Below are 66,998 nucleotides of genomic sequence, written 5' to 3' on the forward strand. Positions count from 1 at the left end.
CACGTGCTGGAGCAGACTATTCAGAACAACGACTTGCGCTTAGCCTGAGTTCATTTGGATCCCTCTGGGAGATGTTCCATTATGAAAAGAACAATGGGTGCCTCAGAGGCCCATGGCTCTGGATGCTGGATGCTTGTTTACGTGTGGTGAGGGAGTGACTCTGAGGAGCTCTGCTTCCCTGTGGGGGCTCCCTGCTGATTATTGGGGAAAAGCAGCATGAGTCCACTATGGGTGGACTCATGGGGAAGCCAGTCAACTAGTCCTGTATAAAATCGCTGAACTAGTCCTCTTGGTATAAATTAGTCCCATTGTCATGGGCACGTGCAAAGCCGAGTGGAGAACAGGGGTGCTCATTTGGAGATGTCAACCAATATTTTGGGGGTATTTCAGGAAAAGGGATAAGTTATTTAAAGACATGTCTTAATTTTCTTTACCACATGTGTCTCTGTTACATCCTATTGTTTAGAGTTTTTCCTGAAGTGTGCATTTTAGTTGAAAGTTACTTGGAAAAATATTGAAGGAAGAGCAAAGAATTCCATGTATTACTTACTCTTTGCCCTTGTCTTAAGGAATCCATTTTTCAATTTTTTTTTTTTTTTGGTAAAACCAGAACTACTTAAAGCAGACACAGGAAAGGCTGTCACCCACTTTATCCTTTATACCAAGCAGCACTGACTTTTCTGGGAACAAGGAAGGAGATCATCCAGCAAAATTCCGTTTGGGTTTGACTTTGATGTACTGATGTCTAGATGCAACTTTAAACATCTTTTAAATTCACAAACCACTCCTAAGAGCCTTTCCTCTTCTAAGAGGAAATTAGTTGGAACAAATATGACATTGATTTTCCATCTCCCTTGATTAGTCTCATTTGGTCTGATTTTTATTATTTAAGGCTTACCGACAACGAGAATATACAGTTAGCGATGGTTCTAATTAGATTTTGTGACCTTTAAAGAAGAAAAGGAAGGTCTGGGCCTGGAACTGCCGGAGAACACAGCTGGGTTTATGACTGTCTCCCTGCAGCTCGCCTACAAAGCCTGGACCAACGATGCCGCGTGTGCTCTCCAGATGAGGATGGAGGATGAAGGAGGGATGGGAAACCCCCAGTGGGATGAAGAGGGGCTCCGGCGGCACCACAGTGGAGGTACTACTGTTGACAGCAAAGCAGGGTTTGTGTGGTAACTTGGATCAACAGATGGTCGACTAGGAAACACTGGCGTCAAACAGTTCTGGCTGGGGACTGGGTCCATTGACAGCAAGTGGAGTGTGGAGGGAAGATGAGGTCATGGGTGCATATAGGAGCCTAGGGGGGCTTTTACACATGCTGATGAGGGAGGAAGTGCCTTATGGAGACCTCCACACCTCTTGGACAATGGGATATTTGCTAACGGGCCAACTGATTATTCTGAGATATGGGGGTGTGGTGGTGGTGGAGAATCTGCATTTTTCCAAGTGTGTTTTCCATAATGACTTGAGATTTGGAACGCATCAACCAGACCCAGGGAGAGAGAAATATGTGGTCTGTCGGGTGTCCAATCTTTCCTAAGTGAGGCATTCACTGGCAGTAAGCCCTGGACCCTGACAAGTAGTGGTCAGCAGCCAATACAAATTTGAAAGGCCTTCCTCTCTAGGTGGACCTGCTCTGCTGAGCGTCTGCAAATGAAGACCAGCTGATTTGACATCAGGGCCTGTAGAGTCCCAGTGACCCCAGTGTGATGCATGTTTCACTGTAATTTCCACACTCCCATCATCATGCCCACCTTAGACACACAGACACCCGGTGGGGATGTAACAAACATTTACCAAAAAGCATCAGTCGAAAACAGACAGGAATTTCCAGTCTATTTTGGGTCTTTTTCGGTGACTCAGGAGGTGAGAGACTGGCAACTCTTGAGACTGAAGCTGAGGCCAGAGCAGAGAATTCAGATGAACCTGGTAGGTACGGTTGTCCTGCTGTATTCAAAACAGAAAAAAAAGAAAACTATAGGAGGGGAAACCATGTCATGGATCAGGGCTGACGTCAGATACCCTCACTCAGAGATGAAAGGCCAGTTAAAGAGAGTGATGGAGTGCTTAAACGCCTTGCTCAAGGCCCCTCAGCTGGATCGGAGCTGGGACCACCTCAGCACAAAGCCAGCTCCTCCACCTCCCATCAAGGGATGTTCTCGTCTTCCAGCTCATCTTGTGGGCAGGACATCCTTTCCAGAGTCCTCCCTATTCCTTGCCTCTAACAGCTGTTCCTTCAGCGCAAGTCTAGGTGGCCTGCGATCAGACCCACTCCCACCCCCATGATCAGATTCCCTCCCACCCACCTCCCCTTCACTTCCCTGGCCCTCGGTTTCTCTGTCTGTGAAAGGAAGACAGTAAGAGACCGTGAGCAAGAGGGACTGCAGGACTGACGGGCTGAGCCATAAGATCACATCAGTTTTGGGTGCACAGGAAGTGCCTAACCCATGCTAGCTATTCAGAATGCGGGGTGAAGACCCTGATGCTGGGAAAGATCGAGGGCAGGAGATGGGGATGACAGAGGATGAGATGGCTGGGTGGCATCACCGAATCAATAGACATCAGTCTGAGCAAACACTGAGAGACAGGGAGGGACAGGGAAGCCTAGTGTGCTGCAGTCCAAGGGGTCGCAAAGAGCTGGACATGACTTACTAACTGAACATTCAGAATGCAAACGATAACAGCATGGTCCTCTCCTCCGAGGATGCTCAGAGACAGACACTCTCAGGCCCGCCCCGATGCTCGTCTGCTTAACCTGGGGCCCCAACTTTGGATGAGAATCCATGACGTCTAGGGAAATTCTCCCCACAGGGCAGCCCCCTCAAGACTTAGCTGATGGACTGGATGGAGTTCATGGCCTTGTCGCTCCGAGGCAAGTTGGAGAAAAGAAAAAGCAATGGTCTCGGTGGGGTTTCATGGGCAATGTGTGTGGTTCGTGCTCTCTCTCCACAGGAGGCCTGGCCTGGAGGCTCGTCACGGTGGCCTGGTTGTGCGAGGTCCTGGGACAGATGTTGTTGGACAATGTTTCAAAGCTCTGCATGTGCTGAGCAGGGACAGTGCCCGGGTGTCCGCGGCCCTGCAGGGGTTGCGCCACGGCTGGCGGCGAGCTGTCACTCGGGCAAGCTTGGCACCTCTCGCCATATCAATTGCCTTTAATTATTCCTTGTGGACAAGCCACTCCATCGCTGACTCATGATTTATGCCTCATACTAGCTCCTGCCACCCACCTTCCCTGCTGGTCTGGGCCGCTGTGGTGGCCGGTGGGGGGAGGGACGCGGTGCTCTGCCACCTGTGTTCAGAACTCCCGGAGGGGCCTTGGGTTCCCTTGGTGGTCCCAGCTCCAGTCCTGAGATGCAGACTGTCCATTTTCTGTCATGCAAAGTACACTCACTAGCTCCCTCCCTCCTTCCCCCTCCTTATCCACATCTGCTTCCCTCTCTTTTTCTCTTTTCCTTCTGGGTGCTTCTCGCCTCATGCAGAATATTAGTTTTCCTGACGTAACCAGTGCCCCCTGTATTATAAGCATGGAGTCTTAACCAGCAAACTGCCAGGTAAGTCCCTCTTCTTTTCCTTTGTATGACGAAACTCTGACATTTCTCTGTAGGGGAAGAAAGCCACCGCAGAGGACATTCTGAGGGGCTGTCATGCCTGCTTGTGAGTGTCCCCATGCGTGGCCACAGCCAGGAGGGAAGAGAGGCCCGAGGGGCATCCAGAAGGCAAAGGATTGCCTGGGTCTCGCCCAGGAGATGCCCAATCGCCAGGAGAAATGGTGCAGGGCACGGCCCCAGAGGATCCTGGCAGAAACAGCTGCAGGTCCGGGCAAGATCCACCCGAGGAGGCACTGGAAGGCCCCCTGAGGCGGGGAGCAGGCTGCCCTCAGCCCCGAGGAGCCTCCCTGCCCCAGGACGACCCTGGGTGCCAGGGGTCCCCGGTGAAACCTTGATCTCTCCGAAAGTCAAGACCTTGTGTTGTGGGCCAAGGATGTTTAGAGGGCTGTAAAGGGATCATTTTCGCTAACGCCACAAAATTATACTCTGTGTCCGAACAACAGAGGCCCTTGGCAGGCAGAGAAGTAATTTTCCTCAAATACGAAGTGTGCCTTTCAGAGAGGCCCGGTGGAGGTGGCTGGGCTCCCTTATTCTGGGCATGTTCAGGGAGCCATGTGGGAGCTGTGATCTTGTAAATGGGTCCCTTTAAAAATATCTCCTGGGAGGCCTGGGTGGAGCAGGTGCCACCTGCACACCTGACGGGAGGGGGCAGCATTGAGGGGGATGCTCATCAAGGAACCTGAGGAAGCTCATCCCCTGACCATCTCAGCTGTGTCCCAGACACCAGGGGACAGATGAGGACAGAGCCGTGGTGATGGCCCTGTGCGTGGGGACAGTGGCCATTCCCCGCGCTGACCGCTTTGCTGGCCTGATCCTGAGTCATTTTGCATCAATTAACCCCCTTAGCTACCAAGAGCCCAGGAAGGAAGGTAAGAGTATTCTCCCCATTTGACACAAGAGGGAACTGAGCCCATGGCTCAAGATCACATGTAGCCATGTTCTGCCATCTCACCCGGACATCTAGGTGCTGCGGATGCAGCCCTGGCTGGCCCACCATCCCAGAAGGAACACCTCATCTTCCCTTCCCCCATCTGCCTCTTTGCACCCTCACTGTGGTCCCAGGAGTTGGGGCTTCTCCCCCACCCCAGGCTCTCGCCCATCTGCTCCACTTTCTCCATGGGTTCTGTTCCCAGTCCCTTCCCCTCCACTCCCTTCAGCAACCCAGCAGGCTGGGGTCCTCTGGAGGCTGCAGAAATCACTCCCCTCCCTCATGTTTCTTCACCACCAGACATCTTGAAAGGGCAGAGGGGCAGCATGAGCCTTGTGCTTCCTCTCCGTCTCCTGTGTTTTTACAGGACCCTCTGGCTCCTGCAGCCGCCACTCTGTGGGCCCCTCCCCCACTGTCCCCTCCCTGTCCCTTCTTGCCCTTCCTTAGCACGTGTCCTGAGCTCCAGTCCTGGGGTCCTACCTGCTTAGGAGCCATCTCTGACCTTGTTAAAACTCAAGTTCATTACTTCCTTTCTCCACGGGTTGGTGCCCCTCCATGCCGGCTCCCAGCATAGCCTTTGTTGCTGAAAGCCCTACTCGAAATCTCTTGCTAAACCTTCACACCATCCAGCCTCTACTGAAGCTGCCCAGGAGGAGAGGCCAGCGTCGTTCTTTCTCTTACTCATCATGTCCAGCAGTGGATGCAGCGCCCAGGGCTCTGGTTTGCAAATGTCCCTCTGGATTCCACCCACAGCCTCTACTCTGTGTCCACTGTCCCGCTCTGACCATCACTGCTTCTAGCCTGCCCTACCAGCCCATGCTGCCCGCCACCAGCTCATCATCTGATGCACCCTCCACAACAACTTCAACTCCCCCCAGCCTACCCTTGTCACCTCCTTCATCCTTCCAGGGCTTTCCTGTCTCCTGCAGAATGAAATCCAGACTCTAAGCCTGGCTTGAGGCCTCTCGCGACCTGATGACTCTAGTCCCCGGGCTCTGTTTTCTGAATTGCAAAGTATCTAATGCTTACCTGAAATGTCCATTCTCCCTGCCTCTCTGCCTGGAGGGTTTGCCTCTTGTCCTTCAAGAGCCAGAAGCCTCCCGGCTCCCTGTCCTCCTCTGGACTTCTTCAACTCCTTAGAAGTGGCTCTCACCCAGACCCCTGGCCCCAGACCCATGCCCCCGGCGACGTGAGCCCCGTGATGACAGGGGTCTGCCGTGTCCATCTCTGTGCTCCTGTGGCCCAACTCAAGGTCTAGAACATAATGGCCTTCCAGGGCCTGCTTGTTCAACCGAGCAATGCAGCCTTCATGAAGGATGCAGGGATAAATCTCAGACCATCCCCAGTGATTGCAAATTCCAGATGAGAGGAGTCTGGAATCCAAATTCATGAGGCTTTTAAAAAATTTTAGAATGTCCTTTGAAGCAAAAGCCCATTCAATTAGTCATCAAAAGTTTTTTTAAATGATGTCTTTAGGGTCTACAGAGGTCACAGAGATGGAAAGGCACAGTAGCTAGGGGTCAGCCGGGAGGGAGGAAGGGTTGAGCAAGACCCCACCACTGGCAGGATGTCCCTCAAAGACAGTGGGCTGGCAAGTCCGAGACCTGCCGCGCCCCCCTCCCACCTGCCATCACCACAAACCATCCTGTTCCATTCCCGCCATTCAGAGACTCAAACAGACCAGCAGCTCCAGCAGAAAGTTCCCTTTAGGATGTTTCCAGCTAATGATCTGTAGCTTAAAAGGCAAGAATTATCTGTAAATCGAGTCAGAAACAAGCACATTTTTCTTGCTCAGTGTGGCCACCCAAATTGCTGTTCTTGGGTCAGAAGGTGTTGCTCTCCATAGGCTAGGAAGCAAAGCAAGTGGTTCTTTGAACTTGATTACCTGCTTGAAAAGACTACTCAATAGAGAAATTGTGAGCAATCGACGTTTTTTTTGTGTTTTTTTCCCCCCAAATCACATTTTTTTTTAATGCATCTGGGGAGTGTGTGTTCAATAGAAAACTTTGTGGCTGAGCACTCTGGGAAAGTGGAAAATTGCTCCCAGTATAGAGTTTGGGGAAATGCAGTTATTTTTTACCTACTGGCTTTTCTCAAGGCCCAGACACACCTGCCCATCCAGGGCCGTGGGGCTAGACTCACAGCAAGGTAACTCCCTCCCTCTAGGCTGCCCCTGGAAGACCAGCTAGAGCAGTTGGACAGGTCCTACCAGAGCCCACCTCTCCTGGTGAAGCTAACCTTCGCCTTGCCCAGGCTGCCGAGGCCAAGTCTGAGGGTCTGTGCTATCTTGTGATTGTTCTCAACCACACGCTCTCGGCCTCCGTCCTCTGCATGGCTCTCCCCATCCTGTCTTTCCTGTGGGCCATGCTTTCTGTCCCCAGGCCCTCCAAACAATTCTGGATGGCAGCAATCTATTACACAGAGGTAGGTGCCAAGGGGGCACCCTGGCAGACCCAGCCCCTGCCAATGGATGGACACCCCACCTGCTGCCATTGTCACCCCATATGTCTTTTTTTTTTTTTTTTTTAATTTCAGTGTATTTATTTGGCTGCTCTGAGTTTTAGCTGCACATGTGGGATCTAGTTCCCTGACCAGGGATCGAACCCAGGTTGCCTGCCTTGGGAGCACAGAGTTTTAGCCACTGGATAACCAGGGAAGTCCCCATCTCACACACTTTTGATGCAGCCTTGGGGGCAACACATCGAGTGCTGGTATCAAGTGAGTGAGGGGGCTGGGGGAACCCAGAGAACAGATGGAACCCCTAATGTTCCGCTCTGGCACTCACACCACCCCCCGAAGAGCACCGTAGCTTTCGAGAGTCTGATGCGGCTATGAACAGTGCTCCCAGGCAATGTACATGTACTAGGCACACAGTAAACACGTGTGGATTTATCCCATCGGGCTCCGTCAATGCATGTTTATATTATTCTAATTTTTTGACATCTTGGACATAATTTACCACCAGCCTTGCTCTCTGCTGCACTTTCTGACTCAGATGCAACATTTGTAAACTTGAAGACAGCCTGTCTGTGAAATTAATTAGTGCAAAAGTTAAGTACCTGTTATTAGATTGTTTCTCCCATCACATCATTTTTATCAGCCTAGAAGGGGTGTGAATTATGGCTCCCTTGCCTCCTAGAGTCCTGGACAGGGAGGGAGGAGAGCCTCCTGGCTCCGGGTTCCCCCTACAGAGTCACTGAAAACACCCCAAGGGGAGGCAGCCACCAGCCTCAGTTCTGTCTGCTAGGTCCCCTTAAGCTCTGCCACCCTAACATTTCTGAGCTAGGAAGAAAGCTTTTGGTTTAAAAAAAAAAACCAATAAACACTCTTATAAAGAATGTTTTAATCCCCTGGAAGGAATACGCTTTTAAAAGTCCATGGTACATTTTGTGTATATAAGAAGATCCTCCTAATTACAAATGAAGCTGATCTCTTTGGATTTACTGCTTGTAACTGAGTCCAATAAAATTTAATCTCCCTAAAAGTCTTCTGACAATTCTGACTTTCAGTTAATACCATCTTGCACTTGAAAGGCTTAGTCTGGATAATCTACACGTTCCACTGGGGTCTCTGGGTTGGGTGTTTGTAAGGCAAGCCAGGCCTCGTCTCTGATTGTAGAGAGAGGGGCCGCCAGGCAGAGGGTGACAGGCCTGAGGTTACTGACCATCCCCCCACCTACCTCCACGCTTCTGGGCATCTGCTCTCTAGCAGGAAAGGACCACACTCTTTAACGTGCACGTGCCCTTTTCCTAATCCACCCGGGTAGGGCAGTCTCCCCCGTGATGCCCCTTTACTGCCCCAGATTTACCTTTCCCTCCTAGGAATCTGACGTGGTCCTCAGGGTGCAACCCAGTCACTCCTGTCCTGGCTCTCGGAAGCACCAGCTCTTATCTGCAGGGCAGAGTCTCTGATGGCATTTCAACACAGGGCACTTGACAGAAAGATAGTCAATGGATACCAGCATCTAATCCTGACCCCACAATGAACTGTCCAGGGGTTTCATCAGCCTAGAATTGGCTGTGGATGCTACATGGGCGCCCTTACCCACAGGACTGATTTCACCGCCCTCTTCAGATGGACTGACAAAAAAATGTGTTCCTACTTAAGGAACTATCGAGGGCCAAACTATAAAGTGCCTAAAAGATGCTCTAGACTGGCTCTTTAATTTTACAGATGAGGAAACCAAGAGGACATTGGATCCCAGACAGCATATTGGACCCCCTTTTCTACACTGACCGTGGAGGTGGAGGTCCTTCATCCATGGTTCTGCCACTGGCTGCCAGCAATCCTGGGACAGAAGAACAGCGGCCAATCCCTGCCCATCCCCTGAGGACAGAAGGTGTCTCTCCACTTCCTCCCATTTCCAAACAGAAACATCACCGCTCAACCCCTGAGGAGGCCCTAGGAGGCCCAAGACTGTTTTCCTGGCCGAAAAGACTGACTTTTAGAAGTCTGCGAAACAGAAACATTGGAGAGATTCTGCATGCAAAGCGACTTTTGAGCACTTTCAGCATAAAAAGACAATCTCTTAAAATCCTCTGCTACTGGCCTGTGAGAAGAGGCAGGCTGGGAGAGCCATCTTAATCTGCCTGCATGCCTATGTGCTAAGTCGCTTGTCGTGTTTGACTCTTTGCAACACCATGGACTGTAGTTCATCAGGCTCCTCTGTCCACGGGATTCTCCAGGCAAGAATACTGGAGGGGGTTATCATGGCCTTCTCTAGGGGATCTTCCTGACCCAGGGATCGATCCCGCATCTCCTGCACTGCAGGCAAATTCTTTACTTCTGAGCCTACCATGCATCAGATTGGTTTAATAGTCAACAAATGCCAGGAGAAATTAGAAAGGGAAATTAGAAAGGGAGTAATAACTCAAAGAAATTTAAAAAAAGCTGACCAGGCTTCAGCAGGGGCACATGGGGCCACCTTATGTATTCACGGCAGTTTCTGCTTTTTTAATTTCCTTTTAATCTCAAGCCTCTGCTGATGACCAGCCAGTTCCTTACATTTGTGAAGCCTGGAAGCTTTCCTGGGTATTCACTGGTTTTATGGTTGTTTGTGTGAGTGGTGTGTGTATTCAGGTCAGTCACAATGACCTCTCTCTCCTTCCCTTCTTTAGGCCACTGTTGTGGTCAAATACTTTTCACAGTTTGGACTTTTTCCATGGACCACAAAGCGCTACACTGGTATCAGTAGGGAAAAGCCGTTTTCTCTGCCCAACATCCTCAGGGTTGAGAAGCGAGACGGCTTTATGTTGGGCGACCTTGTGCAGCTGCTGGCCCTGTTCTTCCATCGCTCTACCATGCAGGTGCGTCCTCCTCCTTCTCCGAGGGGCTGTAACTTTGGCTCCACTCCCCATGAGTCCTCACTTGCTAATCACCACCGTGAGATCAGCAGGGTACCCATTCCCCTCTCCAGAACAGGAAAGGGAGCCCCCTGACCCGGACATCTCAGCTGCAGAGACTGATGATTAAATTTTGGATGCCCAGCTCAGCCTCCGGACATACTGCTGCTCTGTTCCCCATTGGAGGGTGTTTTCTTTTCCATGACGTTTAAATCATTTGATTTGAGATTTTCCTGTTCCCAGTAAAGAGCCCCTTGCCCCTTCCCATTCTCTCCCTATCTGGCCCCACACTGCAGAGACTTCCCCCTGACACCTTCCTGGCCTTCCTTAGAAACCTCCTTCTGCACCCTTCCCATCCCCCTGGCCTCCAGCTGGTTTGGGTGTGTGACTGTGTGCGTTTGTGTAGTGGTGGTGGTGCAAACTCCACATGCCCATCTTGTCATCCAGGGTTTGGGGCTGTGGGACCAGCCTCCATGGGACCAGGCTCATTGCAAGGGGGAGAGAAAGAGCAGGAGGCAGAGAAGAAATGCCAGTGGAGAGGCTCCAGGCAGTGGGCACCTCCAGAGATGGGCCGACCTGGATCCCTCCTCCCAGGAGCTGCCATTGTCCCCGCCAGCCCCACACTGGGCCTTCTGGAGGCATTGGTGGGCCATGGGACACAGAGGTAGGCTGCATCCCACTTGCCCTGGGCCCCAAGCCCTCCAAGGTCTGGCCCAAGGAGGAACCCTCACTGGTCTCAACACAGAGACCAGTGCAGAGCCTGGGAAAGTGTAGGCCACTGGGATCCCCAAATCTGGGCCAGGAAAGGGTCTGGGATTAGTTCTTCCTCACCCAGTGCCCGGGCCACCCTGCCAGCTTCCTCACCCCACTAGGCTTTCCTTTCTGCAGCCTGGGGTCCAGACCAGGTCCCCCAGGATCAGGGAGGCAACAGTGTGAGTCCATGCCCTGGATTCAAAGGCTGGTGGCAACCGCATGGCGTCTGGTCCCTTCCCTCCCAGCCCTGGGGTGGTGGGGAGCAGGGTGGTCCCAGCCAAAACAGCTTTCAGAGGAAAAGCTGAAGGGAAAGGCCTGTGTCTCTGTGTCTTGCCAGGGGGTCCCCAAGACCCAGGATCCAGGAAGAAATGGAGCCTCCTTAGGAAGCAGTCACTCAGACAAAAGCAACTCAACAGAAGCTTGTTGGAGACACTGGAGGAAACCCGGAAGCTGGATGTTAGGAGGTGAGCAGGGGAGCTCTTCTGGGAGCTGGGGGCCAGCTGAGTCCTAGGAGCTCCTGTTATTCCCCCCATCCCCACAATGAAAGCTTCCCTGCAGGCAGATCTGCCATGAAGACCTCATGGTTATTGTGGAGCCTGGTGCTTCTGAGTGAGGACCAGGGCCTGCATCTTCCTGGGCCACAGGAAAAACACCACGTGCGAGTCAGATCCCAGACTTGCATCTGGGAATGTTGCAGCATACTTTCCCACTTGCTGGCCTGTCTGTAGGACTGCAACGAAGCTGTTACCATCCTTGCTTTTTGTCCAGGCATTTCTCAGTTCACACTTTGGTCTCTCCTTCTACCTGTCTGTCCCATTATCCATCCATTTACCCATCTTTCCACCTTTCTTCCTTCCATTGATCTATTGTCTCTGGATGCAAACACTCTTCCTTCCTCTTTTCCATTCATTCAACCGTCTCTCCATTTGCCCATCCGTTGACCGACCCACCTGCCTCCCGCTTACCCATTCATCCCTCTATCCATCCACCTATCCATCCATCCACCCACTCATCCATCCATCCATTTACTCATCTATCCATCCACACATCCACCCACTCTGCATCCATCCACCCTCTCACCCAGAGTCACCTCACTGCCCTCCTTTTGCTCATCTGTAGGACTCCCTGTACATCACAGGTAATCACACATGGACACTGTACTCTCTCTCATTCTCAGAACTGTTTCACATCAACTCCAACATTTTACCCCCACAGCCACCCCATGGCATAGTTGGGCTGTGGCTTATCATCCCCACTTGGCTGGTGAGGAGCCTGAAACTCAGCAGTAGAGCCCTTGCCTCATGTCACAGAGGGAGGACTTGGTGGAGAGAGGGTCCACCACCCCAAGCCCTTCTCCAGGCTGCATCTGGCTGGCCTCTGGGCAATATCCTTGAGAGCCTATGATTGGGTTAGTGAGGAGGTTGGACCTCAAGCAACCAGCCTTCATGGAATTGGAGGAATTGGAGATGAAGAGAGTACAGGTGTTGGGAAAATGAACCTGTGCGTGGTCCCCAGCCTCCACATCTCCCAACCACAACCTCCTTCCAGAACTTTCCGGCCAGTCCTGAGTGTGGTCAACCAGGAGGGCAGGCTTCAGCATCACCCTGTCTCCTGCAGATCCCTCTGGATCTATCACTCCATCTGCCAGTTCTTCTCCAACCTCCACCAGTCCCCAGCCAGCCCAGTGCGCGACGTGTACACCCTGGCTTTCCTGGTGGAGGTGCTCAACTTGGTTATCGTCCTCTTTGGCTACTGGGCCTTTGGGGGTGAGCCTGCGAGTCCCAGGCCCATACAGACTTCCAGACTGCCCGGCTGAGCACTTGGCTTTCCTGGGAGCCTCTGCCCAGACCCCTGGGTTCTTGGGGCTGCAGTGTCCCTCCACAGCTGTGGGTGACCGTTAGTTCCTTAATAACTGGGCAGATGACTGGCTTTCTTAATAGCAGAGGTGGTCTGTCTCTCTCTCCCCAACTCTCTCCTCTCCCTCCGTCTATTTAGAACAGCAACTCCACCAACACCATTACTGAAATCTCTTGTCTTCCGTGGCTTGTCCAGCTTATTGTTGTTTTATTGCTTCTCTGAAAAGCTTGTACTAATTAAGGTGAAAGCTGGATACTAATGGGGCAGGGGCTTCAATGGGAACACAGGGCCTCCCCCGTGTTGATGGCTCTCTTCTCTGGTCCAGAGCCTCTGTCCTCATTTCCCATCCCCAGAATTCATCAAGGGCCAGATGCAGGGTGGCCCTGGGCCTGGGGCTCCAGGCCTAGGTTTCAAGCAGCAGAGACCTGAAACCTCTCATGGACCCCAGGGCCCAGCTCTAAACTTTTCTCTCGAATAGACATTCACAGCAGCCTTGCTGGGGCTCATTTCTCCCCATTCTGCCAAGAAGCACATAAGGGGCTTGCTGAGGCCCCCTCTGATTAGATTGTCTCTGTTGCCCTGACGAGAGGATTTAAGGATTATCTTAATGATAAATCAGCAGCAGCCAGGGGAGTGGTTCTGACAGGGCAACTGCGCCTGGCTCTTCCATCCAGAGGTGACGAAGGGGGAATAGAAACTCACCTTTTCCAGGAAAAGTACAGGGAGCCCAAGTGTCCCCAGGGGCCACCTGCAAATCAAATCATTTGAGGAAAAACAGTTTTTGCTTTTTTCCTTTCTCCCCCAACTAACAATTATTCTTGAAATAATAGCCCCAAATCTCTTGGGTTTGATGAGTCCCTAAGGGTCCAAGGCCGCTGAGCAGAGAGGCCCATGCATAGCCAGGATAACCTGCTTTTCTGGGCATTTGCAGGCAGTTAACCCTCAACCATGTGGCTCAGACCAGGTACCTACTGAAGTGTGTCTACTTTGGCCTGTCCGCCTACCAGATCAGGCATGGCTACCCAAACTGTATCCTCGGCAACTGCCTGACCAAAAACTTCAGCCTCGTCAACCTCATCCTGTTCAAAGGATGAGTGAGACATTTCAGATACACCCGGCGGGGGCCCACGGGGGACTCTTAGGACCCACCCAGGACAAATTCTGGGCCCACATCTGGAAGGACCAGGTCTCTCCAATCTGGCCCCGTGCCGACGGAGGTGTCCCAGGACCCACATGTGGCCTGAACCAGGGCAAGAGGGAACCGGCTGTGTTTGTGGACCTGTGTTTATCTCTCTTGTTCACCCACATAAGCTAGATACTTAGCGTAAGGCTGGGTAACGTGTAAGATTATTTGCTGAAAGGATGGAGAATACATGGGGGTGCTGGGATGGAGTGGGATGAGATGGGAAGACACAGGAAAGGATGGATGAGATGGTGGATGGCACTGAACAGATGGATGGGGTAGGGGAAAGGATAGGGATTAGATAGCATGACACAGACAGGTGGGATGGATGGAAGGGCAGGACAGCTAGATGGACCAGCACCCTCCAGCTTCCCATGGTCTTCCCTGCTCCCAGGTTCCGCATAGAACCTTTCCTCTTAGAGCTAAGGACTGGCATAGACTGGATGTGGACTAGCACTTCCCTCAGCCTGTCCAGCTGGACATGCCTGGAGGACCTGTACGCCAACATCTGCATCATGAAATGCTACCAGGAGTCTGAGAAGGTGGGCATGCTGCAAGTTTCCTGCTCTTAACCTTATCTTCCTGGAGCAATGAGGGTCCTGCCATGAACAGCAGGCAAGGTGCTCACCTCACGGCATGGCCCTGGCCCAGCTCCACTTGGGACTCGGGAGTTTGTAGTTAAATCCTCAATAAAATGGCAGACCTTGTGCTAAGCTCTGCTACCATCACCTCATGAGTGCTCCACTCCCTGATGGAACAGGTACCATTTTATTCCCATTTCACACACAGGCAGGCCATTCAGCGTGCCTTTTTGCTCAAGGTGACATAGCTGGGAAAATGTGGGGTCTGCACTTGGGTCCAACTCTCTCTGAGCCCAGCACTGTGGACCACTGGACATTCCCTGAATTGACCACCTTCCCTCAATTTTCAGGGGACTTATTCACCAACCTGCCTCCCTTGAGTCCACATCTGCCTGGCCTGACCTGCCACCCTCCACTCCTGTAGAAATACCCACAGCCTTCTGGGCGGCTGCAGAAGAGGGCCGTGAAGTATGGGCTTGGAGGCATCACCACATTTGCTTTGGTCTTCCTCATGTGGTTCCCCCTGGTTTTCATGTCCCTGGTGAAGACAGTGGGTGGCGTGACCAACCAGCCCCTGCAAGTGTCGGTCAAGATCACCATCAATGGTTACGAGGTGTCTGGAGGGGAGGGCAGGGAGACGGTTCCTGTGCTTGGATGGAGGAAGGGAATGGGCTAGCACCTGCTTCCTTGTTCTCCAAGCTGTGGTCCTGGGTGTGGGTTCAGAACTCAGACCCCAGCTTCTGACCTTCGTCCTGGTTCTTTTCCCCCTTGTGTACCCTTCCCATCTTCTCCTCCTGCTGGTTTCACAAGAGAAGAGATCTGAATCTCTTCCCCAAGTCTGACCTCTTGGCACGTTTGCTCATTGCACCTCATGTGCTTAGTTCTGACACCCATTACCCCAGGGAGGACAGAGGTTCTTTGAGCACAACTCAGCGGTTTTGCCCCTATTTGCATCACTAGCACGGCCAGCTTTCTGAAGCCCACCTACTTCACCCTCCTCTTCTCTGCCAGACCCTGTTCTCCATGAGCACTCAGCAGCACAACCTGCTCCCTTTCTCAGATGCAGACAACGACCGGCTGACCCAGCAATATGCTCTCTATCCCGTGAGTGTCTCGTGAGTCCAGAGGAGCCCCCAGCCCCCCAGGCCCCACCCGTGCATTTCCTTCTCTCACATCCCAACCGATATTGACACTTCATGATGCTCCAGCTATTAAAATGCAATGGACCTGGTAGGGGAAAGAGGAGGCAAGTCAACTCAACAAGCACGCAGAGATGAACCCAAATGATGGATGACTCTAGAGGTGCACTGCCTCCCGATACACGCTCCCCTTCTTCCTTTGCCCCCAGTCTGCCATACAGTTTTTAGTGGACTACAGACCCCAGGACATTGTTCTTGCCAAGATCAAAAGTCATGCCAGTCTGCTGTGGGACGTCAGCCCCACCGACCGATCAGCCATGGTCCAGGAGCTTGCCAGCACCACCGCCATCTGCATCACCACGTCCTAGGCTGTTCAGAGGTAACCTGGCACCACGTAAACCCAGACCCCAGTCTTAATTCTCCTCCCCAGCTGTTTGTGAGATCTTACAGATAAACCTTAGGAAAGTAATAGTCATAATGACTGACCTTGAATGAGGACCACACGAATGTCAGGCACAATGTCCAGCCTTCTTTCCTGTCTCTCTGACTCTTTGCTCTTTTCTCTTTCAAAAAAAAAAACCACCCCAATTTCTACTTTAAATTTACTCACCTTTGGCCAGTCTTTCACTATGGTTAACTTTTAAGGGTTAATTTGTTTCTGTTTTTAATTTTATACAAGTACAATTGAGAAACACTGAGAAAAGTGGATGCATATATATATATACATGACCATATATGATAAGCGCAAAGTTTGATGAATTGTTACACCATGAATACACATGTGTAATCAGCACCCAGATCAAGAAACAGAACCTTGCCACCCCTTAGGAAGCCTGCCTTGTGCTTCCCTCAGTTGTACCCTCTTTCAAGGGAAGCCACCACCCTGACTTCTAACAATACAGATTAGGTTTGCTTGGCTTAAAAAAATCAGCCACTGTATTTTGCTTTTATTTTGTGATACAGAATACCAGAATAAAACAAAACTATTTGTTTTATTTTTAATTATATGGTTAGAAAGACATGTTTTTATTTTTTTGACATTGTGTTTCTTTTTCCTTTTAGCAAGTTAGCATTTCTTTATTTTATTTATTTTGGCCGCACGGTATGCACGTGGAACCTTAGTTTCTCAACCAGAGAGGGAAGCAGTGCCCCTGCACTGAGAGCACAGGGTCTTAACCACTGGACCACCAGAACCCAAGAACATGGTTTTAAAATGGACTTTCTAAGGGACAAACAATATGCTACTTGTCCCCCAAATATTTTGATGTGTTAATAGACTCTTTGTTTATTATCGCTTAGCTTTATGGTCTCTTTTGTGTTTTGCTGTAGATTTTTTGAGGAAGGAATTTGGAACTTTTGGGGCTATAACAACGTATAACAAGGCTGAACAACAATGTATATTCATGGCCACTGCTCCACTGAGGCAAAAATTGCATACAGTAAATTCACAGATAAGAGTACAATTTGATGAGTTTTGAGTAATGCAGATGCCACGTCACCACCACCCCAGTCAGAAGACAGCATCTCTACTGGCCCAGAAAGTTCCATCATGGTTCTTTTAGTCCATGCACCCTGCAAACCCTACTCTAGTTTCTATCACTGTTAGATGAGTTTTCCCTGTTCATGAACTCCATATACACATAATCATAGAATATGTGCTCATTTGTACAACATAATGCTTTTGAGAGTCATCTATTTCGCTGCATGTATCAGCTGTTTATTCTTCTTTCACATGCTGAGTAATGCCTCATTGTGTGCATATATACGACAATCTAACTACTTATTCTTCTATTAGCAGACTTTTGGCTTGTATCCACTTTTATAGACATATGTTCTCTTTTCTCCTGAGTGAACAGTCAGGGGAGGGCAGTTGTTTTATGATGGGACGGCTATATGCTTAACCTTTAAAAAACTTAGGGACAGTTTCCGAAAAGTGTAGACTGTCTTATACTCCCACCAGCAATGCAAGTGAGTTCTCATTACTCCACATCCTTCCCAACCCCAGAGAGCATCAAGCTTTTGAAACTGACCATTCTGACAAATGTAAGTGATATCTCATTGTGCTTTCAACTTGTGTTTCCCTGATTGCTAACGATATTGAGTAATTTTACATGTTCTTATTGTCCATTTGCGTATCTTCTTTGTGTTTACTCAGCCTTGTTCTTTTTGTCTGTTTGATTTTTGAATTGTAGGGAATTCTTTAAATATTCTGGATATAATCCCTTTGTCAGATGTACGTATTTCAAATATTTTCTCTCAGTCTGTGATTTGCATTTTTGTATTCTCAGTGTGGAGTTTTGATGAACAGAGGTTTTCAGTTTTGAAGTCCAGTTTGTCAATATTTCCTTTTGTGGTTGTGTTTTCATGAGTCCTTTCTAAGAAATCTTTGCTGGTCTCAAGTTCATGAAGATATTCTTATACTATGTATTATGCCAGGAACTTTATAGTTCTAGTTTTTGTGTCTAGATCTCCTGTCTAGCTCAAACTAATTTTAATGTGTGATGTGAAGTAAAGGACAAGAGTTATTTTTTTTTTTCTGTACTTTTTCCTAGTTTTTGCAGCCCATTTGCTGAAAAGATGTTTCTTTCTCATTGAAGGTGCCATTGCCTTGATACCTTTGTAAAAAATCAATTGACTGAATATGGATAGATCTATCTCTGGATTTTCATTATGATCCATTGATCTATTTCTCTGGGATACCTTCTTGATCACTGTAGCTTTTGACACACTTTGAAATCAGGATGTGTGAGTTCTCCCACTAGGCTGTTTATTTTGAAAACTGGCTATTTTAGCTACTCTGTATTTCTGTTTAAATCTTAGAAACAACTGGTCAGTTCTGAAAAAAAAAAGTCTTGTTGGTATTTAGGTTGGAATTGTGTTGAAACTATAAACATTCATAGTTCAACCTGGAGAGAATTTGCTTTGTAACAATATTTAGTCCAAGCCATGAACATGGTTTATTTATTCATTTAGTGCTTTAATTTCTCTTCACATTACTTTCTACTTTCTATTCATTTATTTTTGGCAATGATTTTTTGGAAACATTTAATTTCATATAACCAGTTAACAAACAATCTTGCGGTAGTTTCAGGTGAACAGTGAAGGGATTCAGCCATACATAGACATGTACCCATTCTCCCCCAAACTCCCCTCCCATCCAGGCTGCCACATAACATCAAGCAGAGCTCCATGTGCTAGGCAGCAGGTCCTTGTTGGTTACGCATTTTAAATATAGCAGTGAACTTACTTGTAAAAACAGAAAGAGACTCATAGACTTAGGGAACAAACTTATGGTTGCCGGGGGGAAAGGATGAGGGAAAAGGATAGTTAGGAAGTTTGGGATAAACACATACATTCTACTTTCTAAGATACAGGTCTTGTACACATTTAGTTATCTTTAAATATTTCATGTTTTTTATACTATTATCAATGAAATTGTTTAGAAATTCATTTCCAACTATTTGCTGCTAGAATTGATTTTACATATTGACTTTGTATCCTATGATCTTATTAAAGGTATTTATGAGTCCCAGTAGTTATTTTCATATAAAAAAATCTTCACATAAATAATCATCAACTCTTTGAGACCCTATGAACTATACAGTCCATGGAATTCTCCAGGCCAGAATACTGGAGTGGTAGCCTTTCCCTCTCCATGGGATCTTCCCAACCCAGGGATGGAACCCAGGTCTCCCACATTGCAGGCGGATTCTTTACCAGCTGAGCCGCAAGGGAAGCCCTTACATAAATAATCATGGCATCTGTAAGTTTAGGGAGTCTCGTTCTTTCTTTCCTATCTATGCAACTTTTTCTTTTCCTTGCTCTATTATACTAGCCAGGAATTTTAGTACAGTGGAGAAGGTGATGGCACCCCACTCCAGCACTCTTGCCTGGAAAATCCCATGGACGGAGGAGCCTGGTGGGCTGCAGTCCATGGGTCGCGAAGAGTCAGACACGACTGAGCGACTTCACTTTCACTTTTCACTTTCATGCATTGGAGAGGGAAATGGCAACCCACTCCAGCGTTCTTGCCTGGAGAATCCCAGGGACGGTGGGAGCCATCTATGCCATCTATGGGGTCGCACAGAGTTGGATACGACGGAAGTGACTTAGCAGCTTAGCAGCTTCTCACATTGAAAAGGTGCTCTTCTCATTCGAGTTTGCTGGCAGTTTTGGTCACAAATGGGCACTGAGTTCGGTCAGATCTTTTGAAATGATCATATTATTTTACCCACTTATTTTGTCAATATGGTCAGTTATATTGGCTGATTTTAAATGTTATACCATCTTTGTGTTCCTTGGGAAAACTCTACTTAATTATGAGGTATTATCATTTTATGTATTACTGGATTTCATTTGTTAGTATTATATTAGGGATTTTTGCATCTATTTCATGAGGAATATTGGTCTGTACTTTTTTTTTTTTTTCACAATACCTCTGTCAGGTTTTGGTTTCAGGATTATGCTGACTTCCTAAGATGATTTGCGAAACATTTTCTTCTCAGTTTTTGGAAAGAGTTTGTGTAAGAGTTGTATTATTTCTTCTTCGTGTGTTTAATAATACCTCCCCCCTGCAGAAAAGCACTCTGGGCCTGGAAATTCTTTTCATGGAAACAATAACCAACTCAGTTGTATTAATAGATATTGGACCATTCAGAGCATCTCTTTCAAGCTGTATCAGTTTTGATACGTTTCTTTTTCAAGGAATTTGTTCACTTCATGTATGTAGCTGAGTTTATTGGCATAGAGTCTCATAAAATTTCCTTTTTTGTTTTTTGTTTTTTGGTGTCTGTAGGATCTGTAACAATATCCTCTCTTTTATTTCTGATCCTGGTTATCTGCAAGTTTTCCTCTTTTCTCTCACTCAGCTCTGCTAGGGATTTTAAAAGATTTATTGAGGTATAATGGACATAATAAAATGAACAAATTTAAAGTATATGATTGGATGAGTACTGACATTCATGTACATCTGTGAAATGAAAAGCACAATCAAGGGTGGGAGGAACTGGGAGACACATATACACTATTGATACTATGTATAAAATAGATAACTAATGAGAACTTACTGTATAATACAGAGAACTCTGCGTAATGAAATGTGGTGATCTGAATGGGAAGGAAGTCCAAAAGGGGAAGGATATATGTTTATGTAAAGCTGATTCATTTTGCTGTGCAGTAGAAACTAGCACAATATTGTAAAGCAACTATTCTCCAATAAAAATCAATTTAAAAGACCCTCACAATCAAGATAATGAGCACTTCCATTGCCCACAAAAGTCTACTCATGACTCAGCTCAACTCCTCTCTCCCTCCATTCCCATCTCCAGGCAACCATTGATTTGCTCTCTGTAACTAGGGATTTGTTTGCATTTTCTAGGAGTTTCTATGTTTTCATACACGAGCTTTAAGAGTTCCTTCTGCATTTTGGAGAACAATCTTTCATCAAATATGCCTTTTGCATATATTTTCTCTCGGTCTGTGGCTTGACTTTTTATTCTCTTGATGGTGTCTTTCACAGAGCAGAAATTTTTTAATTTTAATGACATACAGCCTGTCAGTTCTTTCTTTTCATGGATTGTGCCTTTGGTGAGCTTCGCACATGCTCTGAATTTCCCCTGACTCCTTAAGTAGGCCAGGATGGCTGTTGTGGACTGGGGTTGGGTATTTCTTGTCCCCCAGGTCAGCTGCTGCTAAGTCACTTCAGTCGTGTCCGACTCTGTGTGACCCCATAGACAGCAGCCCACCAGGCTCCCCCGTCCCTGGGATTCTCCAGGCAAAAACACTGGAGTGGGTTGCCATTTCCTTCTCCAATGCACGAAAGTGAAAAGTCAAAGTGAAGTCGTTCAGTCGTGTCCGACCCTCAGGGACCCCATGGACTGCAGCCTACCAGGCTTCTCCATCCATGGGATTTTCCAGGCAAGAGTACTGGAGTGGGGTGCCATTGCCTTCTCCCTCCCACCCAGGTCAGTTAGGCTCTGGTAAAAGCCCACCAGGTTAAGCTCTGGTTAACTAGTTTCTTTGGAGGTTGATGTTAGTTACTAGGTCCAGTCCTACTCTTCTGTGACCCCATGGACTGTAGCCATCTAGGCTCCTCTCTCCATGGGATTTCCTAGTCAAGAATACTAGAGTGTGTTGCCATTTCCTCCTCCAGGGGATCTCCCAACCCAGGGATCAAACCCGCGTCTCCTGCATTGGCAGATGGATTCTTTACGATCTGAGCCACCTGGGAAGCCCCGGCAAACTGCCCCCTCTGTTACAAGCAGCATGCTCTTTCATATTTCAGAACAATTCCTTTTCCCTTATTCCTGCCAAGAGCACAAGATGGGGTTTTCTCCATTTGCTGTGAGGACCTGGTCTACCTCCAGGAGGTAAAAGCCACATAAGTGTGGGTCCCCTTGGCATTTCTATCCTTGAGACTTGTCCCCACTGAGCCTTCCATAGTTCGTCATTTACAGCCCAGCTTTCCTTACCTTATCACTGATTCCCACCAGGTGTGTGCTTGTGGATTTCAACTCCAGTAAGCTGTGATTCTCTGTATTTACCTCTTGGTCTTTCCAGTTTTGAGGGGCCATAGTTTGCCCTGTGACCTCACCTCTCTGACAGGTCTAAGACGACTTATTGGTTTTTCAGTATGCTCATCTTTGTACTTGTTTAAGTACAAAGAGCGGCCAGTTCCAGCTTCTCACATGCCAGACTGGAAACTGGAAGTCCACATTGCTTTTCAAATGTTGGTTCCCTATGTTCATTGCTGGCATATACAGATGTGATCAAAGTTTGCATGCCAGTCTTGCAACATTGCTAAATTCATTTATGACTACTAGGAGGGTTATTTGAAGATGCCTTTGGATTTTATATGTAGACAATCATGTCATGTGCAAATGCAGTTTTATTTCATTTATTTCATTCTTTCTAATCTCTATGCCTTTAATTTCTTTTCCTTCCTGATTTTTATGTTTTTGCCTTGTCTTTTGTTTTTGGCTTGCAGGATCTTCGTTCCCCAACCATGGTCTGAACTTGGGCCCTTGGCAGTGAAAGAGCGAAGTCCTAACCACTGGACCACCAGGGAATTTCCTTTTTCTTGTCTTATTAAAGTAGCTGGAAATTTTAGTTCTATGGTAACAGCGGTGAGTTGGACATTCTTGCTTTGCTCTCAATCTTAAGAAGAAAGCATTCCTTCCCATGAATTATGTTAGCTAAAGATTTTTGAAACATTTATTAAAGGTTTAACATCTCTTCTATTCCTAGTTTGCTGAGAGTTTTTATCGTGAGTGGATACTGAATTTTGTTAAAGGTGAGATGATCCTACACCTACACCTGGTGAGATGATCCTTTGCTTCTCTTCTATGGTCTGCAGACAGAAATTACATTGATTTATTTCCCAATGTTAAACCAGTCTTAGTTCCAGGATAAACTCCCACTTCACTATGAGTATGAGTATTATACATATGTGTATATATCATTGGATGCAACTGGGAAGTATTCTGTCTAGGAATTTTGCATTTGTGCTTATGAAGGATACTGTGCTATAGCTCTCCATTCCTATGTTAATCTCAGAGTAATGCTGGTTTCTTAAAATGAGTCTGGAAGTGTACTCTCTGGTTTTCTGGAATTTTGCATAGAATTTGTATTCTTTCTTCCTTAAATATTTTGTAGAAGTCACCAGCACAGCCATTTTGGCCTGGAGTTGTCTTTGCAAGTTTTATCTCAGTTGAATTTATTGACAAATCGTTATATTCACTTAATATCCTTTTCTTGCCTATAGGCTCTTTAATGATGTCTCTAATTCTGCTGTGGTAATTTATATCTTCTTTCTATTCCCCCCTGATAAATCTGACCAGGAGTTTATAAATTTTATTGACATTTTTAATGAGTTTTTTGTTTTTATTGATTTTACTATATTGTTTTTCAGTTTTCTCTTATACTTTGGGCTTATTTTACCTTCATTTGTTTATTTTTTATTTTTATGGTGGAACTTTAGGTCTTCTGAGTTTTTCCCTACTTTCCCGATATAAGCATTTAATGCTTGAGATTTCCCTTAAAGCATTAACTGCATCCCATACGTTTTAAGTCATGTTCGAATTTTGATTCAATTCAAATATTTTGTTATTTTTATTTAGATTTCTTATTTAACCCATGGGTTATTTAAAAGTATATACTTTAGTTTCAAAATCTGTAATTTTTCAGATATTCTGATACTGATTTCTAGTTTAATTTCGTTGTGGTGAGAGAATATTACTTGTGGAATTTTTAGTCTTTTTAAATTTATTGAGTTATTTTAGGGTCCATAATATGACCTGTCTTAATGAATGTTTCATATGTCCTTGGTAAGAATTGTGTTCTGCCATTGTTCTTGATAGTATTGTTAATTCTCTATCTTTACTGATTTTCCACCTACCTATTTTTATCAATTATTGAGAGAAGGGCATCAAAAACTGTAATTAACTCTGGATTTGTCTGTTTCTCCTTTGAAATCTGTCAGTTTTTGCTTCATATATTTTGAATTTCTGTTACTTGGTGAATAAATACTTAGTACGATTAGGTCATTTTGATGAACTGTCCCCTTTATTGTTATGAAATGATTCTCTTAATTTTTTAAAAAGAGCTTTCAATTCTGTGTTGTTAAAAAAGTGAACGTGTTAGTTGCTCAGTCGTGTCCAACACTTTGCAATCCCATGGACTCCTCTGTCCACGGGATTCTCTAGGCAAGCATACTGGAGTGGGTTGCCATGCGCTCCTTCAGGGGATCTTTCCAACCCAGGAACTGAACCCAGGTCTCCTGCATTGCAGGCAGATTCTTTACCATCTGAGCCACCAGGGAAGTCCAAGGAGTATAGCCAGTTAACGGACTTTACACATACACATAGCCAGTTAACACTTTTGTGATAGTTTCAGGTGAACAGCAAAGGGATTTGGCCATACATATACATGTATCCATTCTCCCCCCAGTTTCCCCTCCTATCCAGGCTGCCCCATGACTTTGAGCAGAGTTGCCTGTGCTATACAATAGGTCCTTGCTGGATATGAAATCGTACTCTTTAACCTTGTAATTGTCATTGTCCTTAAATCCACTTTGATCTATTCAATATAGCAGCTCCAGCTGCTTTATTCTGGTTAGTGTTAGTAATGTATCTTTTCCCATCCTTTTATAAGTTTAGAAGTGGGTTTATAGACAGCACAGAGTTGGTTATTGTTTTCATATCCAATATTACAGTCACTTCCTTGGTGCATCTAGACTATCTGCAGTTAATGTGATCATTGACATGGTCGAGTTTGAATTTTCTTGTTGCATTTGTCAATATATTCCATTTGTTTTCCCTTTCCCTTTCCCGATTTTTCTCTGTGGTTGGAAATAGTTTCAAGGCCACAGCACAGGTAGTAGAACTGCAAACAAAGTCTAATGGTCCCCATGAGTTGAGCAGAGTTTGGGGACTCTGGAGGCCATGATGGCAAGTCAGCGTAGGGAAGAAAGAATGCTGAAGACAGAAAAAGTATTGGACGTCTGTGGAGGGTTCCTCTGAGTCTGTAGCTGAGTGTTGATCAAGGAAGTCATCAAGGTAGTAAGCAAAAAACACTGGAAAGCAACAGGGAGTATAGTATCTGGAGCTCCAAATGGTCAGAAATAATTTATAATCCTGTGACCCATAGTGGAAAGACTTCATAGAATGTGGGGTATAGAGTATGGTCCCTGAGCAGGGACCACTGTCTCAGGTGTTGTTTTTTCTTTATTTAATTGGTTTCTGCTTTTATCTTTCTTATTTCCTTTATTCTCTTACTTGGGCTTAATTTGCTCTTTTTTTCCAGCTTTTTAAATGGTAAATTATATCATTGATTTTAAACCTTTCTCTCTTTTCCAAAATGAATTAAAATCTATAAATCTAAGCACTGCTTCAACTGCATTTGACAGCTCTTGGTGAATTTTCATTGTCATTCAGTTGAACTATTTAAAAATGTTTCTTTGTGATTCCATCTCTGGGTCATGGGTTATTTAAACATGTGTTGCTTAATTTACAAATATTTGGGAGCTTTCCTATATGTCTTTTTTGATTTCCAATTTAATTCTATTCTGTTTGCGCATGCTCAGTCACTTCCGTTGTGTCTGATTCTTTGTGACCCAGTGATCTGTAGCTGGTCTGGCTCTTCTGTCCATGGGATTTTTCAGGCAAGAATACTGGAATGGGTTGCCGCGCCCTCCTTCAGGGGATCTTCCTGACCCAGGTATCAAACCCGCATCTCCTGCATTGAAGGCGGATTCTTTACTGCTGAGCCACTATTCTGTTCTTAGGGGAAAAGAAACCTCTATAATTTTCAATCTTTTGAAATGTATTGAGACATTTTATGACCCAGCACATGGTCTATCTGGATACATATTACATGTTTACATGGAGGAATCTATATTCTGTAGTTGCTAGGTATGGTGTACTGGCTATGTCACAAGGAAAAATAGTCGATAATGTTGAAATCTTTTGTATATTTAATTTTGAGGGTCCCCAGTTTTACTATCGATTTCAGAAAGCAAGTGTTAAAATCCATCTATGATTATGGAATTTTCTATCCCTTTGATTCTATCAAGTTTTTATGTCATGCATTTTGAAACTTCAGCTTTAAGACACATATACATTTATGGTTGTCATGTTTTCTTGATGGACTGTGAAATATTTTTATTATTGTTATGAAATGTTTTATCATTATGAAATGTTCCTTTTTGTCTCTGGTGATACGTTTCTTGTAAGTAAGAAAACTTAACCCTATCATTTTGCTATTTGTTTTTAATCTTTTTTTCTTCTGCTTTTTGCCTTCTCTTGGATTAACAGAAATTCTTTTTTGTATTTTTAATATTCCATTTTAATTCCTTATTTTCTTTTCAAATATGCATCTTTATGCTTCATTTTAAATGTCTGTTCCAGGGATTATAATAGGCATTACTTTTCCCCTAATTTTTTTGTTTTGGTAAAACAGGCCTATAATTTACCATCTAATCACTTCAGCTATTTTCAGTGGTCTTAACTACATTCATTACCCATTGCCATCACCACCATCCATCTCTCGGACTCTTTCTATCTTGTAAACCTGAAACTCTGTCCCCCTTAAGCATTAACTCTGCATTCTTCCCTTTTGCCAGCATCTAGCAATTAGCACTATTTCTGTCGCTGTGACTTTGACTACTCTAAAAACCTCCATGTAGGTGGGATCATACAGTGTTTTTGTAAATAGATTATTTTATTTGGCATAATGGTCTCAAGATTCATTCATGTTGTAGCAGGTATCAGAATTTCCTGCCTTTTTAAAGCTGAATAAGTCTAGCATATGTATATACCACATCTTGCTTATCTGTTCATCCATTGATGGACACGTGGGTTGCCTCCACGTTTTGTGAATAATGCTGCTAGTGACACGTTTATACCAACCTCTCTGAGACACTGTTTTCAATTTCTTTGGGTGTAAACCTAGAAGTGGAACTGCTGGTTCATAGGGTGATTCTATTTAAAATATATTTAGGAATCACCAAAATATTATGTACAGAGGTTGTATCCTTTTACATTCCCACCAACAGTGCACTAGAGTTCCAATGTCTTTACGTTCACACCAATAGTATTACTTTCTGATTTTTTTTTAAATACTAGTCATCCTAATGGGAGGCTTCCCTGGTAGTTCAGCTGGTAAAGAATCCGCCTGCAAAGTGTGAGACCTGGGTTTGATCCTTGGGTTGGGAAGATCCCCTGGAGGAGGGCATGGCAGCCCACTCCAGTATTCTTGCCTAGAGAATCCCCACAGACCGAGGAGCCTGGCCTGCTATAGTCCAAGGGGTCACAAAGAGTCAGACGCCACTAAGCACAGCATCCTAATGGGTATTAGGGTAGTTAGTTCATTGTAGTTTTGATAGCGTTTTTCAAATAATTATTGAGATTGAGAATCTTTTCATGTGCTTATTGGTCATTCATATATCTTCTTTTGAGAAATGTCTGTTCAAATCCCTTGCCCAATTTTTAAAAAATCGAATTGTTTGGGGTTTTTTGGTAAGTTTTATAAATTCTCTCTGTTTTCTGGATAGTAATTCCTTATCAGTTATACAATTTGCAAATATTTTCTCCATTCTATGAGTTGCTTTTTTATTCTGTGGATGGTGTCAGTTGAGGCACGTGATTTTAAAATTTAATGAAATGTTTTTGTTGCATGTGTCTTTGGTGCCATGCCCAAGGAATTATTGCCACATCTAATATCATGAAGCTTTTGCCCAGTGTTTTCCACTAAGAATGTTATAATTTGAAGTCTTGGTTTAAGTCTTTTGAGTTAGTTTGTGGACATGTTTTTAGATTAGGGTTCAACGTCATTCTTTTGCGTGTGAGTGTCCAGTTTTCCCAGCATCCTTTGTTGAAAGACTGTCCTTTCCCCATTGAACAGTTTTGACATCTTCATCAAAAGCCATTTGACCATGTATGCATGACTTTGTGTTGTTGTTCAGTCACTAAACCATGTCTGACTCTTTGCAATCCCATGGACTGCAGCACACCAGGCTTCCCTGCCCTTCACTATCTCCCAGAGTTGGCCCAAACTCATGTCCATTGAGTCTGTGATGCCATCCAATCCATTGGTCTATATGTCTGTTTTCATGCCAATACCACATTGTTTAAATTACTAGAGTTTTGTAGGAAATGTTGAATCAGGAAGTATGAGTCTTCTGTTTTTTTTCTCCTTTTTCAAGATTGTTTTGGCTATTTGGGAGGGCCTGTGAGATTCCATATGAATTTTAGAATGGGTTTTTCCATTTCTGTAAAAAATGACATTGGGGTTTTGGATCCATTGTGACTCCCTTGACTCTATAGGTTGTTTAAGGTGGTATTGACATTGTAACAATATTTAGTCTTTCAGCCTGTGAGCATGGGATGTGTTTCCCTTCACTTATGTCTTCCTGAATTCCTTTCATTTTGTGGCTTTCATTGTACCATCCTTCTCTTTGACTAATTTAACTCCAAAATATTTTATCCTTTTTGGCACTATTATAAATGAAATTATTTTTAAAATTTCTTCTTTGTTCACTATTAGTGTATAGGATGCAACTGCTTTTTGTGTCTTGACTCTGAACCCCACTACTCTGTGGAGTTCACTCATTGGTTCCAATAATTGTTTTGTGGAATCTTGAGAATATTTTACATACGAGATGAACAAATCTGTGGACAAATATACGTTTACTTCTTCCTTTCCAATTTTGAAGTCTTTTCTTTCTTTTTCTTTCCTAATTGCTTGGGCTAGAACTCTCTGTACTATGTTGACTAGAAGTGGTGAAAATGGCTTGTCCTTTCCTTGTTCCTGATCTCAGAGGGAAATCTTACAGTCTTTTCCTATTGAACATGATGCGGCTTATCAAGTCATCTGTGATGGACACTTGCTCTGCGTTCACCTTTGGTTATTGCAAATAATGCTGCTGTGAACATGGGTATGGCATGTCATCCAATGTCTTTAGTTTTGATATCAGGGGAATGCTGGCCTCATAAAGTGAGTTCAAAAGCATGCTCTCTTTACCTGTTTTCTGGAAGAGCCTGGGCATTATTGGTATTATTACCTCATAAAATGTTTGGTAGAACTTGCCTTGGAAACAATCTGGGCCAAGTTTTCTTTGTTGGAAGATTTTAAGGTAAGAATTCAATTTCTTCAGTAAGTTTAGGCATATTTAGGTTATCTCTTCCTTGAGTTTTGGTGTTTTGTGTCTTCCAATAATTTGTCTACTTCATCTAAATTGTTGAATTTATGTCATAGAGATCACCTTAGCATCCTTGTGTGTGTGTGTTGCGGAGGGTGGGGGTTGGGCGGCGGGGGGGTCTTAGTTGCAGCATGTGGGATCAAGTTGCCTGACCGGGGATCGAACCCAGGCCTCCTGCATTGGGAGCACAGAGTCTTAGCCACTGGACCATCAGGGAAGTCTCATCATAACATCTTTTAATTTCTGTAGCTTCTGTCATGATAGTCCATTTTCCATTTCTGGTATTTATAATTTGTGTCTTTTCTCTGTTTATTTTGGTCAGTCTGCCTAGAGTTTTGTCAAGTATATAGGTTTTTTAAATAGCTAACTTTTAAAAATTATTTTCTCTATTTTCAGTTATACTAATTTCTGCTCTTTATTGTTTCATTCCTTCTGCTTTCTTTGGGTTTAATTTACTCTTTGTTTCTAAAGTGGATTTCTAGATTGTTTATTTGATACTTCCTCTCTGACCTCTCTGTGATTTAGAAATGGGTTGCTTAATTTAAAAATATCTGCGGATTTTCCAGATATCTGTTATTGATTTCTAGTTTAAGTCCGTCATGGTCTGAGAAAATACACTGTATAATTTTAATTCCCTTTAAGGTTGTTAACTTTTTAATGGCCCAGAATGTTCTTAATTTTGGTAAATGTTCCACTTACATTTGAAAAGAATCAGTGTTCTGTTACCATTGGCTGAAGAGGTCTATAAATGTCAGCTAAGTCAAGTTGATGGTGTTGTTCAGCTCTTCTATATCTTTGCTGATTTTCTGTCTGCTTATTCTGCTGATTGCTGAGAAAGTGGTGATGAGGCTTCCAGTAATAATTGTGGGTTTGTCTACTTCTTCTTCAATCAGGTTTTATCTTGTAGAGTTTGGTCCCTGGCCACTGGGGCATTCATATTTGGGATTGTTATATCTTTTTGGTAAATTCTTCTCCTTATGTAATGGTCCTATTTATGTCTGATCGTTTTTTTTTCTACTGAAGTCTTCTTTGTCTTATTTAATATAGCCACTTCTGGTTTTTTTCTTTTTGTTGTTTGTTTGTTTAAGATTTGTTGTTATGAGGATCATTTTAAAATCTGTATTGAATTTGTTACAACACTCCTTGTTTTATGTTTCGGTTTTCTGACTATGGGACGTGTGGGATCTGAGCTCCCCAACCAGGGATTGAACCTGCCCGCCCCTGCACTCGAAGGTGAAGTCTTTAGCCAGGGTACTCCTTTTCAGCTTTGATTTGTGTTAACTGTGTATTTTTTCCCCATCCTTTTACTTTTAGTGTGAGCAGCCAGCAAGCTTTTTCTGTAAAGGGCTAGTAAGTGAATATCTTAGCCTTTGTGACCACATATGGCCTCTCTCTCCTTTTCTTCCTCCTCTGCTTCACAACCCTCAGCAATTGTAAAAACTATTCTCTAAAATAGGTCATTCTCGGGATTTGTCCTGTGAGCAAGTTTGTTGGTTAAATTTAAGATGCATTTCTTAGAGACAACGTCTAATGGGATCATTTCTTCCCCCAATCCAATTTCTGTTTTTAATTGCTGTATTTGAACCATTCAGGTTTAATGCAATTATTGCTACAGTTGGATTTAGGCCTACCATTTTATTATTTCTCTATCTTTCTCATTTTTTTCTCTGTTCCCTTTTCTGACTTCTTTTGAATTACTTGAAGCCCTTTATTTTTAGTATTCCATTTATCTTGTCTATTTGATTTTTGGCTGTATTTCTATGTTACTTTTGAGTTGTTGCTTTAGATAATATTTGTCTCTCCTACTTTTCACCATCTGTTCAGTGTTAACATGTTACTACTGTATGTAAAATATAGAAATCTTATAATCATCTTTATCATCTCGATCCTATACTTCACCTTCTAATTATTACATATCTTACATCTACATACATTGAATCTCCCGGACAGTGTCACCAAGATTGCTTTGTAAAGTCATACATTTTTAAAAGTACTCAAGAAAAGAAACGTGTCCATTATATTTACCCAGATATTTATCTGTTCTGTTGCGCTTCCTCCATTCCTGATGTTCTGAGTTTTCCTCTGATATCATTTCCCCTTTGCCTGGAGAACACTCTTCCAGATTTCTTTTTGAGCAAGTCTGTTGGTGATGAATTCTTTCCGTTTTTTTTTTTTTTTCCTCCTTCTGACTAGGTCTCTATTTTGCCTTCACTCTTAAGAAAAATATTTTTGCTGGATTTAGAATTCTGAGCTGACAGTTCCTTTGTTGTGAATTTTCAAGGATGCTATATTATTTCCTTGTCGTCTGACCACCATTGTTTCTGCTGAATGGTCTCCAGGCGTTACTCACCTTCAGGGAAGGCATCATTTTTCTCTGTCTGCTTTCAATCTTTATCTGTGGCTTTCAATCACTTGATTCTGATGTGTCTGGGTGTGGTTTTCTTGGAGTTTATCCTGTTTGGAGGTCTTAAAGCCTTTTGAACCTGTAAAATTTATGTCTTTTGACATATTTGGGAAAGTTTAGCCATTATTCTTTGAAAAAATTGTTTTGCTTGGATTCCAGTGGAAATTGCGAATGTTTGGCCACTCAAAATACATAAGTTCTGGAGATCTACTGTAAAACACAGGGCCTAGGATTAACAATACTGTATTGTATACTTTATTTTTTTGGCCGTGCCACATGGCATGTGGGATCTTAGTTCCCCAACCAGGGATTGAACCTGCATACCCTGCGTTGGAAGCATAGAGTTAACCACTAGACTTCAAGGGAAGTCCTTGTATACTTTAAAAAGCACAAATTGTATACTTTAAAAAAAAATAGTGACGAGAGTAGATCTTATGTTAAAAGTTCCTACCACAAAAGAAAAAAAAAACAACAAAACAAAACAACCAGAAGCAGAAGGCTTCTTTGCAAGGTGATGGGTAAGGTTACAGCATTGATAGTGATCTGATAGTGACAATGGTATCCCAGGGCATGTTGTTAGCCCCAATTTGTAATGTAAATTACAATTAAATCTATAATTTGCTGCATTAGCTATCTATAAAGTTTTATGCCAGTCATATTTTCCTAAAGTAGTTAACAAAAACTTTTTTCCTGACCCTGTCTCTTCCTCTATTAGGAATTTCAATGACATATTAGGTCTTACAATATTGACTAACAAGTCCCTGAGGCCCTCATTTTTAAAAACCCTGTCTTTCGGTTCTAAGATTAGATCATTTCCATCGATCTGTTTTAAAGTTTACTGACTCTGTCCTCTGTCATCTTCATTCTTCTCTTAGCCTATTCAGTGAAATGTTTATATCTTCTACTTTGCTTCTCAGATCTAAAAGTTTTATTTATTTTTAAATAAATGTTTTCTTTAATAAAATTTTACATTTACAGGAGGCTGTGAAGATAATAGATGGTGTTTACAAATACCCCTCACCTAGTTTTTTGGCATTTTTGAGACTGAACCCAAGTACTGCATTTCGGATTCTTTTGTTGACTATAAGGGCTACTCTATTTCTTCTCAGGGATATGGTGAAGGACAGGAAAAACCTGGCATGCTGCATGGGGTCGCAAAGAGTTGGCCATGACTGAGCGACTGAGCAACAACAATTTTCCCTAATGTTAACATCTTTCATTGCCACGTGGCATGTTTGTCAAAACTAAGATACCAACGTGGGTACATTATTAAGCTAAACTCCAGACTGTACTCAGATTTCACCAGTTTTTACATGAATGTCTTTTTTTTTTGCTGGGGACGGGGGAGTAGATTTCCAAAATTCAATCCAGGATACAAAACCACATCACATTTAGTGATTCTTTGTTATAGTTTGTCTCTCTTTGCCAAATCTTCTGTTTTTTCCATTCATTTCGAGCCTGTCCGGCTTTACCTCAGAGAGGATAACTAGCACAGCCGCTTCTCAGGCCTTGTCTGATAATCCCAGCAACTGGGTCGTCTCAGGGTTGTCATCTTTTGATGGTCTTTCCCTTGAGATTTGATCAGATGCTCCTGGTTCTTGGCGTGCTCAGTAACGCGGGATTTTTATTCTGGACATCTTGTTTGTTTGTGTTATGTGAGAAGACTGGATCCTGTTAAAAACGCCCTGGAGAATGCGGGCTTCCTTCTTTTTTTTCCATTTCCCCCTCCCCTATCCTTTTTCTGCTCTTCCCTTGTGGCTCAGCTGGTAAAGAATCCGCCTGGAATGTGGGAGACCTTTAGCAGCAAGTTCTATCTCTTTCTGTGGTTACGGGCTCCTGCCCATTCAGCCTGCCAAGCTCCAGTGGCGCTGTTTTCCAATGCCCACGTGCATCCCTCTTGGAGGTCAGCGTGGACTTGAGTGCTGGTGTCTTAGGCCTCAGCTCTGAGGACCTCCTGAAGTCCCTGGCCCTGGGACGGGAGCCTGTGCACCTGTGCTCCCACGGGCACCCCTGTCCCTCCAGCCATAGGCCCTGCAGGACTCAGCTGCTGCCTCGGGGAACCTCTGCTGGAGTCTGCAGTTCTCTCTCTGTGGGCACTTCTCTGCTTTCCAGGTGTCTACCTGGCAACCCTGGTTACCTCAGCCTACCCGAATCCTCAGCTCTGTCCCCCTGCCGCTCAGGGGGCCCCCTCTGACTGGGTTCCTGTGGGATGTGATGCAGCCGGGGGTGAGGGGTACTCGGGGCCATCAGCTGGGGCATCTGCGCTGCTCATCGCATTTGCCCCACCCCCACCCACCCCAGGACAGTCCTCTCATGCACCCATTTTCTAGTGTCGGAAAAGAGTTGCTTTTGGCACATCTGTCTGCTTTTCTTACTTGCTTAGGACAGGAGGGTGAATTCAGTTCTCCTCCTTCACGGTGGTTGGAAACGTGTATCAGACCCCCTTGGGGAGGCTGGCTTAAACGTGGGCTTTTTGCTTCTTTCCAGGCAGAACACCCAGCCCTCCCTCCCCCCGAAGCCCCATCACCATGACCCCGAGCTCCTCTCATGCACCCCTGACCACAAGACAGTGGCTTTCTGGTGGAATTCCTGCCACCCCCAGGCTTGAGGGACTTCTCATTGTTTGTCATCCTCCAGTGTCTTCAAACAGCTGTCTTTCCTCTTTGTTAAAGTTTAGACTTGCCCACTGTGGGTCTTTCATGACGCCATTTGACCCTCTCAAGATGAATGTTGGACCCTGTTCTGTTTTTCACCAATGGAGGGACTCAAGTGTGGCCCATTAGGACACTGGGGTCAGGTCACATGACAAGGAAATGGCAAGGCCTCTAAGCCTGTCCCACTCATGCCATGCACGGGACTGGAACAGGCATCCCTGACTGCAGAGGCGGCGAACAGCTCTTAGGACCGTAGGCTCTATGATGCTGGTTCTCACCGGCCGTCCTTAAACAGCGAACTTCACTGCAGCCTGGATGACCCCAGCCACCCCTGGGTGTTGAAGTGGGTTCCCTTTGCACATGGGAGGCAGGGAGCAGGTATCTGGCGATGTGCAGCAGAGGACTGTCCCAAAGGTTCAGCTTGCCTCTGCTGCTGCTGCTAAGTCACTTCATAGTCTGCATGAAACTCATCCACAGCTCCCCTTGTGCTTAGAACAAAAACTTGGCTCCCACCTGTGGCCCGCCAGGCTGTCCTGCTCACGTCCCAGCCCCATCCTCATGCCCATACCCCTCTCTCCTTTCCAGCCTCACTGGCCTCCTTCCTGTGCCTCTGGTTTGTCACGGCCTTGGCCACCCCAGGAGCTTTGCACAGGCCATTCCCTCTGCCTGAAATTGGTTTCCTCCATCGTCTGCACCATCTAACGCTCACTCATCCTTGCAATCTCAGCTCAGACAGCACTTCCTCTGATCAAGCCTTCCCACCTGGCCCTCTCCTCAGACCCCTCTCTGAGCTGGACCATCCCCTCTGCCATGACTCTCATCTGTGGGCTGATTATTTATAGCACATTTCCTTACCAGAACTGGGGAGGAAGTGGGGCTGCCTTGTCTTCCATTCACAGGAGGAAATGACGCCTTCCTTGGGGCCCAGCAGGCCTGCGGGACTGTGCTCACCAGGTCCAACCCAAGGCGTGTTTGCTTGCTTGCTGACAACTCCCTCATGTACCCCCAAGAGCTGAGGCTGGAGGGCCCTGCACTCAGAACCTTCTCCCCAGGGCTCCCAGGACGGCTGGCTAGAGGGAGGGATGCAGGGCGTCTGAGTTCTGTGCTGTCTCTTGCTCTGGGCCCGGAGGATAGCAGCTCCCACATGTGATGGGGTCCTTCTGCTAAGGACATTCGCGTCTTGTAAAATGTGGCCAGGCCACCTCCTGTGGTCTAAATGCCAGGAAACCCTCATTTCAGAGCACCTGCTCTGCTTCTGCCTCCCCCACCTTCAGACAAAGTGGAAACCAAGGCTTAGGGGCCAGCGAGGGGCCAATGCAGGCAGCCTGGCCGTGTCCACTGTCCTTCTGCGTAGAGTGCCCACTTGGCATCTTCCCAGCAGCCTCTGGGCAGAGGGAGCAGGAGGACGTGAGCCTGATACCTGCCAGCCTCCTGGGCCTTCAGTGATGCTCAGCTGTGCAGAGCCACGGTGCCCGCCCAGGTGCAAGTCCAGGGCCGGGTGAGGCCCAGATGGAAGATGGATGCACAGAGGGTGGGGGGCAGGTGTTGCCTGATGAAGACCCCAGACTCCCCGATGGCAGGGCCCTTTGTCGCCCTCTCCTCTGGCTTCAGGGCCTGAGATGAACACGGTGGTTACTCAATGCATCTTAGCAGCGGGAGAGGGGTCACTCAGGGCATGTTAATGGGGAGCATAGGCAGCCGGGCCGGAGGGAAGCTGCCCCACATGCCCACCAGTTTGTTTCTCAGCCTCCTGTCTCCTTTCCCTCCACCCTCAGGAATGGGTCTCTGGTCAAGAATGTGGAAGCATCTGGCAAACACATGGTGTTTTACACAGACGCGGAGATACGAGACCAACTGGTGTACACACTCAGCCTCGTCCAGAAAGAGCCTGTGTAGGTGTCCCCTCTGTGCATACACACACACACACACACGTGTGTGCACACACACACTAGCTTCTGCACCCCTGGGTGGGAACAAGATAATTTGCCCTGCACGAGGCAAATTGCTTACAAAACGCTAGTCTATTAGTCGCTAATGACATCTCCATGGATGGTACAAGGAAGCAGAGTGTTTGGGGTTGGCCTGGAGGCCTCTTCTGGACTCATGCAGCCCAGCCCCCTCCCACAGGCTGGCTCCAGCTTGTCAGTCAGGAAAAGACTGAGCTTCTCAGGGGTGCGTACAAGTGGTGCTTAATAAATACTTTTGGGAGAGGAAGCTGGCTTCCTGCGTTTTCCCCACTGGACCAACTTTGTGGACGCCACAGAAACTCACCCAATCCATTAGCAAAGTGGGGGGAGTCAGGCATGATAAAAAAGCCCAAGGTCATAGAGTTGGGGGAAGTAAGTTGACTCAGGGGAGGGGGAGGAGGAGGTGTCTGAGCCACAGAATTCCCCACGCAGCCAACAGGAAGACGTGCTTTCAGATAGCGGCACCCCTAACCATGTTTGAATTGCACTAAAAGTAGGTGAATGTAAACCAGACCTCTGAGTTTTTTTGACTTTGTTTTCCTGCCTGAAGAATGCTCCCTGGCCTTATTCCCAAAGCCCTGAGGACCACAGAGGGGACTGAAGTGAAAATGGCGCACTGGTTAGAAGTTGGTAAGGACCGACCCCCACCTTGCATCCCTGCCCCCAGATGGTGCTGCCAGGGAAGGCGGGGGAGGGCAGCTCTCCCCCCCCCACCCCGTTCTGAGCCCTGCAGGTGGGCCTAAGCAGGGCCCCCCGTGAGCCTGCCTGGCTGGGGTGCAGGGCTGAGCCAGCCGCTGGCAGGTCGACACTGTCTCCAATGTGCGTGGGACCTGGTACTTTTCCAAGGGCTTTTAAATGCATTATCTCGCTGGAGGCTCATTTGAGGCGAGGCCTAGAAGCCGACTGGAAAACAGCTAATTTACTGAATCCTGAATGGAGAGGAAGCAGAAGGCGGCGTGTGTTTTTGCTGAATCTCAAACCAAAACAACCTTTTGTTAAAGAACAAACAAATAAACAAAACCGCTGAAATCAATTCACCCGGGAACAGTACGAACAGAGGTTCTGGGCAGAGCATCTCAGCAGCAAATTCCAGCTCAACCAGTGTGGACTGAGGGAGGGGCTGCTGGGGTGACGGATGTGCTCATGGGGTGGGGGAAGGCTGTGGGGGCAGAGTCCCTTGAGGGAGGGGCATCAGTGTGCACCAGGGGACCAGGCTGACCCTCCCAGGGAGACCTTGAACGCTGGCTCTTCAGGAGGTGCTGCTGGGGAGGGGGCCTCCAGATGAGAGCCCCTGAATAAGGCAGGAAGAAGGGGTGCGTTGGGGGCAAGGGGCCAGGCTGCATCTAAGCAGAGGTTGCATTGCCTGCAGGGAGGGCGGGAGAGCATCAGAGGTTTTGCTCAATCAGCATCCATCCCAGCCCCTTGGAGGCAAGTCCCCTGACGTGGTCGCCATGGGTGACATGGGGTCTTCCCAGCCTGCAGGCGTCCCCAGGGCCTGACACTGCCTCTCCTACACAGCCCACTCCCATAGGCCACAGAACGTGGACTGCCTGGCCTTCTTCCGCAACACCACCATCCAGCTGCAGCAGCTGAGGCCAGTGGAGGTCCCCATGGCCAGCCCAGCAGCCGAGTGGTGGGTGGTCCAGGAGTGGTGGCCAGGCTGTGACCAGAGCCAGGGCTGCAGTCAGGACCTGGAGCTCGTCATCTTTAATGACAAAGTCAGCCCCCGGAGCCTGGGCTTCCTGGCAGGATATGGGTAAGGCTCCCCTGGCCCCAAGAACCTGCCTTGCGGCCCAGAGGCTTCAGAACTTTCCGCCCCTTCTTGCCCCTGCTAACCAGAACTGCCTGGGACGGGGGGTTGCGGGGGGAGCACAAGTCCCTCTTCCCTTGGCCCCAGAAATATACCAGGATGGTGACTTACTGTCATACAAGCTGCTAGCAGAAATGGGCATTCCCACTGTCCCATTCCTCATTCCTGTCTGTAGGGTCACGTGTCACCTGGCCCTCCAACCCCAGGTTGGGACTGGAACCCCAGCCCCACCCACAAGAGGTCGTGAGGGCTGCAAGTGGTCAGCACTTGCACTTCTATCCCACCAGGCTGAGTAAGGGCTGAGCTCTCCTCTCCTGGGACAGCAGTGCTGAAGCCCCCTCATCTGCCCAGCATTGTCGGGCTTTACGTGTTGGTGGTGATGGTTGCAGCCAAGTTCATCCGAGACCACTTCCTCGGCATTGCCCACGCCATCATGTATGACCAGCTGCCTGATGCGGACCGCATGCTGGGGCTCTGCACGGACATCTTCCTGGTCCGCGAGCTGGGTGAGCTGCAGCTGGAGCAGGAGCTGTTCTCGACTCACCTTCCTGTACCGCTCGCCTGAGACCATGATCAAGTGGACGTGCCAGCGCCCACCCACTCCCTGCCTGCCCCCCGCCGACCCTGTTGCTGGGGCTCCAGTGAAGTGTCTGGAAGCAGCCGCCGTGTCCTCAAGCCCTTTAGCCTCAGAGAAGTAGGGTCTTTGCCTCAGCCTTGCTTCCCTCCAGTGCCAGGCCTTCGGCCTGCAGCTGCTGCCCAGCTGGGTCCCCAGGTCTGAGGCCCCCTTTGTGCCCGCACAAGGGACACTCAGTCCCCCGGATCCCTGTAGCCCCTGCAGGGGGTGTGGACAGCGCCAGCTGCCAGGAGAAGGAGCTGGGCCACCTCAGTGACCTCTGGCTCCTTCAGGGCTTCTCAGGGAGAAGCTGGATTGAGCTGCCAACACCAAGGCCATTAAGCATGCTAATGACCCGTGAAGGCTCCTGGCCCCTCCGGCCCCCGTGCCTCCCTGAGCCCACTGACCACCTCATGACCACGATTACTGTAATTTAACACGTCGGGCCAGGGCTTTCCCAGACGGGGCGGAGGCCCTGGGACTGCCGCCTGCCTCTTCCAGCCCCAGCCTGGGGCTGTGCACACAGCAGGCAGTTAATAAATACATGCTTGGGATCATGCCCAGAAAGAGTCACCTTGATTTCAGGGCAGGGGAAGGGACCTGAAGTTTAGGGGGCCTTGGGCAAGGGTGCAAGGTCAAGGAGCCCAGACACAGCCAGGAGACGTGTGGCCCGCAGGCATGTTCTCGCCCTCCCGTCGCCTGCAGAGGAGGTGCCGGCTCTATGCCAGGTAGAGCCTAAGTCCCGGACCTCTTCTGTGGGGCCCAGGCTGGGGGTCTCCCTGACACCTGGCCAGGCTATGCCCTTCAGCTCCTAGGATCCTGCCCAGGGGGCTTTCGGTTGACCCTGTGTAACACTTGTCTTGTGCCATGCTTGGGGATCAGGACACCCTCCCTGCAGACCGCAGGTCGTGGGAAAGTCCAAGGTGTCCGCCCTCCTCGAAACCTCAGAGCCCAGCTAGCCCCAGGCTCTCATCTGCAGCAGTGAGGTTGGCAAATTTCACCTCAAAGTTGGGTGCTGGTTTGGGAGGAGATGGTGGCACCCGGAGCCTCAGAGCCACGGGCAGGTTGTTGGGCTGCTTGCTAAAACGGGCTGGAGAAAGACGGAGACAGAGGCAGAGGTGTGATGCGGTTTAGCCATGTTTAATTCAACTTGCAGTGAACTCAGAGGGGCCCGAGTAGACATTCCTCTTGCTCCATAAAACCTGAACCAAGTCGCCCCATCCTTTCAAAGGGGTGGTCTGTTGGAGGCAGGGACTGCCCCAGCTGGAGTGGGACCTGGGTGCTCTGCAATGCGGGTGCCATGTGTGGGGCCTGGGGCTGCAGATGGGGCCACTGGCACCCACCATGGGCCCAGGCAGGGGCGGGTGTCTTGAGGGCCGCGCATGCATCCCAGAGCCCGGGGGTCGTGCAGGGGCCCCAGGGAGGGGCATGGTCTGCAGAAGCTGGCGGGGAATCAAACATAAAACAAACCCAGTGCTGCCCACTCACCCCTCCCTGGGCCCCCCAAACCCTGAGCTGTCTCCTAAGACACAAAAAGGAGCTGTTTCCGTCACCATGACAACTAAAAACAAAACAAACCGCAGTTCATCTCAAGGTATAATCTTCCAATTGCTTAGAATTAATCAGTGCAAAGTGAGGTAAAGCACCCAGTATCACTGGGCAGGGCGGCTGCGTCACACAAGCCTGCGCCTCTTGGAGTCCCTCTCCGCATCCCCCTCCTGGGCGTCCACCTCGCAGCCAAGTGGGGACACCAGGTTCAGCAGAGGGTCCTCAGAGGCCTGGCCGAAGAGTGCCAGCAGAAGGGCCACACCAAAGCCCGTGGCACGCTCGCCCTGTGGGTGAAGACCGTGGAAACCTGTGTGGCCAAGCCCCCCACCCCAGCAAACCCACCACCATGGGAGGGCTCTCGGACCAGGGTGTCTGACCCCCCATGCACCCCCCAGCCCCCTTCCCTGTCCTGTTCCACTCATAGCTGGTGGAGAACAAGCTGTGGACACAGCCCTGGGTTTTCCTCCCCTCCCCTCTCCTGGCTCCTCGGGGAGGGAAAGGGTGAGACCAGGGCCCCTGGGCCTCCGGCCGAGGACAGGCGGGTTGGGAAGGACTGCGCACAGCAGCCACACTGTTCCCAGGGATGAGGAGACCAGAGGTCAGGGGGGACCACAGCTGGCCGTGTGACCCTCACACAGAATATTTCCGATGAGCTCAGCCTGTGCTCTGGAGCCAGAGAGGGGCTCTGGATGCAGGAGAGAGTGGGAGCAGCCAGACCCGTGGGGAGGGGCCGGCAAGGGAAGCAGAGTGGCTGGCCGGCCAAGGAAGGCCTAAGGGTGGGGTGGGCAGGGGCACCCCCAGGGCCCGGACTCACGGCGTGCACAGGCGCAGCAATATCCAGGTGGACCCAGACCCCAGGCCAGTCAAAGCCGATGTGTGAGGCGATGAAGAGGCCAGCGCAGGAGCTGGGGCTGTTGTCCCGGTCCTGGGGTAGAAGGCAGTCATGAGCTTCCACTCCAGCCGTGGTGGGGGTGGCCACGGTGGATACCCTGCGCCCTCTTGACCCCTATCCTCAGCGACCACCTCTCTCAGTGTCTGCAAGAAGGGGCCTGGGGTGGAGGACCCAGTGTGGAGAGCCGCAGACAGGGTCCCCGTGGGCCTGGCAGCTGGGCTAGGGGGTCTACCTTCACCCTGGGGGTAAAAGGGGGAGCCAGCGATAGACCCAATGGGGTCCAGAGCGGGCAGGATGCCCCACTTCCTGCTGAATGGACATGCTGCGGGGAGACCAGTGAGAGTGCCATCCCCTCCCCGTTTTTCTTCCCTCCCCTGCTCAGAGCCCAGATTTGGGGCCTCACAGGGGACCTAAGTCCACCCTGCTCCACACCTACCGCCACTGAGTTCTTCATGTCGGCCACAGCCGAGGTGAACTCGCTGAAGTGCAGCTCCGGGCAGTAGACCAGCGGGTGCACCAGGTCCCCGCACTGTCGCCCGGCCTTCACGCAGGCTGCCTCCCACTCGGCGCTGTTGGTGAGCACAGCTGCATGGTACTTGCCTGTGGCGATGCCCTGGGGATGCAGGAGAGATGTAGAGAGCATCACCTGGTGGGCTGGGGGACACCGAGGACAGAAGAGGGGCTGACAGAAAACAAGGCAGAGAGAGAGACTGAGAAAGAGGCTCCCCACGGGGGCCCTGTGCCAGCGTTCCCTCCAGGGTGCATGGGCCCTGGGCGCCTGTGCCCTCACAGAGGAGCTCTGACCTGGTGGCGAAGCAGGAGGGACAGTGGGGCCCACCTGAGCTCCGGTCAGTGTGGCTATGTCCAGGATGATGTCGGCGCCCAGGTCCTTGCAGGCGTAGGACACGCCGTCTGCCAGTACCAGCCTGCCCTCAGCATCCGTATTGTTGATTTCCACAGTCCTGGGGACAGCAGACACCCCATTCAGAGCCCCTCCTCCCTGTCCTCAACTGCAATGCAGTGCCTAACATGGGCCCCCAACATCTCAAAAGGGGACCCAGCCCCCATCACAGGCACCCAGGGCTCCGGGACAGCACAATGGGGTGGGTGCTGTGAGGCGGGCGGGCAGGGTTGGCCTTACTTTCCAGAGTACAGCAGGTGGATGTCATCCGGCCTCGTGGCATTGGGGCCCACGGAGTTCTCGGCCAAGCAGAATATCGCGTGGAGGGTGTCTTTGAAACCCTGGAGGTTGCAGACGAATGGATAAGAAAGCTGTGGTACATGTACACAATGGAGTATTACTCACTATTAAAAAGAATGCATTTGAATCGGTTATAATGAGGTGGATGAAACTGGAGCCTATTTAGAGAGTGAAGTAAGTCAGAAAGAAAAACACAAATACAGTATATTAACGCATATATATGGAATTTAGAAAAATGGTAACGATGTCCCTATATGCGAGACAGCAAGAGAGACACAGATGTAAAGAACAGACTTTTGGACTCTGTGGGAGAAGGCGAGGGTGAGATGATTTGAGAGAATAGCATTGAAATATGTATACTATTATATGTGAAATAGATCGCCAGTCCAGGTTCGATGCCTGAGACAGGGTGCTCAGGGCTGGTGCACTGGGATGACCCTGAGGGATGGGACGGGGAGGGAGGTGGGAGGGAGGGTCAGGATGGGGAACACATGTACACCCATGGCTGATTCATGTTAATGTATGGCAAAAACCACTACAATACCGTAAAGTAATTAGCCTCCTATTAAAATAAAAAAAAAAAAAAACAACAACAACCCTGGAGGGACCAGGGCAGAGGCTCTAGTTATAGGCTGGGAGCATCAGGGGCAGAAAGGATGGTGACAGGCTGGAGCTCTCTGACCCACAACAGATAGACAGACAGACGGGTCCAAGGAGCAGGGATCACAGCCCCCTGCACTCCCCACCATCCTAGTGGGCCCTAGGACATGGTCCCAACAGAGGCCAGGCGATGCAGCATGCACCCCAGAAGTGGAGCTGCCTGCTGGGTTCGAGTCCATGCTCAGCTCCCACCTCCTATCCATACAGTGCGGTCAGTGGTCACAGTTCCTAACCTCACAAACCTGCTGATCTTCAGCTTTCGAGGTCGGGCTTTCGACTTTGACGACCTTGACCCTTTGCTGTTTCCCTGTACCCACGCTCAGGCTGAGTGCACTAAGTCCCCGGAGGCACAGTGGCCCCCCACCCCCCAGTGTCCCTCAGGACAGCCACAGAAACCTCTGGGTGGGTGCTCCTCCTCACTCCCACGCTCCCACACTCAACTCTGACGTTAGCATCTGTTGGTCACTCTCACCTGAGACAATCACTATGCTGTTGTTTGCCAAAAGGTGGGTTCCCACCTCTCCCTCGTATTGTTAGCAACTGGGAGGCCACTGTGAAGAGATGACTTGCTCCTCTTGGTGTGAGTGTGGACTCTTACTTCATTCTGTGAGTGATGACCCTCATTATATACTTTGGGCCTCAAATTGAGGCACATTCCTTTTCTCAAAAAATGAGTTACAAGCAGGAGGAATCCGAGGACCACTTCCAACCACCAGCTGATGAACCAGCCTTAATTGCCAAGTGGTTCCTCGCCCATAGGAAGGGTCTATCTGCTGGGGCACCAGCCACCTGTCCAGATGCCAGGACGGACCCTCCATGGGTGCAGTCACCCCAAACCCATAGCTGAGACACCAGGTAGTGGAGCTGCGTGGGCCCTCTGGACACTTTCCCATGAGCCCTTCCCAGAGCACCCCCCAGCCCCCGAGGCCGGGTATGTCCCTTGCATACTTGACGAGCTCATTAATGGAGTAGGTAGCGCGGGCCTGGCTGAATCCGGTCAGGTGGGCTGGGTGCTGCTGAACGAGGGCTGCATGACACTCCCCAGTACAGTTGAGACACCCCCTCCACCAGCACCCCTTAGGCTGAGCCCCTCCTCCCCTCCAGGCTTTCTGCTCCCCTCATGGGTGTGGCTGGGCAGAAATCATTTGCCAAGATCTTTTTGCTTTTGTTTCCTCTGGAAGTTTCCCCCATGCTGCTCAGGCGGTGCCTTTGAGGAAGAGGAGCCTATGCTTGGTGACCGGAAGGGCTGGGCTTTTCAGAGGTGCCTGAAGCAGCCATGCTGAGAGGTGAGCGGCCCTGGATGGCCAGGGCGCCCCGTGCCTCTGCTCCATAAACATGCTCTATGGGTTTCCCTAGTGGCTCAGATGGTAAAGCGTCTGTCTGCAATGCAGAAGACCCGGGTTCGATCCTTGGGTTGGGAAGATCCCCTGGAGAAGGAAATGGCAGCCCACTCCAGTATTCTTGCCTGGAAAATCCCATGGACTATGGAGCCTGGTAGGTTACTGTCCATGGGGTCGCAAAGAGTCGGACACGACTGAGTGACTTCACTTCACTTCACTTCTCAGTGTCAAAGGGCAAACGCAGGGAACAGCCACGGCACTGCTTATTGACCAGGCCCCCAGCTCGGGAATTTGGCTCCAATTGTTGGACTCTCTGGCGCCTGTGTGTCCTGAGTGGGGAGCACGGAGGCCTCTGGCTGCCTTGGTGTCTGGGCTCAGTGTGGCCACTCCTGGCATTCCAGGACAGACCCCATACCTCTTCCACCAAACAGCAGCCAGCCCCTCCAAAGACCCCTGCCCTGAGTGCCAGAGCCCAGGGGTGAGAGGGCAGACAGCCTGCTCCAAAGCACCCTTCCCATTTCGGTCAGGGCGGGCGGAGTCTAAGGACTTAGCGGAGGGCCCATGATGCCAGCGGGCGCCAGGCAGAGAGGTGACATGTCCGGGTGGGGTGACACTCTTGGCCAGAGGAGCTCTGACTGAAGCAAGGAGCTCTGGGGGCCCCAGGGACCCGGCGCAGGAGTGTGGAGGGGGACAGTGCCAGCCACACAGACTCAGGGGGCTCTGGGGAGGAGAACCAGGGAGGAAGACAGGGCCCACCTCACCTGCTTGATGGCGGCTCTGAAGGCCCCCAGGATAGCCGCAGCGCCCCCGCAGTCCCTCTTCATCCCCGGCATGGTGGTCTGTGGGGGCAGGAAGGGGCGAGAGAGAGGTAAGTGGATGCTGACCCCTCAGCAACAATGCTCCCCACCCCGGTGCCCACACGAGGGGCCCAGAGGCACAGGAGCTGGCGCCAAGTCACCTGAGTGGCTACAGAACCCAGGAAATGCCACTGGTCACCCGGGGATCCTCCAGAAGCAATGAGAAGCCAGAGTTAAATTTACCGGCTTGGGGGGCACGTCCAGCTTGAGCAGAGCTTTGGGGGTTACTGAATAGAACTGTGTGAGGTTCAGTGGGGACTTCCGGAGCGGCCTGGCTCAGAGGCTGAGCTGTGCCCAAGTCAGCCTGGGGGTCTCTCCGCAGTTGCTCCATGTCACGACCTTGACCACCCATCCAGCTCTTCCCAAATGTCATTAGTCACTGTGACACCATCAATCCCACTCCTGCCCCGAGGGCACCTGCCACCTGTCTGCATTCACGTTTCCTGGGTGACGGGGTCTAGTGAGGGAGTCGCTAGAGACCCAGGGGCCCTCCTGCCACAGAAGTAAACACCATTTCCTATACACTTGTTGAGGGCAGCTAGGCACTTTTACGGTTTATAGGCTCCCAATGCTAATTGACAGGCTTATATTTTAAATTAACAACAGGTCATCGGATGTAAGGATTCGGGACCGAAATGTACCGACTTTTCTGAGCCCTTATTGGATTACACGAGCCGAGAGTTTTAATGGAAAGTATTTTTAGATATAAACTGAGCTGTTTTTACAATTAAGTTGAGCAAAAATGACTCAGCTAGCACTATTGGAAATAAGCTGTTTTGACCTAACCTGCGAGAAACCACGAGATTGTTTAAATGGAATAACAGGGCCTCAAACTGAGAATCAAACCCCCTGCAGAATGGCCACGTGGAAAATGGCTGGAGATGGCCACTGAATCCCCGTGTTCCTGGACACAGAACAAATGTTGTACCACAAACGCAGCTCCATAGACTGAGTCAGCCTCAGGGACCCCACCTGGCATTCCTGTTTTCATAAAAGAAACTATTTCCACAGGAACGCCTTCGTCACTGTTGGGTTGCTGTTTGTACCGATGGGGCAGTGGTGACCTGGGGCCTGTGGGAACTGGTGGTCGCTGGGTTCATTTCCAGGCCTTTAGGAAACAAGGTGCTGCCAACTTCACTCAAGTCTTCTCGCCGAAGCAGTGAAATGATTAGCTTTTTAGAAACCTCAACAGTAGAGAAGAGTCATTCCCAACACTGTCTCAGTGGCATGGAAGGGGTGGAGAAGGCCCCGCGCATGCTCCCTGATGCCCAGCGCTCGGCTGTGGTCAGTCTGCTGGAGCCCAAGCAAGAGTGGGTGCCAAGTCCTGAGCTCAGCGAGCCTCTGCTCTCCCAATACCACTGTCCTGGAGGTGGGGTGGGGGGAACCACTGACAGACTCCGGGGATCCAGACGCAGGTATATGCAGATATTTTCTCGAAAATGGCCAGAGTGAGCCTCTCACCTCCAGGACAGCTGGCATTACTTGGTAAAACTGGAGTTTTCAAGCAAAAAAAAAAAAAAAAAATCAGGGTTTTGGAAAACTTCTATCTGCTTCCATGATGGCTTCTTAATACTCAACTTCCTACATGAGATAGATGATGATATTAATGAATGTAACTTTTAAAAATATTGTATACTGAAAAGCGTCAAAATCTGGAGGCTTGGTATAACTCTTTAAACAGTATTTTCCAAATGGCACATATGTGATATCATAAAACCGTGCATTCAGACTTCAGGATGGACCCACAGATTTCAATGTGGCAGAGCTCACAGGCGTGGATTCAGATCCCCCGTTGTAACTTACCTTTTAAAAACTCCCACTTGTCGAGTTTTGGTGTAACAGCAAAGAAGAAGGTCCTGAGTAACCTGAAGAGGGTATTAAAACGCTTCGCCTTTTTCTAGCTGCTGAAGGACTGGGGCCAGATTTTCTTTTTTATATTTCAACTAAAACATATCGCAACAGACTAAATGCAGAAGCAGATATGTGATCACAGCTGTCGTCCACAAAGGCAGACAGTAAAGAGAGCTGCAGAAATGTAAAACGGTACTTTTCTGGTTAATTTCTTTTTTTCATTTTGGAAAATACAGTCCTATTCATAAGACTGCATTATTTACAGTGGCATGCAATGGGGTCATATTGGTCTTTTTAGTGAATTAATAACTATCTTTAAATTTTCCCAATTTTAATTTCTAGTAGATAGCTAGCAGACATTGCCCTTATAAATACAAACTCTTTCGAGATCAGTATTTTTTAAGAGTGGAAGAAGTCCTGAGATGAACACATCTGAGGCCCCTTAATTCACACTGATCCTGATTTGCCTTGAAAATCTTTGAAAACAGCCAGGACTGTTCCTGCAAAATTGGGAGAGGGTGCCCCCAGCAAAATGACTAACCCTCAGGAAGCCTTGCTTCTTACTTCACCCTCTAACAAGCCAACGTCTGAATGAGCCCACAGATCCATCCCCCAAAACACACCTGCTAATGGGGCAAGAGCCCCTATCAAGGGTGTGGAGGGAGGGTCAACACCAGGTGTTAAGAATTTAAGAACAATAATAAACTGACTAAAAGCTGAGTTGGATCAGAAAGACTGCTGATCACTGAAGAACTGATGCTTTCAAATTGTGGGGCTGGAGAAAACTCTTGGGTGTCCATTGGACTACAAGGAGATCTAACCAGTTAATCCTAAAGAAAATCAACCCTGAATATTCATTGGAAGGCCTAATGCTGAAGCTCCAAAATTTTGGCCACTTGATGTGAAGAGCTGGCTCATTGGAAAAGACCCTGATGCTAGGAAAGATTGAAGGTAGGAGGAGAAGGGGACGACAGAAGATGAGATGATTCGAAGGCATCACTGATTCAATGGACATGAATACGAGCAAACTCCAGGAGATAGTGGAGAACAGAGGTGCCTGGCGTGCTGCAGCCCCTGGGGTCACAAAGAGTAGGACACGACTTAGCAGCTGAACAACAACAACAAAAGCTTGTTTGCTTGTTGTCATCAGTGGTAAAAGTATTCCTCCAGAAAAAAACCCCGTTGTTGGTTGAAGTGAGTCCTTACCACATAAATAAAAGCTTTAGACCTGACTGTCTTTCAGAAACATTATCCTACGTGGACACTAATCACTGCCAGGGGCACAGACTCCTCAAGGCACTCTGGTTCTGAGGCAGGCAAGCTCTGGAGGTGGCTGGTGTCCACGGCACCTCTGACACTGAGTTCCTGCCTTCGGAAGGTGGATTCGGCATAAACACCAGGAGCAGTGAGCCATGCTGCTGCCCACAGTCTAGGGGACCACCGGGGTTGTGCTGTATAAGACATTTTTACTCCACAGATGTTTGAAAGCTGCTGGAGTCCATCTCAAAGAATCAGAAACATGGACACTGACGATTTGGGGAGCTTCTTGGGAAGTGGGGTCTTTCTTGGTCTCTGCCGAGGGACCCTTTTGTTAGAGACTTTCCCTGAGTGTATCAGTTGCTTCATGTGGCAGAAAGTCTTCAAAATTAAAGTTAATTGTGCTCTTTTGGATCAACTATGAGTGCAGAGACTGACAAACCTGGCATCTCCACCTAGCGAACATCAACATGTGAAGAAGACCAATGTGATAGAGTCACCGACAAGTCGGCCGAACTGAAGGCTGGGTGGCAGGGCTGTGACGCTGGCGTACGTCACCACAAGAGAAGGACGTGGAGGCATCAGCTTTTTCTGTCAGAAATTACTTAATACTATTTATAAGTGTTAACCGATGACTGTTTTCTTTATCTGTACTATAATACTCATAATATTTTACTGCAGATGGTCATGGAGACATTGGGCATCACCCTAGGACCTTTTCTTCTTCTTCTCCAGATTTTCTGTGTCCTGACTCAGTGCAGGCGCAAACAGTCTGCCCCTTGGAGGGGAAGGGGCCCCAAGGCCTCCCTCCTGGATGCCCCAACAACTTGCTCTTTCCTCTGATAAGGAGCTACCCTTCCCCTCCACGTTCCCCAGCCCCGGTCCTGCACCTCACCTTCCCCTTCATGCTGAGACCCCCAGTATCGTAGACGATGCCCTTGCCCACCCAAGCGATGGTCTGGGTGGCTCCATCTGGGGTGTGGCTGAGGACGGCCAGGGCCGGAGGATGGATGGCGGCTTTGCCAACACCGTAGATTCCTAGGGAAAGCACAGCACTTGTCAATGAGGCTCAGGCCGGGCCAAGTGGAGGACTCCTGGGAGTCCCCCAGAAACACTGCTCTCCCCACAAACAGCTGCTGGCCTGTGGGTGTTCCTCTGGGCCACAGACCCTGGCTATGTGAACCAAGTTCCCCGCCCTCTCCTGCCCCTGGCCACTGTGGGATTGGGGGATGCAATTGCATTCTATGTGAAGTAGTGTTAGGCAAGAAGACTCCCTGAGGAAAAAAAAAAAAAAAAGAAATTGTATCATTCCCAGAAAGCAGTGAACAGGACTGCAGAATGCAGAGATTTTGGATAATGCTTCAAGGCCGTTCCAGCCCCACTCGCTCTCCCATCACTGACCCCTCCATGCACTCAGCAGGCACCTCCCTTTCCCAGCTCACCCCTGCTGCTGCCTTGCTGTCAGTTTACACGCCCCAACTTCTTGAGAAAACCATGGCTTGCTGTGGGCAGAGGTCACACCTCAAGGTCCCCTGATAATCTAACCGAACAATTGTAGCAACCAGGACAAGGGCCAGTAATGGCTGCCTGACAAACTCCTACTCACCCTGCAGACCTGCTGCAAGTGTTACCTCCTCTGAAGCGTTCCCTGACAGGACTGCCTCCAGCTGCAGCTGGCTTACATGACTGTGATAGGCAGCTCGAACAAGCCCCCACGGATCCCCTCTGGGCATTCATGATCATGCGGATCCTCTCCCCTCCCCCAAGAGGGCAGGACTGCGCGTCTCAGTTTCTCGGGACGTGGCAGGAATCGTCCAAGATGAGGTTACAGAAACAGAACTGGCCTCTGGCTTGTGTGCTCTTTCTTGTCTCTTGCTCAGAGACCTCACTCTGAGAGCAGCAGCTGCCATGTTGCAAGCTGCTCAAGGACAGGCCCACACGACAAGGAGTTGCCAGCTAGGCCCCCTGATGGCAGGGCCATGAGTGAGCCTTGCTGGGAGCCCGTCTTGGGCCCCAGTTGAGCCTTCAGATGACCGCAGCCCCAGTTAACACAGGTATCATGGCCTGGAGAGACCCTGGGCCAGACCCAGCTAACCCACGCCCACTTCCCCACCCACAGACCTGCACTGGAAGGACCGTGTTGCTTTCCGCTGCTGCCTTCTGGGATAACTGGTTTTGCAGCCACAGATAACAACCACAGTGACCTTCCCAACCCTGTTCTAGTTGTCATTGCACCTTGGTGCCTGGGAGGTGGGAAGGATGGGCCTGGCAGTCAGGGAGGGCTCTCTGAAGAGGTGGTCTGTGAGATCATATTGGGGGAGAGTATCCCAGGGAGAAAGAGCCATGAGAGCAGGTCTTGATGGGGATGTGAGCTTGTGTATTCGAGGAACAGAAAGGCCCTGCTGGGCTGGCCTGGGGAGCAAGAGAGAAGCGTGGGGGAGGCTGCAGAGGGGGCGGACGGGGAAGGACTTGGACCCTGTGGCTTCCAGGATCTGAATCAGGATCTGAATCGCTGCCTCCTCTTTCCCCCGGGGATGGGCTGCTTCCCAGGGTCTGGCCTGGGGGCTGGACACAGGCTGGTTTCCTGTGGGGTGAAGCTTGGGACAGCATGACTTGTGGCCTGGCAGCCCCCCAGCCCCCCAAGTACCCCAGGCCTCTGCTGAGGCCAGGACCCAGGAGGAATAGCCCCCACCCACCTCCAAATCCTCTCGCCTTCAGCTCCTCATCCCGGATAACGGTTGGGACAATCCCCAGTTCTTTTCCAACTTTCTTAATCTCCTGGATATGTTCATGGAAAAAACAACAACATACAACACGTGAAGACGGCTTAAAATGAGGGTGAGGCCAGGGACAGGGGTGAGCAGATGCCTTGTGGTGGGAGAGGGGTGGGCTGGGAAGCTGAGGCCCTGACTCTCGGCTCTAAGCATGATTAAACCCAGGAGAGGAGGTTTAATCACCTCCAAACTCTGCAATTTCCTGTGGCTCATGGCTCGAGTCCTGCATGGGGGCCTCGAGGAAGAGGCTGTGTCCTCCCTCCACCCCTGGCTGAGGCCCGGGGGCCCCTCGGCTCCGGGTGGATGGCAGGACTCTGTCTGCAGCAGCCCGTGGCTTCCCCAGATGAGGTGTGGAGACTGTGGACCGTCCCCTGGCAGCCCTGGGATTCCTGACTGTCCCTGGGGTCGATCAATACCATCCCAACCCAGCTGGACCCCAGGGCCACGAACCTCAAGGAAGGTGTCTGTGTTCATCTCATTGCAGGGTGTGTCCACGATTCGGGCTGCCAGCCGCACACCTTCCGTGGCGCTCGTTAAACACTAGGAGAAACAAAAGGCTGTCACTGGGGTCCTGGGACAAGGTGGAAGGTGTCCCTCATTGCCAACAGCCAGGACCCACAAGTGTTAGAGGCACACATCTCCCAGGGGAGGCTGGGCAATGAGGGCAGGTGGAAGGGAAGCAAGAGTTGTACCCATGACCCCAGCCGTCTACAGAAAGACCCCTATGGCTGCAGAACCACAGAGGAGCCCTTTGGCCTAGCATCCTCTCCTGATCTACATGGGCCCCTCCTTGCTTTCTGAGCCTCGTCTCCTGTTCTGCCCCCTACTCTGGTGGCAGGTGGCCTCCTGCCTAGCCCTGAGTGCACACCTCGTCCAGCCTCTGCCAACCCCATCCCCCTCTCCCAGGAGGAAGTGATACCCTCTGTTATGGGAATCTGAAGCCCTGACCACCAGGGGAGGGTAACAGGAGGGTTTCAGGAGGTGCTCAGGCTTTGGTGAGGTCAAGAGGATGGGACCCCATGATGGGATTAGTGCCCTTGTAAGAAAAGGACGCAGCTGCGGAAGCCACCCTGATCTGGGATGGCTAGGCTCTGAGATGGCCAGCCTCTGGGAGTTTGAGAAACAAGCATCTGTGGGTTAAACCCCTGTTGAGGAGCTGCTGTCATGGTTGCCCAGGCAGACCAAACACCCCTGCTTCCCTAGCCAGGGTCCCAGCCACCCTTCGAGGTACTTCTCTCAAAGACCACATGCTCCAGGAGCCTCTTGGAGCCTTGCAATGGAGAAGAGGCTCCTGGACCCACTGGGGAGGCGTTTTTCTCGTGTCCCAGACCCTCACCCTTCTTCCTGGGCACCTGATGCAACACTGCTCTGGCCATGGGGCAAGAAGGGAAGGACACAGACAGCTGGGCCTTGTGCAGAGGGCATGCTCATGTCTCTCTCCCCTCAAAGCTTCTGCCAAGAGCTCCCATGCACCCGACGCAGCCCTGATGCTCAGCTCTGCCTCCCTGCTCTGTCCCACCTGGCCCCCCAGCACCCACCCCAGGGCCTGGCTGCCTTAAGAGAGAAATGGAGTGTGGGTTTGGCAGGGATGTGGACAGCGTCCAGCTTCTTGTTGCCTCTTCCAGGCCCACAGGAGTGGGGAGGGCACCTCTGGGTCCCTAACGCCAGCCCAGCCGCCTCCCAGGTTCCTGCCTGTTCCCAGGTAATTAACCCCTAAACCTCAGAGGCAGACTTGACAGCGCTCACATCTGAGGCGTGCCATGTGATCCCCACAGCCTGGCAGCAGGCCCTCCCCAGGGAGGGTGAGGGTCCCCACCTGTGGGCATCAGAGACCCTTGGCTGCTGTCTGGGGAGTGCATCAGCACCCTGAGGGTTGTCTCAAGGGAGGCAGGGTGCCGGCCTCATGACCTTGTGAATGCAGGGCTCCTCCATGCGGCGTAGCAGTGGCTCAGGTGAGAGGGCACACCTGCAGGGAGGGGCCTGCACCTCACTGTGCCTTGATCTTGTCAGAAAGCAGCAGCATTCACTCACTCACTCATTCATCCACATCTATGTGAGTGCCTGCCTTGCACCGGGCTCCACACTAGACTGAATCCAAAGAGGTCCAAGGACGTGAGTCCAGCAGAGACTCACGACATTGTTCCATTAAATGCTATGGAGGAGGGTATGAGAGGCCACAGGGACCCAGGTGGGAGGGAAAGGCCACACATGGTGTCAGAACCTCACACTTACAATCCCAGACAGGAGGGAAAGAGGGCTGATGGATGGCAGCTGTGGTTAAGGCCCGGGTCTACCCCTTGCTGGTGTGGCTGTGCTCAATCATTTAGTGTCTCTGAGCCTCAGTTTGTTCAGCTCTCAAGCGGGGAGAATAACAGGACCCATCTCATGGGGCAATTGTGGAAATCAGGTGTTTGTGCACAGGTGTGCTCGGAGCAGAGCCTGACATCTGACAAGCACCTGGGAAGCACTGGCCCTCCCCTGGTCATGAGGTGGTAAGAAGCAGGAACCAGAGGGGGGCATCTTGAGGCAGCCAGGCCATTAGGAGGCTGCTGCCTGGTCCCAGAGAACCAGGCAGGCACCGTAGGATGGGTGGGGTGTCAGAGCCAGGAAGACCCACCAGCCCACTGGCTCCATCACACACAAGAGGACTATGCACAGCACCAAGTCCCCCCCCCCCAACTGGAGGTGGGCATGGGGCTCCCACACCAGTGAGAGGCACCGAGGCTAAACTCAGATGTACAATCTCAAGTGAGGATGGCTCTCAGCTGGCAGGAGGGAAGGGTGTGGGGAGGAGAGAGGGCGCCAGGTGGGTGGGGGCCCTTCAAGGAAGGATGACAAGTGTTTGAGTCTGGCAGGTTTGCCCCCTAGAAGACAGTGTCAGGAAGGGGATGGGCGAACGCCATCCTGGTGAGCTGAGTGAGGAAGGGAGTTAAGACAAGCCAAGCAATCAGACCATGTTATTAAAAGTTTGAAGAGCAAGGTGGTGAGAGAGTGGATGAGGGGGTGCTAACAGGCCCTGAGACAGAGTGAAGGGTGAGGGAGCGGAAAGGACCACCTGAGTCTGGCATTTGGAAATGGGGCTGCAGGTGGGAGGGCGAAATCACAGCCACAGGTCTGGGAGGGTCACCTGGTAGCCAGCCCACACATGGACTCAAAGCTGGAAATTACCTCCAGCCTTGCCTCGCTTCAAAAGGATTATTCGAAGGACCAAATGAAATAACATATGTAAAAGCGCACCATGAAGGGTAATGTGATATATACACAGGCGAGATTATTAGTATTAAAACATGAAAGCGCCTGGTGCGAGGTAGGTGCTCATAAACACTGGCTGAATGGAACTGAATCCTGAGAACAAGACCACCTTGTGGGAGGGAGCATGTGGCCTGGCTTTGGAAAGGCCCCGGGGGCCTGCTCTCTCCAGCAGCAAGCAGCCCTGTCCTGTCCTCCCAGGGAGTGTGGGGGAGAGAGCACTGCCCAAGCTGGGGGTGGAGGGGGCATGGCCTGAGCTTCCAGACACCCACTTGCAAAGTGGACACTTCCACTGGCCCGTTGTCTTGTCCAACCAAGAAAAACTCCACCGTGACGGTCTTCTTCTCTGGGCGCCGAGATGCCCCTGAGCGGTGGGTGAAGAGGGGGAAAGCGCGGGCCAGGGCGCAGGCGGAGGCGAAGGCATCAGACCGCTCACAGACCATCTGCAGCACCAGAGAGCAGAGCTGTGGTGAGGGGAGCGGAGTGGGGGAGGGAACCCCGGGGTCGCCCCATGGGAGCCCCTGTCAGGAAGTGCTTGGGCCCCACAGCCGGGTCAGAGGCCACTGTGGAAACAATCTGGCCAGAGATGCCCCAGCAGGGCCTGCATCCCTGGGGCCTTCCTCAGAACCACGGACCCATGATGGGAGAAAGAAAATGTCAGCCGCCAGATGTGGCCCACCGCCTCCCGAGACCCAACAGCCGGACGTGCAGGGCCGCACGGTGTACGTGGGCTCAGGAGGTCGGGGTCGGAGTCTCAGATCTGCCACCCACGCTGGTCTGGGGTGCTTACGTCTCTGGGACCTCAGTTTCCCTGTCTGTAAAGCTGGGGTTGCAATGTCCAGCTGTGGAGCAACGTCCACTTCTGAAGATACTGTGGCCAGAGTGCTCTGCGGTCCCAAGGACTGAGCCGTGGGAGGTACAGGTCAGGGCCAGCACAGCCAGCACACTGCACATGACCTGCAGCCTGGGTGGGGCTCTTGTGGGGCCAGCCTCTCAGGAGCACTCACCAGAATGCACCGATGGGTCCCCGGTGGCAGGCAGGTCCGCACCAGGCGGGTGATGAAGTGGGCGGCGGAGGGGCTGTTGTGGCGGCTCACCCTGGAGGGCAGGGCGGCCACGGTGGCATAGTTCAGGTAGAGGGGACAGCTGTCCGTGGGGTTGGGGTTGAGCGTGCTTAGCGCGGCCTGCCAGAGCTGGATCAGAAGGGGAGACACAAGACAGACACCAGACTTCAAACGGCTGCCTGCCAGGAGCACTGCGTGTGGACACCGGCCCCACTCGCTAAATGGGCACTTTTGCAGCTTCCCTGGCACCCTGGATCCCTAATTAAGACGTGTCACATCTCACTAGGTGAGCGTGTGTGCATCTGCTGGCACATGTCCACCCTCGTGGGATTAAGCACTGGGGACTTAAACGGCCAGTTTGGGGGCTGCTTTGCCACAAAGGCACTGGGGTGAGACCAGTCAGGGGTCTTGGAAAGGGGCGGATGTCACCACCACGAGGGTTCCGGAAGGAGGGTTCGGAAGGCGGGTTCGGAAGGCGGCGTCAGGGCCCCTCGAGGGCACTTCCTTCGCACCTAGTGGGCTCTGCCAGCTCTGCCCACGAGCCTGAGGCCCGGGTGGGTGCAGGGCACGAGTGGCCTCCGGGCGGGGCTGCTGGACGGGAGCCCAAGCCTCGGGCTCTCGGGAGGCGGGCGGCCCCTGGCCTCGCCGGCAGGCCTAGTCCGCCAGGCACACCCGGCTGGCTGACGGGCGGGCTGGGGGCGCCGGGCGGCCGAGGCGGGGCCTCCGCGGCCTCCTCGCCGGCCCAGCCCCGCCCGGGCTCCGCTGGCCGGCGGGGCGGTGCATGGCGGCCGGCGCGGCCCGCTCACCTCCTCGGTGACCCGGGGCTGCAGCTTCCCGCGGACGTGGCTCCAGGGCACGCGGTGCAGGTGGTGCAGCTGGCCCAGCAGCAGCAGCGGCCGGCTCTGCGGGTCCGCGTCCCCGGCGCTGGCCTGGAACTGCAGCCCCACGTTCGCCATCTTCGCCAGCCCGCGCCCCTCGTCCCGGCCGCCGCGCCCGCCGCGCTCGGGCTCCCGCTCCGGCCGGGCCTCGGCGCCGCCCCGGCCCTGCCCGGCAGCCGGCCCCGCCTCCCCCGCCGCTCCGGGCCGCTCGCGAGACGTGCAGGGCCCGCCCGGGGCGCGAGGGGGCGCCGGGCCGGCGGGGCGGAGGCCAGGCCCCGGCCTGGAGCGGGCCCGAGTTCCGCCAGGCCCCGGACCGCGCGGGGCAGGCCCGGCCCGACCAGGCCCTGTCCCCGGCAGGCCCCAGGCCCGGCTAGGCCTCAGACCGCTGCAGGCCGGCCCGCCCCGGCCCTGACCCCCTGGTCCTCCCGCTGCCAGGGAGGAAGCACTGCACTTCCGGGATGGGGCCCCGGCCTTGGCAGGCTGCCAGTGAACCCTGGTGGCTCTGACCTCCAGCGGGTCCTGAACAAATGTGGGGCCAACATCAAGTCTGCCCCAAGCCCTGTCCACCAGGCCAGAGTCTCGGTGAGGCCTGAGCCAGCCCAGCCCCAAGGAGAGGCGCGCCCCGCCCCGGGGCCTCTGAGCAGCGGTGGTGGTCCAGGGGAACCCACCCCACACCTCTGTTCACCACACACTGTCAGTTTGGACTGGCCTGAGGATTCTTGGACTCCACGGTCCCCTCTCCTCACTGAGTTCCTTAACCTTTCTCAGACCCCCACTATTTGCTGGGCACTGACCTTGATGTGAGAGGGCATGGGGGTCTGGGTTTCCATCCAGGTCGCTGCTTCTAGGATGGCCAATTATAAAGCCAGGCGTCATCTGTGGGTGAGTGTGTGGGGCCTTTCCAGCCCACCCTAGGCTGAAAGCTGTCCCTGCAGCCTCCCACTCACTTAGGGAGAGAGGAGGGGTACCTGCTAGCTTACAAGACCCCTGAGCCCACCTCACTGAGGATCTAAGGCTAGTGGAGGTCCCCTGGACTGGGCTGGTGGACCTGGATGAAGCTAGCAGGCGTCTGGTGAATAGTGGGTACGTCCAGCTCCCCGCTTAGATACGAGGGTCAGTGGGTGAGGACGCAGTTGAGGAAGCTCCTCCACCAGGAGTCATTTAAAAAAACCTGTTGCCCCATGGTGTCCACATCCTCATTGCTCAAGGGCCCCTCATTGGCACCCCTCTCTGTAACCTCAGCTAGTTCCATGAACCCATCCTCATATTTAGAATTTCCTCTTCATAATCAGCTTGAAAGAACAGCAAAGCCAACTCTCAAGTGTGGCAGTCAAGGCCACTGACCTCCCAGCGTGTCCTCAGCTCCATGAACTGCCACCCACCCTCAAGCCACACTCTCATCTTCCCTGTCTGCTCCCTCCATGTCTGTCCCTGGGCTTTGAGCCATGGCCCCAAGCATCGCCCTGGACCAGAGCTCCAGCCTTCTGAAGGTAGGCCTTTGTGTCTGCCTTTTTCTCCAGGGCCTTGGCACTCAGTTTCTGACGGAGTGTAAGGAATTCCTTCGAAACCCTCAGCTTTCCTGACACAAAAGTCGGTGCTAATTGGATCCTATTTTCCTCAAAAGATTTTACAGCAGCTGAATGTTTTCACACATTTGTAAAGGGTATGAAGAGCATGTATGAAGACCCATCACTCTTCTGTTTGCAAATACACTGCAGACAGGCAGTCGGTGCTCTGCAGGGGAGTTGATTTCCTAGAAGGTGAGGGACATAAGCCCTGCCCAAATGGGTGAATCAGGACTTACAGGCTAACAAGACAGACGCAGTGTCCACAGGGCTCTAAAACCAGAGCTCAGAGACTAGGGAACAGGAAGAGTGGGGGGTGGGGAGGGAACACAAGGAGTCTGATTCAATCCACAGACTTTTGCAAACTGAGGGAGGATCCAAGCCACATTTTAAAAAGCTGGATCTGGCAGTTTTTGTGTACAGGGAGTTGGAGGGGGAGAGAAACTGATGGTAGAGAGAGCACCTTTCCCTTTAGAATTCTTCTATATATAAGGATACATTGAATAACCCCCATGGCCCCAAGAAAGGGTGAACAAGATGATTCAATCCAACCAACATTTATTGAACACTTATGTACACAATGCAAGAGAAAATGGGAGACGCTTGTTAGAGGCAGATATTCCTGATTCTGGTTTTAAGCCACCCCTGAATTGAAGAAATCCAAACTAAACAGACACTGAGGAATGACTCCATTTCACATGCCTGCCAATTTCCTCAAGATGTAGCCTGTGACAGATGTAACTATATTCCAGGAAAGTACTTTCCCCTCTTTTCACTGTGGACTTTGCAGACTTCAGCATAAATAAGGCCAGCCCCACTTTGTTTAGATAAGTTTTTATGAAGGTATTAATCCATGGCTTAGTATATACTTCACTGTCAATGAAAAATTCACCTAAATTTAATTTTCTTAAAAAAATGAAAATTTAAAACAACTTACCAGGCTCTTTAATGTAACCCAAGAAGTAACTCATGTTTCTGACGACTTGAAACTGATTCCAAACTCAACTGCGTCTTCAGACTTAATTTAGGAATTGAGGAAAAGACTAAAAACTTCTGGAAGAAATCAGAATAAAGTTCCCAGGACATATTAGGAAGATTTTGGTACAGGTCACATTCTAAAACATTTTTTGTTGTTGTTGTTCTCATTAGTTATGTATTTTTTATACATTTGTGGTTGTTCCGTTGCTAAGTCATGTCTGATTTTCTGCAACCCCTGACTACAGGAACCCTAAGCTTCACTGTCCTTCACTATCTCTCTGAGTTTGCTCAAACTTATGTCCATTGAGTCAGTGATGCCATCCAACCATCTCATCCTCTGTCACCCACGTCTTTTCTTAACCTCAGTCTTTCCTAGCATCACAGTCTTTTCAAATGCAGGACATATATGTCAATCCCAATCTCCCAATCCATCACAACCCTCCTCTCCACCTTGATGTCCATACCTTTGTTCTCTATGTCTGTGTCTCTATTTCTCCTTTGCAAATAAGTTCCTCTAGACCATAGAACATATTTCTTTAGTCATATCATATTAGATGGCTGTGTATGACATGTGCATTTTTGCGTTAATTTCATGCCAGAGTATCTATATAAAATCAAAATATATAAGTATCAGTTCTGAAGAGCTTCAGGCCAGATCAGGCATTGGGGATGGTGTGTGTGTGTGTGCGTGTGTGCGTGTGTGTGTGTCTTGAAGGCAGATGTGGGGCATTCTGGAACCACTGTGGCTCCCATGGCTGCACATACAGTGTGCCTTGAGATGTATGCTAAGCTCTGGTCTTTGGACTTGACCTTGTGGCCACTGAAAGCCAGTGAACGTGCCTCAGTCAGGATCAACCTGAAGTCAAAGGAGGGCTTGTTCCTGGTTGAGAATGACCTGCTACTTCCTATGTCCAGAGGACATGGAGGAAGGCTTAGCTCCAACCACTCTCCATGGGGCAGGTGGCCTGGAAGTGACCCATCCAAGAAAGGCGGTGGGAGACCTGTTCATGACCTCCCCAAAGGCTGCCTGTATCCAGTGTGTGCCCTTCATCACACCTGGAGCTCCGGGAGCCTCCCTGTAACATTTAGTAAATACCGCATCTGACTTGCCAGCTGGAAGATTTGCAATCCTCAAAGGATTAAAAATTAACTAATTGCCATAAACATCACATTTCCCTAAACACTTTTTTTGAAAAATGCATGAACTTATGGGAAAGTTGAGAAACCAGTACAATAAACTTGTATACCCTTTACCTAGGTTCATATATATATATGTGTGTGTGTATGTGTATTTGTGTACATATAGGTATTTTTCTCTGCATCATTTAAAGTTAGCTGCATACGCTTAACTCTAAATGCTTGTGTGTATCTCTTAGAAACAGGGGACTCTAGCCCTCATGATGACAAGAGCCATGGAAATTTAACATTGAGGCCATTCTAAATGTTATCTAATATACAGTCCACATTGAAATTTTCTTTAATTGTCCCCAAAATGTCCTTCATGGCCTTTTCTTTTTAAATCCAGGATCCAAAAAGGATCAGGCGTTCTGCTGGGTTGTCAAGTCTCTTTGGTCTCCTTTAATCCAGAACAATCCCTGCCTTTGTCTTTTCTGACATTGACTCGACTCCCAGAAGGTCCCACCGCCTGGATTCACCTGATTGCTTCCTTATGATTAGATTCGGGTTAAACGTTTTTGGCAACTATGCCCACTGCGTTTCCCACGGCACCCCATCAGGAGCCACATAACCTAGGCGTCTCGCCTTACTGGCCAAGGCTGTTTACTTGGCTTAAGTGGGGTCAGCCAGATCTCTTCACGGTAAAGGTAAACGTGCCTCTTTATAACTGATAGAGTGGAAATCAGCTTCCTCTTTATAATGCATGGAGTGACACTCTGAGACTATTAGAATGTTCTGTTTCCTGACAACCTCTCCCCCACGGCTTTCAAATCCAATAATGATCTCTGCCTGAATCAAGGATTGGTTGCAATGTTGTTATTTTCCAGCTATCTCATCCCTTCTACACTTACTGCCTGGTATTCTTGAGTAAAGAACACCATCATTTGTGGGGACCAGGGCAAAAATAAAAAAGCAGAGCATCTTTTTCAAAAATAAGTTTCAAGATGGTGACAGAGCATTGAATCCAAAACAGGGTCTATGTGACTACAGGGCCTGCAAACCCAGGATGCTGGCCTTGCGCCTGCCATGAAAAGTGGAAGTGTTAGTTGCTCAATCCTGTCCCACTCTTTTGCGAGCCCATGGACTGTATCCCACCAGGCTCCTCCGTCTATGGGATTTCCCAGGCAAGAATACTGGTGTGGGTTGCCATTCCCTTCTCCAGGGGATCTTCCTGAACTAGGAATAGGGATTGAAGCTGGGTCTCTGGCACAGCAGGCAGATTTTCTACTGTCTGAGCCACCAAGGAAGCCCAATAGACGCAGTTAAGTGTGTTATCTCTCAGTGTCTCTGCTCAAGCATCTCCATTTAGGCAAGTGATCACCTATCAGGCAGGCTCCTATGTGTTTTTCACATTTTCCTATCGGGTGTTGTGTACTTTTGCCCTTTCGGGAACAATAAGACAGTCTCCAGACTCATACTATCCCTTCCGTGCCCCACGTTTAGAGTCAGTCATTTCTCCAAACAGCCCTGTTACCTTTTGGTTGGGATAACTGCTGTTAAGAAAGTAAGAGCTTCTATTTAGAAACCCAGAACTGCATACCAGAGGTGCTCACAGTTCCCTGGGTGTCACTGCTTCTGATCCTCCTAGAGGAGGGCAGTAGGATTTGCTTTATAGGGATTATCAGTTGTTCATTTCTACAATTCTCACCAAATAGCCTCCACTCTGACGATAAAGCCACCACATCAAGCTCAAGATTTTTTCCTTCTTTCCTTGCTCCTCTCTCCCTTCCTTGTCCTTAGAATGCATCCCATGGATATATCCAAATTTCCTTCATGAGTGTGTGGTCTATCTGATGTACATCAAGATTCCTGCTTCTGTCTATTCAACATAAGGGTTTGCTGGGTCAACTGAAATAATGCACAACATGAGCGCCGTGAGCTAGGTTCTACCTGGGGACCTACTGAGGACTCCAGCCCAGGACACAGCCTCTCAGCTCTGAGAAGTGCTCCCTACAGGTGAGGGCAGGGAGGTCAGGATACATGGCATTTCAGAGAAGGGGTAGGTGCAATCAAGCACTCTTATTAGTGGTAGGTTACTGTTAGTCACGAGGCACAGATATATCAGTTCAAGATTTTAGTGCTTTTTTAAGTATATAAGAATCTATGCTTGTGAAATTTTCTCCTGACAGTATCTATCTGAGGGCCAGTTCTGCTTGCTTTCTCAGTACACAGAGGGCCTCATTCCTGATTTCCACCCTGAGTTCCTCTCAGGCTGTACAGTAGCTAGAATTGGATGGTGGGCAACATTCTTGTTTTACAGCTGTTTTGTGTATGTGTGGTTTTTTACATTTTCAGTTTTTCAATATGTAAAACATTTGTATGGTTCCAGAGATGAAGCTGTGAAAAGAAATGCTCAAAGAAGTCCATCCCTTTTCACATTCTCCCACGGAAACCATTTTTATTACTTTTTAGTTTATAAAAAAACGGTTTTTGAAAAATAAAAACAACAAGATTATGTATATTCATGGATCTTACACAAAAGACAGCACATTGCACAAAATCTTTTGCACTTTGCTTTAAAAGCACATTTTGTAATCTCATCTAAACCGTGTTTTTTAACCTTTCAGGATCAGTTAATGACAGAATGTGTTAATAAAAATGTTACTAGTGGAATCATTTATTAACAACCAAAAGCATTCCTTCTAACATCAGTTTTTAGGGCTTCTAGATAAAATGAGGGGCTGAATGAGTTCTCTGAGGTCCCCTGCTGTGCTAGCAGCCAAAATTATTCTCCCAGGAAGGGCAGAGTGTCAGATAGTAATAACCCTCACGTCTTGGGAACTAAATTTCTATTTACTTCTCAACACCAGCAAAATTATTTTCATGGTTGCAAAAGTTTTCAAGGGCATACTGAAAACCTGAAGCCTGGGGACAAGGGGGCTGAAGAAAGTAAGAGAGAAATCATTAACAGACCAAACGTGGTTCTACATTCCTTGAAGCAAACCTAGCGTATAAAATGAAGACGTATAGGAAAGTAAAATGAGGGGTCTGTGTTTACTTTTGATCAAGAAATCGTTTCTTCAGAATAAGACCCACAGACAGAGAGTGAACTTATGGTTGTGGGGGCGGGCAGGGGAGCTAGGGATAGTTAGGCAGTTTGGCATAGACATGTACACACTGCTGTGTTTAAAATGGATAACCAACAAGGACCTGTTGTATAGCACAGGCAACTCTCTGCTCAGTGTTATGCGGCAGCCTGGATGGGAGGGGAGTTTGGGGGAGAATGGGTACACGTATATATATGGCTGAGTCCCTTCACTGTCCACTTGAGACTATCACAAAACTGTTAACTGGCTATACCCCGATACAAAATTAAAAGTTACAAAAACCACACCACAACAAAAGAAATAGTTTAAGAAAATCTTCATTTATTGGATCCTTTGAGATAGTAGGCTTCGCAAGTACCTTGAAAATGACTCAGTCTTCAAAAACCTGAGTCACATTTTTCCCAGAAACGCTCTTGTGGAAAGCAGCACATCTATCTTAGTAACTAAATGTAGATCTCTTAAAAAGTGAAAAAGAACCCTGAATCTGTTGCTCATGATTTGGGGAGCTGAGCAGGGTGGGGGAAGGGAAAACTAACCAGATATTGTTGGTTTTTTGGTTTTTTTTTTAAAGGCCCATGAGAAAGAAATTCAGTACTTTTTTTCTCACTGAATCTGGAAGGCTGCCTATTTTGGGCCAATTCCTAGTTGTGGATGGGACGTACAAAGATGGAGCAACCTTGCCTGTATCACCATGCAGGTTAAAATGCTAGGTTTAAAATAAGCTCACTTATTCCTTCTCAGTGATTTATAAAACTTGAGTGACACTAGAACCCAAACAGAGTAAAAAGCATTCCAATCAGGTCTGTGGTTCTCTTAACATCTTCATAAATTCAGTAACACTTAAATATCACCTACGAAGACCATAAAAGACATTCTCAAGTCTTTTTCTTAACACATTAGGGAATGCATAGTAAATATGTACTATAAAGTGCTATTTTTAAAACATGATTGATTCGTTATGTTATAAATTCAGCAGCACATGAAACCAAGGACCATATATACCAAGAGCTGCACCCCCCTTTTTTTTCAATGAGTGGCTACTTCTCATCTTTCAGTACTCTTGGAGGCATAAACTAAGGAGAGGGGAGGTGGGTGGGGAGCAGTGTCTGGTGTGGGGGACTTGGCAGTTGGAGGGGAAGGAGTGACAAGGGCTGGGTGGCAACCAGCTAGTTCTGGAACTCACCAAGTGAGGTACCATGATCTGCCCTGTGTCTGCACCCCCAGTGAAGATTTTTTCCTGGCATTATTGTGCAGAAACAGACAACATGGGCCTCCACAAGGCACTGTGTAAGTGCTGAAGTCCTGTGTAAATTTAATTATTAGCATGAACTAAAGGTACTGTCATCGTTTAACTCAGCCGACCTTTTAAATGGATAACCAACCTTGAGGCTTAATTGGATTTAAAAAAATCAATTTCTAGCCACTGCCTAGCGTGGAAATGAAGCGCTACATTCTCAGGCAATTGTAAAATCAGTTCTGCTCAGGACTATTTTTTATTATTTACAACATGAACACGACACGATCCATCTCGGCAAGCATTTTGTGTAGACGCACACTTTTTATATAAACAAGCACAGACGGACACGTATGCACACTGAGGCAGGTCACCAAAGCAGCGTTGCTGTCTGCTCAGTGGCAGCCTGAGTCATCGGCAGCAATCTCTTCGCATCAATTACACAAAAAACTGAACTCCGGGTAATGACATACCACTGTTTGCAAATCTCTTAGCCTTAGTCTGCTCTAATCTCTGTAACAAGAAAAAAAAAAATCCTTGAAGCTTTTACCAAATCACATCTTGACCATTAAGTCTTTCTGGAAGAAGGTCATTTAATTTTATGGAAAGAAATGAACAATTAAAAGGGCATAAGCAAAAACAGTGCTGGTCTGGAAATGACAAAGTTGAAGATGCGAGTTCCCGCCGTGGGTTTCGCTGGTCATGTGACCTTGGCGAGCCCTCTGTTGGTTGTCAGTTTCCCCATCTGGAAAAGGGGGAAGTTTCTGGGGGAGAAGGGGAGTTGCTCTATCTCCCTGATCGCTGATGAAAAGGGAGGTCTATTATGGTGTCCTGAGTCAGAGCACCAAGTTAAAACACACACAAATACATTTGATTCCCTCAGCACTTTCTCTGAGAAAAAGAGATGAAATGATGCTAACCAGAGCCCTTCTGCCTCCACCTCCATTACAACATCCACAAAACGAGAGAAACAGTGATTGCTGATGGCGGAATTTGGACAATTAGCTAAAAGCAGTTGTAGAATAACAGTTAACAAACAGAAACCGCTAAGCCCAGGAGTCCGTTAACTAAGCCCTATTTAAATGTGCATTGTGTTGAAGGCCATCTCACTTAAGGGATCCATTTTAGGCAGATTATGGAGGTAAGATAGGGACCTGTGCAGTTATCCTTAACATTCAGGACAGGCCAGAAAGCTCTTTTGGACAACTGGACAAACGATTATTTTCTTTCGCCTCAATTGACCAGATAATTGCACACAAGTCCTTGCCATATGATGCTGTGGAATGTCCCTTTGTGTTGTAAGAAGGCTGGTAGACTGCCGGCGGTGGCGTGGAGTCAGGGAGGGGTCTGCATACAGCTGATGCTCACTGTTCAACTCCAGGTCCTGAGTCGGAGGCATTTTCAGACCTTATTTTCTTTGGAAATGATCTATCATTCCCCATCATTCCACTTAGCCAAACTCTTACCGTTTCAAGGGACCCAAAAGATCTAGAGATACTGTTTTTAAGTAGACATACCCTAAAATGTCACCCAAGAGTTCCCCCACCTAGAGCTCTCTAAATCTCTTGTTCCCAACCAGCAGGATGGGAGGACCTGTGAAAGCTTCCTGAGACTTGAGAGGAAATCAGCCATCACCCATCCCCAAACTTTTTTTTTTTGCTGAGGAATCTGGCCACTAAGATCACATCCGTGAACTTATACAGGATTGGGGTGGGGGTGGGGTGGTCAGCGTAGGACTCAGGAAAGTTTGACATCGACACGTGGAGGTTCCACATGCCCACTCAGCACCCTCATTACTTTTATTACCCATCATTTTGAAGGGGAGTGTTTTCCCTCAATTTGAAAACAAAACTAAACAAAAACATCAGGCAGCAAGGTGAGAGGTGGCGTTTGGGTGGTCAAGGGAATTTGGAGAGGAAATTAGGTATTTTAGGCTCACACACAGAGGAATCTACGACTTGGGCCCACATGTCCACAGGGCTGAGTTTCAAAGTGTGACTGACATTAAACATAGCAAGTCCTCTAAGTCCGAGAAGAGGACACTTAGGAAAACTAATTAATGGATAAGAGTACCAAAGGACTGTCCCATCCTCCCTACACCCAACTAATGAATGTTTCCTCTGTGGAGACAGGAAGCCGGTTTCTCCAGATGGTGCCCACATTTTGACTAGAATAGGGGATGCTGGTGATCAAAATTAAGCATGTAGAGTAACATGCTGATAAAATGAGAAACAAATGATGCCAGCCCAGGTGAGTCATTCTGTTGGTGCCACACGACTTAAGACAGACAAACCAAGAAGAGTTCTAGGCTCCAACTCTGGGTTAGGATCAGAGTCCTGAGAGGATGTTCAGGGCATCAACAGGGTCAACTGAACGCAGCCTGTCCTACCACCAATGTGGGTCCTTGAAGCACAGTCACGCCTGAGGGCCAGCACTCAGGGAGCTCACTGCCCAGCAGGCAATGTTTCCAATCACTGTACCTGCAGATGCCTGGAGGGCCACCTCAAGAGAAAGCCACCCCAACCTCAGTGGGAAGATGACCCACAAGGTCATCTCTTGAGAACATGAGCCCAACAGGGCACACATGCGCGGCTAATCCTCCCGCAGCCCATCAGGATGGAGGGTTTCTTTAATGTCTTGTGTTCATTGTTCAGATGTGTCCAACTCTTTGCAACCCCATGGACTGTAGGCCGCCAGACTCCACTGTCCAAGGGATTTTCCAGGCAAGAATACTGGAGTGGGTTGTTATTCCCTTCTCCAGCGGATCTTCCTGACCTACGGACTGAACCCGGGTCTCCTGCACTGCAGGCAGATTCTGTACTGTTTGAGCCGCCAGGTAAGCCCTTGGAGAGCAGAACTGACAGTGGACAGAGCCAACGGCTGACA

General features: G+C 49.2%; 1 protein-coding gene across 1 annotated transcript; it reads right to left on the reverse strand.

Annotated features, from left to right (window-relative positions):
- Window positions 1-39,680: 39,680 nt before the first annotated feature.
- NPEPL1 (aminopeptidase like 1) lies at window positions 39,681-56,200 on the reverse strand. The gene is made up of 12 exons (XM_068987278.1): window positions 56,041-56,200; window positions 55,178-55,363; window positions 54,443-54,613; window positions 51,372-51,461; window positions 50,844-50,925; window positions 49,043-49,185; window positions 44,944-45,021; window positions 42,123-42,223; window positions 41,820-41,943; window positions 41,418-41,594; window positions 40,904-41,014; window positions 39,681-40,373 (listed from the first exon to the last, which is right to left on the reverse strand). The coding sequence occupies exons 1-12, from the start codon at window positions 56,188-56,190 to the stop codon at window positions 40,215-40,217; spliced, it is 1,572 nt and encodes a 523-aa protein (XP_068843379.1). The 5' UTR covers window positions 56,191-56,200; the 3' UTR covers window positions 39,681-40,214.
- Between the last annotated feature and the right edge of the window lie 10,798 nt (window positions 56,201-66,998).

Source organism: Capricornis sumatraensis, chromosome 15 (genome assembly GCF_032405125.1).
Source record: "Capricornis sumatraensis isolate serow.1 chromosome 15, serow.2, whole genome shotgun sequence".
NCBI lineage: Eukaryota > Metazoa > Chordata > Mammalia > Artiodactyla > Bovidae > Capricornis > Capricornis sumatraensis.

Coding starts and splice junctions, on each gene's coding strand:
- NPEPL1 (XM_068987278.1), bottom strand. CDS start 56,190: ATGGCGAACGTGGGGCTGCAGTTCCAGGCCAGCGCCGGGGACGCGGAC. Junction 45,022..49,042: donor GTCTCAGCATGAAGGGGAAG/GTGAGGTGCAGG, acceptor CTGCCCCCACAG/ACCACCATGCCGGGGATGAA. Junction 41,015..41,417: donor ACATGAAGAACTCAGTGGCG/GTAGGTGTGGAG, acceptor CTTCTACCCCAG/GACCGGGACAACAGCCCCAG.